This window comes from Arachis hypogaea, chromosome 19 (genome assembly GCF_003086295.3).
Source record: "Arachis hypogaea cultivar Tifrunner chromosome 19, arahy.Tifrunner.gnm2.J5K5, whole genome shotgun sequence".
Taxonomy (NCBI): Eukaryota; Viridiplantae; Streptophyta; class Magnoliopsida; order Fabales; family Fabaceae; genus Arachis; species Arachis hypogaea.
This window is the reverse complement of record NC_092054.1, coordinates 152,398,145-152,467,201: the sequence shown is the minus strand read 5'-3', so window position 1 is coordinate 152,467,201 and position 69,057 is coordinate 152,398,145. Positions and strand designations below refer to the sequence as shown.

Here is a 69,057-nt window from a genome sequence, read left to right as displayed (position 1 = left end):
GACCGATCTAAGTTCCCACATTTGAACTTTGCATTGTAAAGAAATCATAGAAATTCTACAAATCTCCACCTTTAATAAGTAGATTCTCAGGCTATTATGGCTAGTACACACTCAAGTCGATTGTCTAATTCTGTTCTTTATTCTAATCCAAAATACAAATTCATAGGAAGCTAATTGCATTAACTATTTATTTGGGAAAGTAGTTATACTACAAGCAACATCAGAGCATAGATGAGATATAACGCTATGATGCACAAATTTTATCAACCAATAACTGCAATTAAGATTATATATTATATAATATTATAAGAGTTAGAATACATAATTATTTAAATTTAGTATATATTTTATCTTATTAATTAAGTACTTTTTAGATACTCTTAAAAGTACTCTAGTGTATATAAATTATTAAAGTATATTTATTAAAATAAAAATATCTAATACTCTTTAACATATACATGATTGTTTATAAGTAAATATTTTCCAACAACAAAAGTTTATACCAAAGGTTATACGTATTCTAAAAAAGTTATTACAATCGTTAATAAGAAAATTATAACTCCGAGAGCCTCCTCCCCTTCACCCTCACCACCCGCCTCATCCTCTTCCCCTTCATTCTCACCCTCCCCATGATGATAGATCCCTAGTTGTTGTTGTGGTGGTGGGTGGTTCGAAAAACTGAAGTATAGCCTTTTTTTTAAAATAACATCTGTAAGCAATCGACGATTGAGATCATGTACTATAACCGCGTCATCCTCAGCCTCGTTCAGCAGCACCAGTACCATAAGCTGCTGAGAAACCCCACGTATGTGAGAAAAGATAAAGCGCATCCACCCAAGGGTGGTGTTTGAGAAGACTTTGAAACGGAGACGCGGTTCCTTGTTCTCGGGCCGTGGAGCCTAAACGAACATATCCACACCAAAAAAATTCCTTAATTGACTCTATGATTTATTGCCATTAGAGTATATGCACAAATTTTACTTACCAAATAGCCTCAATTTCTGTTGAAAAAGTATAGATAACATATGCACGTAGCAAGACTATGCAAGGAAACCTATGATTTTATAGTGACATGATTTTATATAGTCTAATATATATAGATTGGTAGAATATATTTATTAGGATAAAGATGTTTAATAAAGATAATAAAAATTAAAATATTAACCAAAATATCTTTAATTTGTCAAGAGAAACAACGAATTCAACAAAATATTTACCTTTGATACATCACCGCATAGAAGAAATATCACCAATACTATCATCCACAAATTTTACCAATCATTAAATAATATTATAAGAGTTAGAATACATAATTATTTAAATTTAATATGTATTTTACTTTATTAATTAAATACTTTGTAGGTACTCCTAAAGTACTCTAGTATATATAGATCGGTAGAATATGTTTATTAGAATAAAAATGTCTAATGCTCTTGTATAGAATATTATTTAACTCTCTCTAAATTACAAAGAAAATTATCCCTTATGACATATCTTATTATTAACTGAAGTAAAATTAATTGATTTATCACGACTAACTTTAACTTTAACCTAACCGAGAAGTATAGCCTTTTCTTCAAAATAACATCTGTAAGCGATTGACGATTGAGATCATGTACTATAAACGCGTCACCCTCAACCTCGTTTAGCAGCACCGGTACCATAAGCTGCTGAGGAACTCCACGTATGTGAGAAACGATAAAGCGCATCCACCCAACGGTGGTGTTTGAGAAGACCTTGAAACGGAGACGCGGTTCCTCGTTCTCGGACCGTGGAGCCTAAACGAACATATCCACACCAAAAAAATTCTCTAATTGACTCTATGATTTATTGCCATCAGAGTATATGCACAAATTTTACTTACCAAATAGCCTCAATTCCTGTTGGAAAATTATAGATAACATCTTCTGATGCACGTAACAAGACTATGCAAGGAAACCTGTGGTTTTATAGTGACCTGATTTTATGTAGTCTAATATATATAGATTGGTAGAATATATTTATTAGGATAAAGATGTTTAATAAAGATAATAAAAATTAAAATATTAACCAAAATATCTTTAATTTTTCAAGAGAAACAACAAATTCAACAAAATATTTACCTTTGATACATCACTGCGTAGAAGAAATATCACCGATACTATCATCTACAAATTTTATCAATCATTAAATAATATTATAGGAGTTAGAATACATAATTATTTAAATTTGATATGTATTTTATTTTATTAATTAAATACTTTTTAGGTACTCCTAAAGTACTCTAGTATATATAGATCGGTAGAATATGTTTATTAAAATAAAAATGTCTAATGCTCTTGTATAAAATATTATTTAACTCTCTCTAAACTACAAAGAAAATTATCCCTTATGACATGTCTTATTATTAACTGAAGTAAAATTAATTGATTTATCATGACTAACTTTAACTTTAATCTAACCGAGAAGTATAGTCTTTTCTTCAAAATAGCATCTGTAAGCAATCGACGATTGAGATCATGTACTATAAACGCATCATCTTCAACCTGGTTCAGCAGCACCGGTACCATAAGCTGCTGAGGAACCCCACGTATGTGAGAAACGATAAAGCGCATCCACCCAAGGGTGGTGTTTGAGAAGACCTTGAAACGGAGACGCGGTTCCTCGTTCTCGGTCCGTGGAGCCTAAACGAACATATCCACACCAAAAAAATTCCCTAATTGACTCTATGATTTATTGCCATCAGAGTATATGCACAAATTTTACTTACCAAATAGCTTCAATTCCTGTTGGAAAATTATAGATAACATCTTCTGATGCACGTAGCAAGACTATGCAAGGAAACCTATGGTTTTATAGTGACCTAATTTTATGTAGTCTAATATATATAGATTGGTAGAATATATTTATTAGGATAAAGATGTTTAATAAAGATAATAAAAATTAAAATATTAACCAAAATATCTTTAATTTTTCAAGAGAAACAACGAATTCAACAAAATATTTACCTTTGATACATCACCGCGTAAAAAAAATATCACTAATACTATCATCTACAAATTTTATCAATCATTAAATAATATTATAAGAGTTAGAATATATAATTATTTAAATTTGATATGTATTTTACTTTATTAATTAAATATTTTGTAGGTACTCTTAAAGTACTCTAATATATATAGATCGGTAGAATATGTTTATTAGAATAAAAATGTCTAATGCTCTTTTATATATATATGAATATTATTTTAATTCTCTCCAAATTACAAAAAAAATTATCCCTTATGACATGTCTTATTATTAACTGAAGTAAAATTAATTGATTTATCATGACTAACTTTAACTTTAATCTAACCGAGAAGTATAACCTTTTCTTCAAAATAGCATTTGTAAGCAATGGACGATTGAGATCATGTACTATAACCGCGTCATCTTCAGCCTCGTTCAACAGCATCGATACCATAAGCTGCTGAGGAACCCCCACGTATGTGAGAAATGATAAAGTGCATCCACCCAACGGTGGTGTTTGAGAAGACTTTGAAACGGAGACGCGGTTCCTCGTTCTCGGGGCCGTGGAGCCTAAATAGAACATATCCACACCAAAAAAATTCCTTAATTGACTCTATGATTTATTGCCATCAGAGTATATGCACAAATTTTACTTACCAAATAGCCTCAATTTCTGTTGGAAAAGTATAGATAACATCTTCTGATGCACGTAGTAAGACTATGCAAGGAAACCTATGGTTTTATAGTGACCTGATTTTATGTAGTCTAATATATATAGATTGGTAGAATATATTTATTAGGATAAAGATGTTTAATAAAGATAATAAAAATTAAAATATTAGCCAAAATATTTTTAATTTTTCAAGAGAAACAACGAATTCAACAAAATATTTACCTTTGATACATCACGGCGTAGAAGAAATATCACCAATACTATCATCCACAAATTTTAGGGCAATTTACTTATTTAAATAAAATGGCAGAATCATTTACCTAAATGTGAAAAATGGATTGTTGTTACGTGCATGTGCAAAAATCATATTCTATGTAATCCGTGGCAGCCCACGGTTTCCGAAACGTGCATAAATCGTGGCATGTCCCAGCGGTTTAGGGGGAAACATTATTGAGTGTAAACCTTGGGAGGTCCCAGCGGTTTACGAAGGAGGCGTGGCAGGCATAAACCGTGGTAAGTCACCATGGTTTACGAGGAAAATGAACTGGTCATAAACCCTTGTGGGTTACAACGGTTTATGTAGGGTAAATAATGGCCAGAAAACCTTGTAGGTTCCCACGGTTTACAATGACGGGAACTCTATATATATGTGGGTGATTCAAGCTCCATAAGAGATCATTCTCACAATGGCTAGTGAGGAAGAGAGTTTTCTTGCCTTAGTTCATTGCTCTGGGAAAATAAAAAAAGCAAAAGCCATGGTGTGAAGTTTACCGACAGAGAACCACTGAGTATTTTTATCCGTTCGTCGATGAGTTTGTCAGATTTGAAGAACAGCATCTTGGAGAAGTTTGGTGTGTTGGGTAGCAAGTGGGTGAAGAAACTATTCTACAAGATTCTCATGGCGGTTGTCTCGACCGGTGTTCAGTATGAAACCTTTGCGGTTAAGGCTAATGAAGATATTAGGGTTTTGTTCTACTGTGTAAGGAGTTTTCCGGAGATCAGAATCCATGAGTTGTTCGCGAAGTTGGAGGTTGGTGTTGATAGTTCTGGGGCATCCGCTCCAGTTCCTAGCCCAACTGCCGCGGGTGGTGCATCTAGTTCGATGCCTGCAGTCAGACCATATCTTCCGCCAGTTCAATCACCTTCGTTTGCGGCTGATTTAGACCGAACGGTGGTTGTTTGTTCTGTACCTTTGGAGAATGCAGCAGTCATTGAGCCTCCCGACGTTCTGGGCACCGGTGGTGGCCTGTTACCTTATATCAAAGACTTTGGTGGACCTGATCAAGTAGAGAATGCAATGCGTGACGATGAGTCTGACCAGGAGCCTGTTGATATCGTAGGTGACAGCGACGATGACACAGGTGGCGATCCACATGCGCAGCATCGGCCTTCAAGTTCTGGTTCTCATCAGAACCCTCCACACTTCTCCACACTAAACTTGGATGCTCTTGGTCAACAGGAAGACGGTGGTAATACAGTGGGGGGATCTTCTACAGAATTTCAGATTGGGCAATCATTCCAGAGTAAAGATGAAGCTGTGCTGAGTGTCAAGGACTATAGCATCCGGCGAGGTGTTGAGTACAGAGTCATCGAATCAGATCATTTGAAGTATCATGGAAAATGCAAGGAATTCGGCAAGGGTTATAGTTGGTTGATTCGTGATCACCGTAACTTCTATTTCAAGTGATCACCGTCAGCTGGATTACCATGTTATCTGTGCGAGGATTCTTCCTATGGTTAGGGCAGATGCTGCGGTTACGGTAAAGGTACTTCAACAAGCGACAGAAGCCGATTACGGTTTCAGGCCTAGTTACAGGAAGGTTTGGATGGCTAAGCAGAAGGCAGTGGCACAAATATATGGAGATTGGGAAGAGTCTTACGCGGAGTTGCCACGTTGGATGCTAGGGGTCCAGGCGACAATGCCGGGAACAATCACGGTGCTGAAGACGTCTCCTGTTTGGATTGGTGGTGGGGTTGATGAGTCGACGATGTACTTTTACCGGCTTTTCTGGACATTTCCACCCTGTATCGAGGCATTCCGGCATTGCAAGCCCCTCGTCAGTATTGATGGTACCCACTTGTATGGGAAGTATGGAGGGATGCTGCTGTTGGCGATAGCTCAGGACGGGAACTCGAACATCCTCCCGATAGCATTTGCCCTTGTGGAGGGCGAAAATGCAGAGTCGTGGTCATTCTTCTTGTCCAATCTCTGAGAGCATGTGACTCCTCAGGAAGGTATCCTTGTTATCTCTAACAGGCATAATGGGATCAAGGCAGCGCTTGAGGCACCTGAGACTGGGTGGCTACCTCCTCGGGCTTTCCGGGCCTACTGTATTAGGCATGTGGCAGCGAATTTCGCCCTAACGTTCAAAGGTAAGGACTCAAGGAGGATGTTGGTGAATGCTGCCTACGCAAAGACTGAGGCTGAGTTTTACTACTGATTTGACATCATGCGGACTGAGAATCCAGCAATGTGTGACTGGGCCAACCGGATGGAGTATGACAAATGGACCCAACATGAGGATGCTGGTCGATGGTTCGGGAACATGACCACAAACATCAGTGAATGTATGAACTCCGTGCTAAAGGGAACTCGCAACCTGCCGGTCACATCGTTGGTTAAGTCAACTTACGGGAGGCTTGCTCAGGTATTTGTGGTACGGGGACAGACAGCAGAGGCACAACTCGGATCTGGGCATGAATTCTGTCAGGCATTGGTCAAGGCTATTGATCGGAACCTAAGAGACTCTAGGTGCTTCACTGTGACATTATACGACAGGCATCAGTCCGAGTACACCGTCGCGGAGACAACACCAACCGGGAGCTTCTCGCTGGGTAGCTATAGAGTTTCCCTTAAAGATCACCGATGCGACTGTGGCCACTTTCAGGCGCTGCATTATCCTTGTTGCCACGCCATTGCGTGTTGCGCCTACTCCCGGCTTAACTGGGCGTCATATGTTCACGAGGTGTATCGTATGAGTGAGGTGTTCAACGTTTACAAGCAGGGGTTTCTCCCACCTATCCCTGAAGGACTATGGCCTCCATATGCTGGGCCTACCATCATTCCTGACCCTAATATGCGGCGTGCAAAGGAAGGTCGTCCAAAGGCAACCAGGATCCGTGGAAGTATGGATCAGTCTCAGGAGAACCAGCCGAAGCGTTGTGGGCTATGCCGTCAGCCTGGGCATACGCGGAGGAACTGTCACCAGCGGAGACAGAGTGGTGGAGGGGATGCGTAGATCTCATGTCGTCTAAAATGCCGTCTATGCTATTTCAGTTGTTTCAGGGTCTAGATAATCTTAGTAATGTATGGTTGGTTAAGTCTGTGACTGTCAACATGTTTCTTTAATGGCATGCTCCTCAGGCAGCTGTGGCCTATAATGGGTATCATCATCATCCCTAAGCATGTCTGCTATGTCCCTGTAGAACTCGGACTCAGTAACAGGATCATCAATGTCCATCCCGACAGCCGCGGTAGTAAACTCAGCAAAAGCATCTGGGGTCACGTTCCCAAACAGCTGAGAGCTAGTACCCACGTCGAACGTCGGCTGATCCATAGCTGATGCTGATCCAACAACCTCCTCACCGGGCACGTGATGAGTGCCGTCACCCTGCTCGGATGGTCCTCTGTCACGCGCACCTCGACAATTAGGCCGCGCAGGTGGCCGTCTGCCTCTACGTCGAGGAACACGGTAGTCCACTGCATCCCCAAGCTCAGCTCCAGGAACGTCCTCCTCCAAATGGTCGGCAAACTCCCTCCACTCGCGATCGGTGGTCCGGGTCCTATACGGCGACGCCGATCGACTCGTCTGTTATCTGGTCTGTCATAAACGTGCACTCTAGGAGGTGCCTGGGACGACCCTCTGTGACGCGCCTCCTCAGTCAACACAATCGGCCTCGGATCCTGAAATGCTACATCTGGGGATAGGAACCTGTGCGCCACATGGCACCACCACTCCAGGTACTCTGCTGATGGACCGGGGTCGAGGACTCGATCGACCCATATGACTGGCTGAAGCCTGTTCTCCCAAAACTGATGCCATTCCTGATAATACGTGGGAAACCACCGGTCCCCACCCCTACCATCCTTCGCATGTAGCCAATCTATGTTCAGAGCTGGTTGTGGGAGATGCTGAACACCGCCGAACTGGGGTAAAACCCTATCGACCTGGTGCCACTCGATCGTAGCAAAATATATCAGGCTAGTGACGGCCGTCCATAGCCTTCGGTGCTCGTCAGCTAGTATCTCCGGATGAATAACAGTAGCAACATCAACAGAAGAATAAAGCTCCCACACAAACTGTATCGAAACAGTAAGAGAATCATGAGACAATGACATTTAAGAAAAACTAGTTCAAGTATCAGCAATAAATAAATGACTCACATCGTGGACACGCAGTCGATCCAGTGCAAGGCGTGCGGAAACTAATCTCTGTGCCCCTGCATCGTTCCTCGGCACAAACTCAGCCCACCTACAATTTTAATTGAAATGATGTCAAAACAAACCATAACACATGCTCTTTTTACAATTTATGAACGGAAAACCCTAAACCCTACCTGGAAGCAAGAGGGAACCCGAACCGGTCAAAACCAGTGGGCCTCAGAGTGGAAAACCTCCAGAAAATCCAAGACTGTAGTAGCTGTAGCGGCCCAGCCAAGTTAACGACATTCCTGTTTGTACCACGACAAAGACACCTATACAACCAGGCCAGTGCAGCCGAGCCCCAGCTATATCTGCCCAAGTCGTCCAATGATGCCAAATAAGGCAACCAGCGAAGGTGGACCCGGTTTGCGTTCTTGTCCGCAAACAGTTGAGACGACAACAGCATCAGGATATAAGCACGTGCGTATACACGCACGGTCTCATCAGTAGCATCTGTAGGGAGAACCCGGAACCTCTCGTGGAACCATGTGTAGCACACTGTCATCTGCTTGACTTTACTCTGTGGAGGTAACTCCCCGAACAACTCCCGGAACCACAGCCATGCTGGTCTACCGTGTTCCATCAGATTCTCAAACTCAGTCAGGCACCCACTAACGGGCGCACCATCAATCGGCAAACCCAGCTGATACACGACATCCTGCAAAGTAATGGTGCACTCACCAAACGGCATGTGGAACATGTGGGTCTCCGGACGCCACCGCTTAATAAATGCGCTAAGGAGAGACTCATCAACCCAGAACCACTGACTATTTAGCCTAGCCAGATGATACAAGCCCGCAGTCTCCAGATACGGTATAATCCGGTCATGTAAGGGCATATTCTGCTGCCTCTTAACGGCGCTAATAACCCTACTAGGCTGCAAAACGTGGGTAACAAAATCCCTTAACATACAACCATTACAAACAACATCAAACATAATTTTCGTAAAAATTATTAGAATCGTCACATTAAATTCATTGATTCTCTTATTGTGTAATAAACAATGAAGCTACGAATACTATGCACTCATGATAACAATATAAATAAAGGAAAAAAATATTTTTCAATAAAATATTAACATTTATAATAAAATATTTCACAAAATACTATTAACCAGACTAACAAAATAAATAAGCATAATAAAATATTTTTACTAACAATACCGATAATAACAGTAACATTTACGTAGACAATATTAATAAACGCCTCACATTTTGATTTACAGTAACCATAATAATATCAATATTTATGTAAATAACATTAATCAGAATAACAATACAAATAAACATCATAAAATATTTTTACTAACAATATTCCTAATAATATCAATTGTTATATTAGTATGAATTTTAATAACAATAATAATAACATTAATAGTAACTAACCTCTTCGTCGATATATCCTGCCATGTGAGCAACGCCATTTAGTCGGTACAAGCGATCCTCACCCTCCATTAGCTCCTCCACCCACTCCTCCTTCAAACTTCCAAAGTTTTCCCAAATCCTCTCAACACAAGAAGACCTTCCTTTTTTTTGTGCTGATGCAAATGATCCGTCCCAACCTTCAGCGGATTACTTATATAGCTCCACACACATAAACCGTGGGAGGTTACAGGGTTTTATTTTTATTGCGCTGTCCACATAAACCGCGGTGGGTTACCGGGTTTTATGTGTAATCCATGTTCTTCATAAACCGTGGTGACTTACCACGGTTTATGCCTGCCACGCCTCCTTCGTAAACCGCTGGGACCTCCCACATTTTACACTCAATAATGTTTCCCCCTAAACCGCTGGGACCTGCCACGGTTTATGCACGTTTCGGAAACCATGGTGGGTTGCCACGGATTACATAGAATAGGGTTTTTACACATGCACGTAACAACAATCCGTTTTGCACATTTAGATAAAGGATTCTGCCATTTTATTTAAATAAGTAAAATGCCCCAAATTTTACTAATCATTAAATAATATTATAAGAGTTAGAATACATAATTATTTAAATTTGATATGTATTTTACTTTATTAATTAAATACTTTGTAGGTACTCCTTAAGTACTCTAGTATATATAGATCGGTAGAATACATTTATTAGAATAAAAATGTCTAATATTCTTATATATATATATATATATATATATATATATATATATATATATATATATGTGAATAATATCCAACTCTCTCTAAATTACAAAGGAAGTTATCCCCTGTAACATATCTTATTATTAACTGAAGTAAAATTAATTGATTTATTATGACTAATTTTAACTTTAATCTAACCGAAATTTTGTTAATGTAATTAATAATGGTGTAACTTTTTTTTGCAAATTATAAAAATTATTAAAATTATTTAATTTTATAATTTTTTATTTTTTTAAATTATACATTTATTAATCAATTTTAATTGAAAAATAAATAAAAAATCTCAAAAGACAAAGAATAAATAAAAAAATCAAGAGACACAAAAAAATTATAATTTTTAAAATTTTCTCTCTCTTGCTTTCTTAAATTTATAAAAAATAAAATATAAAATAAAATTTCTCTAATCATTTTTATACTACAACAACAATAACAAAGCCTTGTCCCATTAGGTGGGGTCGACTACATGAATCAAACGACGTTATGTATCATGTCTATAGAGAGACCATTTACATGTAGGTCTTGTTTGACCACCTTGTGGATGGTCTTCTTAGGTCTTCCTCTACCTTTCACCCATTATCCATCTTCCATCTCATCCACCCTCCTGATTGAGTGTTCTGTCGATCTTATTCTCACATGTCCAAACCACCCGAGATGCGATTCTACCATCTTTTCCTGAATGAGTGCTACTCCAACTCTCTCCTTATATATTCGTTCATTATTTTATTCAATCGCGTATGACCACTCATTCATCTCAACATCTTCATCTTTGCCACACTCAGCTTACGTTCGTGCTCCTCTTTGGCCGTTTAACACTCCGTACCATAAAGCATTGTCGGTCTTATAGCAGTGCGATATAATTTACCTTTAAGTTTTAAAGGCACTTTTTTGTCACATATAAAACCAGATGCACTCTGCCATTTTGACCAACTTGCTTGGATCCTCTGATTTACATCTTGTTCAATCTCTCTATTATCCTGTATGATGCACCCAGGATACTTAAAACTTTTAACTTTTCGTAGGATGTTTTCTCCAATATTCACCTCTATATTAGGATTTTTCCTTTTCAGATCGAACTTACATTCCATATATTCTGCCTTGCTACAGCTTATGCGCAGACCATACACTTCTAGAGCTTCTCTCCATAAGTCCAACTTCTTATTTAGGTATTCCTTTGACTCTCCCATAAGGACGATATCATTGGCAAAAAGCATGCACCATGGCACAGGCTCTTGGATGTGCTCTATGAGTACTTCAAAGACTAATGTGAAAAGGTATGGACTTAAGGACGATCCCTGGTGTAATCCTATACCAATAGGAAATTTCTCTGTCATACCACCTTGAGTCTTCACACTAGTTGTGACCCCATCATACATATCTTTAATTGCACAAATATATGCGATCTTTACTCTCTACTTTTCTAAAACCTTCCATAAGACATCCCTTAGCATCCTATCGTACGCTTTTTCCAAATCAATAAACACCATATATAGATCCCTTTTATTACTACGATACCTCTCCATCATCCATCTTAACAGGTATATCGCTTCGGTGGTGGATCTGCTTGGCATAAATCCAAATTGGTTCTCTGTTATTTGTGTCTCTTTTCTCAACCTTCGTTCTATCACCCGTTCCCATAACTTCATGGTATGGCTCATGAACTTAATCCCTTTATAGTTTCTGCAACTTTGTATATCCCCTTATTCTTGTAGATAGGTACCAAGATACTCTTTCTCCACTCATCAGACATCTTCTTTGACCTTAAAATCTCATTAAAAATCTTGGTTAACCAGTTGATACTTTTTCCTCCAAGGCCCTTCCAAACCTCAATTGGGATATTATTAAGTCCTACTACCCTGCTATTTTTCATCTGCTTTAAAGCCTCTTTTACCTCGAAGTCTCGAATCCTTCGATAGTAGTCAAAATTTTGATCTTCTTCCCTTGTGCATAACCAACAAAGGTTCGGAAGAGTCTTATGTCCTTCATTAAATAACTCGTAGAAGTAACTCTTCCACCTTTTATTAATGTTCTCCTCTTGAGCCAGCACCTCTTCATCCTTATCCTTTATGCACTTAACCTGATGCAAATCTCTCGTTCTTCTTTCACGAATCTTTGTGATTCTATATATACCATTTTCTCCTTCTTTCGTGCCCAAAGACTGATAGAGACCCTTATATGCTCTTATTCTTGCTTCACTTACAGCCATTTTTATCTCTTTCTTAACCGTTTTATATTTTTCCCAATTATCTGCGTTGCGACGTAAAGACCACTCATTAAAGCACTCTCTTTTATCTTTATCTTTTATTGTACACTCGCATTCCACCACTAGAACTCCTTGTCTCTTGGTCCTATTCCTTTAGATTCACCAAAAATTTCTTTTGCTGTTCTTCTAATAACTTCTGTCATCTCTCTCCACATCTCTTTCGCGCTTCCATTTCCATTTCATTTTGCTTCTTCTCCTACCCGTCTTAGGAAGCTTCTCTGTTCCTTACCTTTCATCTGCCACCACCTCGTCTTTGGGTTCTTCGTATGATGTCTTTACCTCAACTTTTGCTCAACGCGAAAATCTATGACGAGCATCGTATGTTGTGTTGTCAAACTCTCCCCTGAGATAATTTTACAATTAATGCAAAATTTTCGGTCGACTCTCATCAACAAGAAGAAGTCGATTTGAGAGCTTGTCATGCCACTCTTATAGGTTATAAGATGTTCGTCTATCTTTTTAAAACATGTACTTGCGATGAGAAGGTCAAAGGTTGAGGAAAAGTCTAAAATAGTTTTACCTTCGGTATTGATCACCCGGAAACCATGGTCTCCGTGAATACTTCCATACTCAGTCACTTCTCTTCCAACATGACCATTTAAATCTCCTCCTAAGAAAATCTTATCTCCCGAAGGTATGTCTTGGACCAAACTCTCTAGATCCTTCCAAAACCTTATCTTGTGTTGTTCGTTCGAACCCACTTGCGGTGCATAGGCACTAATCACATGAAGAGCACCTCCCTCCACCACAAGTTTGATAGAGATGATCCGATCTCCCACCCTCTTGACATCCACTACGTCCTTCTTCCACTGCTTATCCACAATAATACCAACCTCATTCCTATTCTTCACATTTCCTGTATACCAAAGTTTGAAACCGGAAGTATCTAACTCCCTAGCCCTCGTACCAACCCATTTTTTTTCTTGTAGGCACATAATGTTAATCTTCTTCCTTGTCATGGTGTCCACCACCTCCATGAATTTTCCTATTAGAGTGCCTATGTTCCATGTCGCAAATCTCAACCTTTTGTCGCTCCGACTTTTACCTTTTACTTTGTGAACTAACTTATTTACTCTCGTTCGTTTATAAAAACGCGGGAACCCTTGCTCATTTAACATTACATCCGGACACCGATGCAGTGGCTCTTGCTCATTTGACACCGTACTCGAGCCATACAGCGCGTTGCTTCTGGGCAACGACCTAGATTTAGTGTAATAATGTCTTTAATTCATGTCATGGAGATTCGACTATGTTTTTATGTTGGTTGTCGAAAACCTAACACAACCCTCCTCCTTTATCCGGACTTGGGACCGGCTATGTACCGCAAGTGTAACATAGGCGGAGTTTCTCTAATCATTTTTATAATTTGTAAAGAAGTTATGCCATAGTTAATTAATTAGGTTAACAAAATTTAGATTAGATTAAAAAAAAAGTTATACCATAGTTAAAAATCATTAGAAAAGCTTTATTTTATATTTTATTATCTTTTCAAAAAATTTAAGAAAGTAAAAGAGAAAAAATTTCAAAAATTTTAAATTTTACGTGTCTCTTGGATTTTTTTATTTATTCTTTATTTTTTGAGATTTTTTTATATTTTGTGATTGAAATTGATTAATAAATATATAATTTGAGTTTATTGGTGAATTTTTTAGAATTTTGTATCCCAATTTTATAAATTTATGTTCAGTAATTATGAAAGATTTTTCTAAGTTTCTCTCTAAAACAAATATCGCTCGATAAACAGAGAGAGAGAGGGAACACAACTAGCTAGTCATACGTTTGTTTGATTGATAAGTTTTTTAGAAAAATACTTCTATTTCCCATTATATTTGATAAATTTAAAAAATATGTGGTTAGTTTGTAATTATAAAAAGTTAAAAAATATATTTTTCAAAGATGAGTTGTAGACACCGGACAAGCACTAGAACTCCTCGGCCTTCTATTGACTTAATTATACTATTCTTACATAAAAATTAGTTATCAATATAAAATATATATTAAAATATATATATTAAAAATAAATTAAATTATACATATAATTATATATAAATATATAAATATAAATTAATTTTAATATTAAATAATATTTTTGATTGACAAGTCAGCAATGGAATTTGGTTGTGACTGCAGCATCAAGATTTACACATTCCAATTCCAAAGAACAGCTCATTAATCTTCAGAAAAACGTTCCCATCATCGAGACACACTTACTTTCACATAGCACAGTCCATAAACCACACTCCCACACCAGTATACTTATCTCGATAATAACAGATTAACAGAGTGCTTAATTCATTTTAATGTTCAATTAATATTTTTGTTTTGTTGTGTAAAACTAAAAATAGCTAATTTTTTGCAATAATTGAAAATTTAATTATTTAATAAGTCATGAATCGATATGTACTCTACTTTTTTTTTAATAATAAAAAATGTATGTAAGTTCTGAAATTTCATGTTATTTTATTTAATTACTTCTATTATGGAATTTAAAATAATAGTAGAAGTTAGAAGATAAAGAGAGCAAATAATTGTTTTTTGTATTTTTGTTAATTGAGGACTTTTTTTATTTGGACTATAATAAAATATTTGGTCATAGAAAACAGTTACCTTATTAAGCTTTTTTATAGAAAAATTCTATAGTATCTTTTAAATTTTTATCTAACTTAAATATGACTAATTTTTTATCCTAATATATTCCGACAAATTTAAACTAATTTTTTATTATTTCTCTAGCGTTATTGATTGACGAATAACATGGAGCATATAATCTAATTCATTTCCACAAACAATATAGAATTATAGATAACATTCAAAGCCATAATATGCCTTTTAACTGACATATATCATTTGTGAAGAAGACCTCATTTGCCACTAAGTCACAAACCATGAAAAAGTACAGTGTCTTTCTGGTGGTTCCTCTTCCAAGATCCAAAATTTCTTAAATAGCATAGTATTCTTATTCTCCACTTTGCTCAAATATATCTATGCATGCAGCTAACTTCAAAGAAAACAAACCACCAACGAAATGCATCATTTTTTTCATAATTTATTGTTAGCATTTAAAATAATGAAAGTTGAAAAAGAGAACACAAAAAAAAAATTATCTTTTAATATATAAAAAAATATACAATTAAAATATAGAAATTATTTTAGATATAAAAAAGAATGATATTTTGTTTAAATATAAGTGTTTGGGGTGTTTTATAGAGTCGTAAAGATGTCAAAAAAGTAGTCCAACACACAGATTATGTGTTGCTCAACATACACACAGGTAATGTGTTGACGTGTCAGCCATGTTCCTGCCACGTATGCAACACATTATCTACATGTTAAACGGATGTATGCCACGTGGCAATATGTTACCTGTCTGTAACGTCCACCCACCCATATATACAAAATAAATATCAATTTTCAAGTAAACATACTTTTAAAATCCATATTAAAATTCTTTAGCCATTAAAATATACTAACATGCAAATACCTTTTTTTTCGTTGCTCTAAATCAACAAACTCCTTTTTCCTATCCTAAAAAGTTAACTTTATTTTCAATAAAAATGTTATTTGTACACCAAAATTAAAATTAATTATAAAAATTAACTATCAATATATTTGTATATAAATATATATGATTTAATTTATTTTTAATATATATTATATTTCAACATATATTTTATATCAGTGACTAATTTTAATGATTAATTTTAGTACACACTTAACATAATTCATTTTCAATATATCAGATTCAATCCTAACCTTTTAAATAAAGTAGTAATTTTGTGACGTTTGTTTGTCTTATAAAATCATGCAAATTGTGTATTTAACACCTTTTTTTCAAGTTATTAACGCTAGGTATTATATTTTACTATTATTGTTTAATTATTAAGGGTTTGTTATTCTTATTTACTTGGAACTATATGTGTTGATCTTGAATATTGTTAGAGATTAATTCAAGGGTTTACAAGAATATTTTTTTTTTAAGTTGAAAAGGAAGGATGAGATTATTAAAGTGAGCAAAGGGTCATTTTGTCTCCCCAAAGAAGATAGGGTCAATTTTAAAATTTAATATTTCGGATACTTGTTAATTATTTATAAATATTTTCATTTTGAGAAAAAAAAAAAAAAGCAGCAGCAATGCATTTGCAATTGCATGTATGAACTATTCACCGTTTTTATGCAACAATTGACTGCTTCAAAAAGTTTTAGGGGATGTTGGTTTCATCAAAATTTTGAATGAACAAATAAACATTACATATCCCAAAATAAGTTGAGCATTGAACAAATAGACAACAAGAATACGATAAAGGATAAATAAAAAAGAAGGACAAAGGCTTGTAATAGAAATAAAAAAAAAAACGCAAAAAGGCAAGTAGTTAGTAACGAAAATATTTATATATCTATATCTATAATTCTTATCATTTATGCCCGAAAAGGTAGATTCAAATTTATTGTGATGGTGCCTGCAGTGTAGTGTCGGTGACGATGATAATGGGTAATGTACTTGGGGTCCAAATGAACCAGACCACACGGCCACTATTTTTTTTTTATATTTATTTTATATTAAGTTAGTATTTTTTTATTTATATTATAAGATACTAATTTTTGCTGATCATAAAGGATAGTAAAAGGCTAAACTTTTAGATTCGAAAAATATAACAAAATGGTACATCATTTTGTTAAGAAATTGATTTTTTATCAATTTTTTTTTCGCCGAAGGTAGTAGGTGCATTTCATTCAATCAGAAAAAAAAGAAATACAAGTGTCCAAAACACAGACAGACCAGGGTAAAAAGAGGGATTTCACTCCCAAAGTACAAGTTAAATCTCGAAAGAAGAAAGTAAAAATTATTAAACTAATTTAATATTTTTTCTTTTTTTTTTATGTATTTTTAATTAAATTTTATTATTAGTCTTATAACATCAGTGATGAAAAAATACTAATTTTTACTCAAAAAATTTAATTTTTAATTTTTATGAATAAAACTATATGAATATAGGCTTTTTGACCGTGTTTAAAAGAGAGATAGAGACTGAAAGATAAATAAAATTGAGAGACAGAAAAGGTAAAGACTAAAATAAAATTTAATATTATATTTAGTGTAAAGTGAGAGATAAAAATTAAAATAAAAATAAAATTTTAATTTAATTTATACTAAAAATAAAATTAAAATTAATTAATTAAAATAAATATTTTAAATATAAAATATTATTAAAATTTTAGTTTATATTCTCAAAAAAATCTGTCTCTTATATTTTTACTTTTTAAAAATATTAAAATACTAAAATTTTAAAAATAAAAACTAAAAATTTTAATATTATATTTAAACTAACAAATATAACACTAAATTTTAATTTTTTTAATTTTAATATTAATTTCAGTATCTCAAAATAAATACTAACTGATTTTGGCCAGCGTAAAATACCAATTACCAATAAGAAAGTAGGAAACATTTGCAAATGATAAGCTCAAGTTGCGATAATCTAATTTTAATTAGACCGAAAAAGATAAAATAAAAGGAAAAAATTATGACAATAATGGAGAAAAGCAGAGCGTACTGTGGTCAAAACACTGAAATGAAATGTCGATGATGGTGTGACCTAAGACTAATAAGAGCGACCGTAAAAGGAAGCAAGCAAGGAGAAAAAAAAAAGGAGGAAGCAAAATAAGCGCAACTTTTGAGCTTTTCGAACTCTGTGTCAAGCAATCCACGCTGCACATGTAATTATAACGTGACGCCATTTTCGCTCTCTCATCCCCGCTTAGTGTGCATGTGCTTGTGCTCCTCTCTCTCTCTCTCTCTTTCTCTCTCCCTCACTCAAGTTGAAGATCTTCTTCTTCTTCTTCCTCTTCGGACGCAGATTTACCGGTTAGCCGAACATTTGGATCCAATCCACAAATGAAGGGTGGCAAAGCTGCTAACCCGCTCATCACATTCGAACATAAGAGGTAGTAATTATACGCTCCGCGCGTTTCTCAGATCCGTTGAATCCTTACTTCATCATTGCCTTAGAATCGTGTTTTCATTCTTATCTTTTTCGTTTTAGTTTACTATTATTTTTATTTTTTTTTTATTATTATTCAGTTATCCTACAATTCGGTTGGAGTTGGACCACAGTTGGTTTTCTTTTAAAAAATTCTGTTGCTCAACTTAGCTATGCAACTTTTCATTTTCCATTTTCCATTTTCCATTTCGGTCTTTATTTCATTTCACTTTAAGGAAATGAAAATAAAATTACTGGACTGCGAAGACCGATCTCACTGCAAAGCTAAGTGTGTCGTTATTTTCTTCCTTTTATTCCTTTTGGATGAAAAATTGGGGTTTGCAATGAGGCAATGCCGAGTGTTGTGGGGAATGAGTTGTGAGCTTTGTGCGAAATGTGTTGTTACCATTCTGGGGATGATTGCTGGTACATTCACTTCGCTATTGTTTGAAATACTTCTTACTTTACTATTCTCTTGGATCATTGTTTAGCTTTGGGTTATTGGAATTTAATGCATATAATTCGTGTGATCAGGGATGCGTATGGGTTCACCGTGCGGCCTCAGCACCTGCACAGATATCGAGAATATGCTAACATATACAAGGTAGTATTGCCACTTTTTTAAGTTTTGATGTCAACAACTACTATTTTAAGGAAGAATTAGGGGAAATTTTACCTCATGGCGTGTTTAAAATCCTCCCGAACAAATTTTAGATATAGGCATTATGTGTTGGTATTCACACAATAATTCCGCAATTTCAGTGTTATTCTAAGCATCAACCGTCTTGATTGTGATTTCAGGAGGAAGAAGAGGAAAGGTCAGATCGGTGGAACTCATTTCTAGAACGGCAGGCCGAGTCTTCTGACTTGACCAAGGAAGGATTGGCTGCGGATGAAGATGGAGCTTTGGGGGCTAAAGCCACAGAGAAAGAATCTGATGTTAGCTCAGAGAAAGATGGTGATGGAAATGAGTCGAGCACCCAAAAGCCTGGTTCTGATGATGCAGCTGAAAATGGTAGTCAAAAAGAGGGCTTACCAGAATGTGAATCCACAAAAGTTCATAAAGTTCAATTATGGACAGAGATAAGACCATCTCTTCGCACTATTGAAGATATGATGAGGATCCGTGTGAAGAAGAAAACCGTGCCAATAAAAGATGAAAGAAACAAGAAAGGTTTGCCAAAAGATGAATCGCAATCTCACACTGACGATTCTAAGTCCGCAAAGGGAGCATGTGAGGAAGACTCTGATGAGGAGTTCTATGATGTTGAGAGGTCTGACCCTAGTTCAGATGCCCCTCCTGTTGATGGCACAACAAGTGCCCCATCTAATGGTATTGCTGCTGATGCAGCATCACTAGAGGCTCCATGGAAAGAAGAGTTGGAAGTTCTTGTTCGTGGGGGAGTGCCAATGGCTCTGAGGGGAGAGGTAGAAACTACATTCTTTGATAGTTGTGAGTTATAAGGTTAATCTCTATTTGGTTAGTTACCCTTTAGTTTGTTCATGTGGTTTAGCTTTGGCAAGCTTTTGTGGGTGCGAAAGCAAGGCGGGTAGAAAAGTATTATCAGCATTTGCTGGCTCTAGAGAATGACTCTGAAAGTAAAACTGATCAGCAAAGCATTCAGTCAGCTGAGGATAATGGGAACACTAGTGCTGATTGCATACGCGTGCCAGAAAAATGGAAAGGACAGATTGAGAAGGTCTTTGCCTGTGATATTGCACCCTTGGTGCTCCTAATGCTGCAACAGCATTGCCGGAAAATATATTTCTTTAGTAAAAGTCCACTGTTGTTTTTGCAGGATCTGCCTCGGACCTTTCCTGGCCATCCTGCCCTTGATGAGGACGGTAGAAATGCTTTGAGGCGATTACTTACTGCATATGCTCGACATAATCCTTCAGTTGGTTATTGTCAGGTTGATTTTTTTTTCATTGTGGTTCTGATGGATTGTTTAAAATCCTATCTCTCAAGTAATCTAGTGAGATGTCTAAAAATGTATACATTAAACAACCCATTCATGTAGTGTATAAAGATAACGGCAACGGATCATGTATCTCACATGTGCTCTCACTAAGCATTGTGTGTGGTTTATTAATTAATTTATTATAAGAAGATCCCAATACCTCAGTACTGTGCTTCATATTTTGATTTGCGGCTCACTAATATGTATGATCTGACCTATAACATGGACAGTGAATCCGCTACACTTCAATCGATGTCTATTCCCAGTTACACACACATGGCCTGTGTTTTCATGACATAATTTATTTTGCAGGCCATGAATTTTTTTGCGGGATTATTGCTGCTATTGATGCCTGAAGAAAATGCCTTCTGGTAGGTTTGGAGATTACTGCTTGACTAAGTGTTGTATAGTACTTTTCAAATTATATATTTAGATGGGACATATCAACATAATTGTTTCTGTAGTTCAGAAATGCTGTCATCCTTAAGGAATGGATGCTTGGCATCTTCATGCTTATGCAGCATCTTTACATCTTTTGACTTTCATCATGTCAACTTGATAAATGTTTACTGTGATTTTTCTCAGGACCTTGATGGGCATTTTAGATGATTATTTTGATGGCTATTATTCAGAGGAAATGATAGAGTCTCAGGCATAGTTTCTAAAACTATTCTCAAGTAAATTCAGTAATTCATAAGAATAATTATTGTCGGATATTTTGAGGTTTATTCAAGTACTTTTTTTTTTCTCAACTTATCAGGTCGATCAACTTGTTTTTGAGGAGTTGGTACGGGAGAGGTTTCCGAAATTAGGTTTGTAATTTTTTTAATTCATTTTTATGTCTGTAAACTCAACAAGTGGATTTATTTAAGGTCCCCTTCTTAGTTGTTCATCTTGTGTGCACTTCTCTTGCAGTCAATCATCTGGATTATCTGGGAGTGCAAGTAGCATGGGTTACTGGACCATGGTTCCTTTCCATTTTTGTGAACATGCTTCCTTGGGAAAGTGGTCAGGTTTTATCCTTTTCTATTGAGTAGTATAGCTTAGTTTTCTTTCCATAAAGCACCCAATGTTAAATTATTTATTTGTTTCACTGTTCTTCTGATTTCTTACTATTATTTGGAATGCAGTTCTTCGAGTGTGGGACGTGCTTCTTTTTGAAGGAAACCGAGTCATGCTATTTAGAACTGCTGTTGCTTTAATGGAGCTATATGGTACTGGCTTGAAAATTTTGTTCTTTCAAGCTATGTACTGTGCATTTGGAGAAAGTAGACTATTAACTCTTAGGCAATTCATATCTACGTTAGATTTATTAATTTCTTTTTCTCTTAGGTCCGGCGTTGGTAACAACTAAGGATGCTGGAGATGCAGTCACCTTACTCCAGTCATTGGCTGGCTCCACATTTGATAGCAGCCAGCTTGTATTGACAGCTTGTATGGGTTTCCAAAGTATAAATGAAGCAAGATTGCAAGAGCTGAGGAATAAACATCGGCCATCGGTAATAGCTGCTATTGAAGAAAGATCAAAAGGGCTTAAAGCTTGGAGGGATTCACATGGTTTGGCATCAAAACTATTTAGCTTTAAACATGATCCTAAATCACAGCAGTCAGGTGATATGCAAGTGATTGGGAGTTTGTCGCGATCAGAGTCTGGCTCAACAAATGCGGATGAGATTCTGATTAGTCTGACAGGAGAGGGTGAGATAGATTCCGTTCCAGACCTCCATGAGCAGGTTGCTTTTGTCTTTCTGTTATCTTCCCCCTTTCTTCATCCTAATGGTGCATTATTGTTGTTATCTTCTACATTGCTCATTACATTGTGAACTCGTTCAGGTTGCCTATCTGAAGGTTGAACTATGCAGAATACTAGAGGAGAAAAGATCAGCTATTATTCGGTACTAAAAAAGTCAAAATTGATATTGACTAGTCTGTGGGAGAAATTAAAATATGAAATTTTATACTTAAACGCTACTTACTGTGTGTGACTTTCATACCGAAAGTTTGAAGCATTGCATGGTTATTAGGGTTCTTTTTTATTTCGGAATTTTTATTGGAAATGGATGATCCTACTATTATTCATTAACTACTTGAGTAATCAAACCACTTGATTAATGATTAACAAATTAATAAAAGGGTCAACCACAAAATGGTTTGATAGTTTCTTCTTTATAAATAAGATTATCCACTATTCCTTGCTATCATACCTACCCCAGCCAGTTTTTCTCCTTAAATTACTTCAGGTTTCTTAACTTCTTACAGAAAGTTATGGAATTCACCCTTTTCATTCAGCATTAGTGACGTTTGTTTTATTCTTTTCAACAGAGCAGAGGAGCTTGAAATAGCACTAATGGAGATGGTCAAGCAGGATAACAGGCGGCAACTAAGTGCCAAGGTAAGTCATGACCCATGAGGCCATATGAATTTGCTTCTTAGATAAACTATATGTTGTTTGCATGGTATACATTCTATATCCCTAGGTTGGCACATCTTACTGTGGTGTTTTTAAATTATTATTGTATTTTAGTTTACTTTTATTTCTATAAGCACCCGCATTGCATGTTCTTGCGAAAAAAAAAGGGTTAGAACATGTAGATAGTTCTAGCTGCCAATCACAACTTTTTAATGAGCGAGTGATAGCAGGTCTTTTACTGCAAACTAGAAATACTTGTGCCTCAAGCAATCGCTAATTATCTTACATTGTTCTGACTGAGTATTGAAACTGCTAATAAAAAGGAAAATTAAAATGTAAAGAAAATAGAAGGAAAGAGGCATAAAATTAGGCTTGCATGTCCCTGTTGAACCTAATGTTACTTCCACCTCAAGTTAGTTGCGTTACCAATGGTCACTATTCTCCACCTTGTAAAGCACATAGAAATGTACAGGGCTTGAATTTAAATATGTTTTTTCTCATTAGTACCTATAGGGGTGCGTTTGGTTCTGACTTTTTTACTGAAAATAACTTTTCACATATTTGTATAAATATTTGAAAGTAAAATTTGGGCTCATAAATTAAAATGGGGGTAAAGTATGTCTTTTGTCCCTAATGTTTGTGATTTTCTTCAAAAATACCCCTAACGTTTAATTGTATTCAATTTTGTCCCTAACGTTTTCGGTTTATATTAGAATTACCCTTGATGTTAATTCCATCTAAAATGTTGGGGACAAAATAAAAAACGTTTAGGGATAGTTTTGAAACAAATCGGAAACGTTAAAGACAAAATTGAATAAATAGTAAACGTTAGGGGTATTTTTATAAAAAATTGCAAACTTTAGGGACAAAAAGTATACTTTACCCATTAAAATGAGGTTACAAGTTTTCTTCCCTTTCAGTTTTTCACCATATTTCCTAGTTCTTTTGGGAAGTTCATGTATGCAGCTCATAATATCTCCAGGTTGAGCAATTGGAGCAAGAGGTTGCTGAGCTTCGGCAGGCACTTTCTGATAAACAAGAACAGGAAACTGCAATGCTTGAGGTCTCATTTTGACCTTATTTTTTCATTACTTTCCGGGGAAAATAGGACTTCTCTTCTCATTAAGATTTATTGCTGATAGGTCTTGATGCGGGTGGAGCAAGAGCAAAAGGTGACGGAGGATGCTCGCAGGTTTGCGGAGCAAGATGCCGCAGCACAAAGATATGCTGTCCAAGTGCTTCAGGTTACCTTTTTTCCCATTGGTCCTTTCTTGTCCATATATTTCATTGTTGTCTTTGACAAAGAAGGGTTAGTAGATGGTAAATTATTCATCTTGATAACCTGTTGCTCATGTTATAGTAAAATCTGCCTTAACCAGTAGTTGGGATAATTACTTGGATTTTTTTGACGGGGCTAAATTATATTTTGATTTGGCAGTCAAAGTATGAAGAAGCAACTGCTGCACTTGGTGAAATGGAGAAGAGGGCAGTTATGGCAGAATCTATGCTTGAGGCTACATTGCAGTATCAGTCCGGTCAGGCTAAAGCACAACCATCACCACGGTGTGTTATTTAATTTACTACTGTGTGCTCACATGTTTTCTGTTTGTTTTGCTCTTCTGAACTTGGTCTTTCTTCAGAATGTTTTAGTAGACCAGGATTTCTCTGTAATGCCAAAGTTTGGAATGATGGATATTGGAAAATGAAATGAGCATGATTGCTTTATCCCTGTTTATGCATACAAATACAACCTTTTTTGGATTAGCTTTAACTTCATTCCTCCTCGCTTTATAATAGATCTTTGCAACCAGAATCTCCTGCATCAAGAAACAATCAGGAGCCTACAATCGACATCCCACCTAGGAGGGTTAGTTTGCTTTCTCGATGGCGTGATCGAAACAAGGTTAGTAACAGCCGTTGCATGAGAATTTTTATTTTATCAATGTTGTTGCCCCTGCTGGTGTCATTTGAATGGGTACTTACTTTCTTGCAGTTTATAGTTCTTTTTTTTTGTCAAGGCAGTTTATAGTTCTTAACCTGTATTCTTGCAACAGGGGAAAGAAGAGTCAGCTGATGGAAAGCCCAATGTTGAGGAGCAATGTATGGGAAACCCCAAGGTTGAGGAGCAAAGTATGGGAAAGCCCAAGGTGGAGGAACAGAGTAAGGAACAGCCCATTGTGGAGGAACAGAGTATGGGAAAGCCCACTGTTGAGGAACAAAGTGCAGTGAACCACCAAGAAGGAAATGGCCTTAAAGTAGAGGATGAGATTAGGAAAGAAGATAATGCCTAGATGGAATCATTCCTTCACAAGACGGTTTGAGGAGCACCTATTTAGTTCCTTCTTCCTGATCTGTAATTTTTGTTTAGTGTGAACGTATAAATTTTCATATTCATTAATTGTTTGTTCATGCGATAGAATAATAGCAATTCGAGAAAAAAAATGTAATGATCACGTCAATTGTAATACTTCTCGATCTCGATATTCTAATGTAGAATTAGTGTGGGTATGTCCAAAGTATAATAAATTTAGCTCTTATTACAGGGCATTCCCTCGCACAATGTCCGTCATTGGATGTGGTTTAACTAGATTCTACAACTCATAATTATGCACACCAATATCACATTATTGGCATTATCCAAACATTATCTAAACATTTCTTTAGTTCAAAATTCATTGATTTTTTTCCTTTCAAATTTAGTTCGTATTAGATCAGTTTTATCTGGTAATAGATTTTTAAATTACTTTATTTAATTCCAATATTATAACTATTAGCATATCATCTTTCAATCAACCATATAAAAATGGTAATTGACTTCAATCAAATGTTATTTTATTTTAAGTTAATCTTTTTAAATAGGTAAAAATAGTTTATTCTACTTTATAGTTTGCTAAAAAATGGTCAGAAAAATCTCTAGAGGGATAGCTGTGAATACCCCTAAAATTCAATTTCCAAGTGATAAGTAGTCCAACTATAAACTTCCCCGCAGAGGCAGAGTACTAAAAAGTAAGACCAAAAAGGCCATTTAGCAAAACAGAAAAGAAGTGGAAGCCCTTGTGTTGTATATTTGGCAGAGTTAGTTCATCCTAGATGCATCGGTACGCGTATGAACGAACAGGATTTCATTGTATCCCCGGGTGATTCTGATCTTCTCATCACTATACCTGAAAAAGAACACTCAAACCATCAGCATCCAAAATCCATCAATTTAAGTTTTGGGATTTCTGTGTTCTTACAGAAGCTCCAAGGTGAACTTGTTCTCCATCTGCATGGGATATCCAAATGGGCCACCAATTATGGCTGCATCGTCCATTGTAACATCATACATTTTGGTGCCAGTTTTCCTGTTAAATTTTGAGCAATCAAGACGTTAGAGCACATCAATGTCGCTTCCTTATCAAATGATTTTAATGAAGAACAACTTTGCTTCTAAATCTGTGGCCATCTAAATGGTCAATAAAATTCCTTAAACACTGGAAACTCACACAAAATTTCCAGTCATGGAGAACTTAAGCCCAAGCAAGATGTCAACCACAAACTTTATTCGACCATTTTTCCCGATGATCTGCAACAACCATTGTAAATGACAAACTGAAGATGTGACGCAGTATATCAATTGCGCATATAAAGTAAAATGTAATGACTGCAATCACATGAACCTGATACCTGCTTTCCCATCAGACCGTTTGCAGCATTCTCTATCCAACTATCTGTCACAGTCTGTATAGGATAAGTTGTTTAAATAACACATAACGGATTTAGCCACAGAAACATTTTTGCTTAAATTAGATTATATCGGTAGCAACAAAAAGAAAAAGGAAAGGAAAAAAGAGCTTGAAAAGAATCAGATCATTAACAGTCTGTGGCCTGTTTGGATTTCCAAATCTACCTGTGAGTTCCATACCATCTGCCACTCTCCTTCTTCTAGTTCTGGTTCCTTTTCACCATTATTCCGAGTTAGGGAAACTAATTCCTCTATTGCCTGTTTGGAATTAAGGACGTGAAAGCAATGAGAATTGAAACATTCCAGTTAAATTTTATACACATGCACACACACTCTTAATTGACGATTACCTCTTTGACATTCCTCCCCGACGAAACCGCTGTCAGTAACCTCTGCCTAGGTTCAGTTTGCTTCTGCAACACAAATGTAGTTCCCTGCACTACAGATATGTTGCTAATAATTCTTAGAATATACAATATATTTACTTAAATAGGGATAGCTTCTGCTAGACAATGGATTTTACCCAAGGGAAGGAACAAAATACTTTTAAAAATGATGCTTATGCCTAAATCACCTTATTTCCCCTTGAGATACGAAGGTTTCCTGAATGCGACAAATAGGTGGTGTCTAACCAACCCTTTGCTTCATCTCCAAGTAGCCTAAATGGAACTGGATATGGAACTTTAAATGGCAGAAATCTAAAAGAAAATGCAGCTCTGTCAAACCTAAAAAGGATTCTTTTTCCATCTTGAATTGATGCTGCTGCCTGTGTCAGTTGAAAATAAAATCAAGCCCTTAGCTGACTAAGTCGGTTCAGGAATAAAGGGAACGAGCAATGTCACTGGTTCTTGGAAAAACCAAACAACAGAAAACACAATATATGCCTGGAAGCTAACCACGTATTCTTTATTCTCAGAAGCACTTAGATAATAAGCATTGTTACAACATTGACAACAGAATGCCAACCTTATATTCTTTTTAAGATGTGAAAAGGCAAGTTCAAATTAACACGTGTATTAAATTTATCACAACTTACAATTTAAGTTCATTTTTATTACCTCAACTTTCAGCTCACCAATGGCATCAGAAAATGACACAATATTGCACACCCGTGGATCATTTGTTTGAAGATATACCTCTTGAAATACACTAAAGAAGTCAACCCCAACAAATGTTCTCTGAAAGAGCAATATATAATGCGAGACTGAGACACACTCTTACAATCAACTAAAGCTGATTTTGAAATCATTCTGGTGTGTGAGTTGGCAAAAGATTTGCTGACAGAACAGTCAACCTTAGGGGCATGGGAATTCAATGATATTTGGCATCCAAAATGCAAATAACAATTTCGAAATCTGGTATATTTTTCGAAGACAGCAAATTGTGATTGGAGTTTGGAGAATATGTTTCAATTAGGACCATCCAAATTATTAAAAAAGAAAAGCCAAAAACGCAACCTGAATTGGCGATGCTGTTCCCGGTCTGGTAGTGAAAATTAACTGCCATCGACCCTCGATTAAGTTTGATTTTGTCTGCAGAATTAAATTTGATGTACTCTAGTAATCTATGAACTATGAAGAATTAAAAACAAACAAAATAACTAGTACTTCACGTTTGCTTGGTTCTAACTACCCAAAAAGCTTAGTTCTGAAGCAGGTTGTATGAGTTGATTAAACAAAGCTGACGGCAAATTAGATGATAACAATAATTCAAATCTGATAATCAGGATTAATCATGTATAAAAAAAGTTGGATCGAAATTGATCATGGATGGGATTCATGGATGAACAAATTTGAAGTAAAAGACGAACCGGATCAGGCACGCCACCTAAACGTTCGAGAACTTGCACAGCTCGCTCAACAGCCTGCCATGGCACACAAATAAAACCGCAATAAATTATTTTTTAAAAAAAATAAATTAATAAAGAATGCTTAGTTGAATTTTACTGTGAAACAAAGTGAAGAAACTTGAGAGAGAGACATTGAGCTGGTTCGGAGAAGAAGAACGTCCACGTCCTTGGATGCCGAGAAGAGCTTCGATGAGTGAATTCTCAGATTCTGTAAAAGAGATTTGCTCCACTGTTGAGGAGCGAAACACTAACCGATCTTTGCGGAGCTTTGGAGAAGAAGAACCAAAGCTTAAAGGAGTTGATGATGGGAACTGAAACCCTAAATTTACAGCTTTCACTGCCATTCTAATTCGCAACTAACTGCTTCCAAGTTCCAACGAGAAAAAGCTTCAGTTCGCTTTCTGTTGTGTGTGGCGGATAATAATTGTTGGCGCCAAGATGAAATTGTACACGTGGCACTTCACCAACAAATGTTAAGATATTACGTTTATCGCTTTCAAATTTCAGTGTTCACACATCAGGTTACGTTTAGTCTTTACTACGCCACTCATCGTTGCAAATATCGCTTTGAAAATGAAAATTTGGATAGTTCGCTCTACTTGTTTCTTAGCGTTTCGTATGAATATGAATACAGATATATTTTTTTAATTTTTGGTCGGGGAAAACTTATATAATTGAACCCGTTTGTTTGCTGCCTTATTTAAGGCACACTCCATGTAGATGTATGAAATATTGAAATGTATTATTTCATTTATTTGTGAATTGAGAAATTACATTGTCCATTGCGATTTGCAATTTACAAATACAATAAGATTATTACAAATGGGCTTCCAACCAAAGATCCACAGGGCAGAGAAGCCTAAAATGGAATAAGCCTGATTCACAAGGTTGCATTATGACATGATTGTGAGAGTTCACATTGAACTTATTAGCGAAAAAATCAAATCAAATCACCGATTGGAATTGCACAGAACCAATAACAGTGCATGTCAGCATAGATGAAGCAGTTGTAGCAGGCTGGTTGTGGAGTCTGACTCTGCTGCTGCTATCAGCTTCATTAACCATGGTTGTTCCCCAGCTCATTCATGTGCACCCCTGATTCAAGACATCCGTAACCTGGCGACACGTTTTCAGCATATTACTTGGAGTCATGCCCTTCGTGAAGCAAATACAGTGGCGGATCTCCTTGCCAAAAAGGGCCAAGACCTGGAGCTTGGTCTACACCCCTTTGATAAGGCCACTCCAGACATTAGTTATGCACTACTTGGTGACAGTTTAGGGACCCTTAGAATTAGAGGGTCTTAGGTCCTTTGCTTTTTTTCTTTCCTGTTTGGCTGTTTTGCTGTGTTCTCTTTCCTCTCCTTTTGCTGGGGTGTTTTAACCCCCCCTAGATCACCAAAAAAAAAAAGTTGTAGCAGGCGGCAATGCCTTCGTAGTTGTTGCTGTCGCTATTTGACTAATACATAGCAAGAACAGTAGAGCTGCGAAGACATGGGAAAAGAAGGGGTAAAAAATAAATTCCATAATTTGGTAAACCACACAAAATGCACTCAATAATTTTATTGCTAATAAAAATATATTCGAATTTTATTATTGACAAAAATATTTTGAAATAATTTTAAAATGTGACAAAAATATCCAATATTAAATATGTATTTTCAGAAAATGTTTTAGAGATTGAATTTTGATGCAGTTTTTTGCAAACATGATTATCCTTAAAATTTGATGATTTTTTCGTTAAGTATATATATTTTTTGTGATTTTTTTGTCAACAACCAATAATATTTTTAAAAAATCACAAAAATATATATACTTAGCGAAAAATCACTAAATTTTAAGAATAATAATACCTTATTTTTCTAATTATGCTTGCAAAAAATCGCATTAAAATTCAATTTCTAAATCATTTTTTTGAGAAATACATATTTAATGTTGGATATTTTTGTCGCGTTTTAAATTATTTGAGGGTATTTTTGTCGATAACAAAATTTGGGTGTATTTTTGTTTATTCTACTATATTTTTGGTAGTTTACCCTTCCATAATTTTATCAAATTTGTAATTAAATTTTTATATTTTTTATATTATTTTTAATTTTGTAATTAAATTCTTTTCATGTCAAAATTGTTGAAATTAACATCATACTATTTTCAAACATAACAATGTATAGTCAAACCAAATTGGGTTGGTCTAGTAGTTAGCCAACGATAAACCCTTAAATGGAGTTCCAACTTATAAAGAAATACAAAACACATGGACTTCCAACTTGCATCGTACTTAAGCTTTTGAAATTCAATGAGAAATGGAAAAACAAGACATTAGAGATAAGTTACCAGCAAACATTACTTCCATTTTTCTCCTCTATAGCAGCAGATCAATATATAACCCTTGCAGCCTGCATCCAACATTCCAGCCCCATGAGAAGGAATATCATCAAGATAGCATTTGGCAGTTCAGAATGTGATCTGGTACCCCTATTGTAAGATCTGCCATAAACATCTTCTATCAAAATTGGAGCTAAAAGCCACCTTCCAATCAAAGAGCAATCATAAGACCTATTGTCACATCAAACTCAATAATGAATTATGAAAGCGCTCGTATTTACTCCATAGTCCATACTGATGATAAGGCAATCATTCACTTGCATGCGTAACAAAAAACAAAACCATGGCAGAACCAGAATCAAAATAAAAATCCAAGCTAGCAGAGACATGCACTAAAATATTTGTGAAGATTTTGTGAATGAAGGTGGTATTATTAACCGAGATGTACGAACAGAAAGCTTTTATTCATTGATATAATTAATAGAAGTGACTCAATATAAGGAAATTCATTCAGCATTGTAAGGTAATCACGTGTTAATAACTGTCAGAGGAGTTGTCAAATAAAGATTCAGAAAGATATTAAAAGTTTCATTGTACTAAGCGAATACATTAAAATTGCGATTTCATATAAAAAAGGAGTGCAACCCAAAAGGAAGGATAGGGAATCCTCTTGGCAGAAGAACAAAACATGATAACCAAGATAATTCAAAAATCTATTACACGGAATTAGCAGAAAATATCAAAGTACAAGATATTCATTATTTTTCCAGATTAATTCACAGATTCATTACAGGCTAACCAGAGGAACACTAATGCTTACAGGTTAATCCCCTACACATAAATGAACCTGCAAACTAACTACTATTTTCAACAACCTAGACACTCAAGCCCTGTAACAGACAAAAACGAGAAATGTTAAAAAGGGAGACAAAATAAAAGTGAACTATAAACCTAGAAGGCTACAATTTTTGTACGCATTAAAAAGCAGTAGAATCCGTTTCACTCTACACTTCCCCCATCGCCTATTGAGAGGAGCAACTGAAGCTACAAGGTGGGATAGATAATTATAATCTCTTAACAATCTAATAGCTTATCCCAACTACCTGCAAACTACCAAATCCTAGCAATCATCCTTCTCATGAAGGACTGCATCCTTTACACAATCATTTGTAGCTTCGAGAGCTTTTGATTCATCATTTCTGTCCAGCATTTCAGATTCAATACCCTCTTTGTTATCAATACAATCATCATCTTTTGCAAGAACTTTATCCGGTAAACACCGAGGCGTTGCTTCTTCATCCTTTTCCTCCTTCACTTCACTAAACCCTATTTCATCCCTCATCTCATTATCCTTGATCTCATCCTTCTTTTCATCATCCTTTTGTACACCAGTTTCCTCCTTCAATTCATTAAACTCAATCACATCCCTCATTTCATCAACACCTTTGATCTGATTCTTCTTTGCAACCGCCTCATCTGGAACAGATTCTTCCATACAAACATCACCTCTGCCTTCAGTCTCTGCTACTCCGACATTGTCTAACTTAGCACCAACCTCGAAGTTCATATTTCTCCCACTTACCAGCATCGAGTCAACCATCTCTGCATTGTTATCAATTCCCAAAACTGGAACATCTGATCCACCTTCACTTTCATTGTCAGACCCATTCTCCACCACTTCCTCATTAACATCTTCCACAACTTGGTTCTGCCTCTCAAGAAACAGTAACCTCCTTCGCAAATCACCTAACTCTCTCTCCATCAGGAATAGACGCTCCTTCAATGTCAAATTCTCCTCCTCCAATTGTGCTATATGGGAATCCTGATCATCTACCCTATTCTCTAATACATTGTTATACTCACCTCCATAATTTGGGTATATCATTTCAAACCGGCTCAAATCATGGTCCAGCCTTCTTTCCACCTCCACGTGTTCCTCCACATCACTCTCACTCGACCCACCGCCTCCATCCTCCTCGTCCTCATCATCATGAACATCAGCCTCGTGCCCCGGAGAACGAAGCCTAATCAAACCCTTCATCGACCCGTATCCATCAACACCCCACTCCTCCTTCGCCATATCCCCTAACACCTCCCTCGACGGAGACAGTATAGGTGTGGGAAGCACTGCAGGGGTCACCGGGCAAGGTGACACAAGCGATGCAATGCCACCGGACTTCTTCGCACGAATAATAAACGATGTCGTATTCCTAGGCGCATAAGGAGCAAACCTATTATTAAACTTCTTCTTGGGATAGAACTTACGTGCTTTTAGACGGTTTTGCGATTGCAACTCGTGCAGAGTAGGTGGTTGGTAAACGGCGCCGGTGTTCGGAACACTAACGGATGAGCTTGGAATGGGTTTTTCCATTCTCCTGAGGTCCTTGCGCTTGTCGGTGGGGACCTTCTTCCCCTTCCAGTTACTTCGACCAGGCTTGGGAGCAGAGAAATTTGGTTTCATAGGGTTCTGAAACTTCATGTTAGGGTCAAGAGGAGGCTGCTGAGACCAGACCTTGTATCCCCTGTTCATCATCATAGGAGGCTGAGTCTGGTTCATCATCATCTGAGATGGCTTCATCGGAGGCTGCTGAGGTTTCTGATTCATGGCTTGACTGTGAGAGAGCAATTGAGGCTGGGACTGACCTATGATCTGAGACTTGTTAATTACCTGAGGCTGGCTCATCATCGGAACCTGATTCATCATCTGAGGCTGGCTCATCTGGTTCAAATTCATCATCATCTGAGATTGATCGTTCATCGTCGTCGTTGTCACGATTTTCCTAAACAAAACCCTAAGACTAATAACAGTTAGGGCTATTACTCCTTTTCTTTTACAATTTCAAACCGCGTGGTTAAAGATCAAGATATTATCGCCGATCGGAAAAAAGGATCGGCGGAAAACGTGAGATCGAAACCCTAAATCCTCTTCTTCTCGGATTCGGAACCAAGAAGATTGGGGATTTGATCCTGCAAGATTCAACCTACGGCCGAAATCGTTTTCCTCCTTCGATATTCCGCTCAATCTGAAAACCGATTCTGAATTTCTAGTTTTATTTATCTTTTTCTCTCTAGAGAATTCTGTTTATCTGAGGATTTTTGCTTCTCTGAGGTGCCCGTTGGAACCAAGAGGGCTTATATAATGGATAAGGAATAACTTTGACGGTCAGATATACATTCGGAAAATTGACGGCTTTGATTGTACATACGTGACTAACACGTGTCACTGGTTTCCGTGAAGTTCGACTCTCACGTTTCTGGATTGATAATTTGCACCCTGACCCATTTAGTTTTGGAATTTTCACCCCTGCCCCGTTAGGCCATTATGGGCCAGACAAGATGGCCTCAGTTCTCTGGGCCCATACTTAGTTGTTTATAAAAATATTTTAGGCGCGTAATGAGACTCATAATAATTCATAACGAAGGAAAATAGAATAAAGACTCTTAGTTATGGAGAACTTTTCCATAAAACAACTAAATAGAATAAAGACTTGAGATAAAAATTAGTTTTCAATATTTCAAAGTGTTACAACAAAAAAAAAAACTAAATATCTTTTGCAAAGTGTTTTTTTTTATTGTAATATGCTATTGTAGGAGAAAATTTGATGAAAACTTTCTAAATTAAAAAATGAGTAAAGGATATTTTCGTCCCTGACCTTTTTTTCGCAGACATTTTCGTCCTCAAGAAATGAAAAATACATTAAAGTCCCTGATCCCTGAAAAACGTGGACATTTATGTCATTCTGTTGAATTCAGCCGTTTGCACTGGACGGAAAAGGATGAGCTGGCAGAGGTGGCACTGAGGTGGCCGTAATAGAGACCAAGTGGCATGGAGCATTTCGTAACAAGACATATAAGTCCCTGGAGACAAAAACGACACCGTTTTTGTAACCTCCTCCAATCCTGTTTCGAATTTCTCTGCCTTTTCTTCTTCCTTCGTCCTTTTTTCCTTCCATTCTTCTTCCTTGGCCCCTGCCTCCATCACCGCTGCACAGCGGCGCCTCCGTCAGCCACCATCAACGCCAGCGACTTTCTCCTTCCTCTCTTTTCGCGTCTTCTTCCCTTTCTCACTTCCTTACTCCCATTAGGCTCTCTTTCTCTTCTCACCCTCCTTCCACCCACCGTTCGTCTGCGACAACCTTCTCGGCGACCCACTGCCGCCGCGCCACTGCCTCTCTACCGGCGCACCACCGTCGCTACTAGGGCCCAACCATCATTTCCTCTCTCTCTCTCTCTCATTATCACCCCTTTGCTTCCCAGGTCTTCTTTCTCTTTGTTTAATTCACTCTGTTATTGCAATTAGTTAATTAATATTGTTTAGTTAGTTTTGTTTAGCTAATTTCAATTTGGTTAGATTAGTTAGTTACATTAGGTTGTTAGAGAATCTGGCGTGGATAGTGGATTAGGTCTTGCTTGCTTAATGCTGCTGTCTGTACAATCACTGTTTGTAGTTCATTATATTTAGTTTGTTCAATTGTTCTTGAGTTGTTAGGATTAGGGTTGGTTAATGAAAATTGTTGAGACTGATGTTTTACACTGCTGCTGTGTAAATTCTCATTGCCTGTTTTGGTTAACAATGAACTCTTATGTGCTCATTTTGCTGTCTGATGCCACATCTCTATTTTAAAATGAGTTAATTCCTTTGATTCAATGATGCACTTTTGTTAGGTTTCATGTACCTTACTTTTGATATAATTGTTGAACTCGATGAGAATTGCTGCTTGAATCTGGTGCTTTTGTTCTCTGTGTTGTATTTCAAGCCATTGTGTTGTACTTATGTTGATTGTGCTACTTGGTTTTCACTATGCTTGATTATGGTTCATGTTACTTGTTTTTGTTCTTGCTTAGTGATGCTGAGTTCTTAATGCATATTGAACTTCAATTTTGATTCAGTGAGACTTGATTATTTGATCTACACTTTCTACCTATAATTGACTGTTAAATTTATTGTTTGTTTGACTTTGGAAAATGTATTATGTACTATTGAGATGCTACCGAATTTCAGAAAAGTTTTGTTTGCTACATTGGGAAGGGGATGTTGTGATGTTGCTAACTGTCATACTAAATATTTCAACTACACATATGACCCTTACAGCTTGACTTGGTCCACTCCCTTCACCTGTTGCAATTTTCCTATAATTTGAGAATTCTTCTGTATGTTATGTTTACACAATTTGAGTAGATTAGGGTTTAATTGAACACAGTTGATAAAAATAATTAAGCCTTATTCCAGTGGATTAGGCAGCATTCTATTAAAATAGAACATAGTTGAATGGCACAAAAGTTTGTGCTGGACGTTTTGTCCTTTGGTCAACATAGTTGAATGCAATCCTTAAAGAGAAAGATTTTAAACAGGCCATTTCTTTTAAGAATGAAATAGTTTCATCTACTTCCAAATCCCTCTCCTTATACAATGCTTCTCTGTTGAAAGAACCCCTTAACCTTTTCATGACAACCACCAAATTTATAGACAAATATCATTGTATTTTCATGCAATTTCAACCAGATCGTGGCTTCCCTCCACATGTTAAGCTCACTCCTCATGCTTTATGCCTACACAAAGAAGAAATGGATATCCACAAATGTCTCATTAACCGTGTAGACATTGTTCATAGGATTGCAAGGCTTCTGATGCTTGCTGGTATGAGAAAATTGCCACTTTATGTAATTGAGAAGCTAAAATGGAATCTGGGTCTTCCTCATGATTATGTGAAGACTCTTTTGGCCGATTACCCTGATTATTTTGATGTTTGTAGCATCGAAGATCCATTATCTGGAAAGGTTGTCCTGATTAGGAAGCATCCATTAATTGGTATGAGATTGAGGATCGCTCACAAGGCCAACAGTTACTCAAAAGAGAGGAAGGAGGAGGTCGCCGACGTTGATGGTGGCTGACGGAGGCGCGGCTGTGCGGCGGTAATGGAGGCAGGGCCGAGGAAGAAGAATGGAAGGGAAAAAAAAACGAAGGAAGAAGAAAAGGACAGAGAATTTTGAAAGATTGGGGGAGGTTACAAAAACGGGGTCGTTTTTGTCTCCAGGAACTTATATGTCTTGTTTCGAAATGCTCCCTGCCACGTGGCCTCCATAACGGCCAGGTCAGCGCCACCTCTGCCAGGTCAGACTTTTCCGTCCCGTCCAAATGTCTGAATTCGACGGAAGGATTGAAATGTCCACGTTTTTCGAGGGTGAAGGACTTGAATGTATTTTTCATTCCTTGAGGACGAAAATGTCTGCAAAAAAAAAAAGGTCAGGGACGAAAATGTCCTTTACTCTTAAAAAATTAATGAAACGAGAAAGTGCTAATTTAATTACATTAAATCAACATAGCGAAATTCATGTATGATGTAAATTATAAAATCAATAATAATCAATTCTTCATTTTTCACTTTACCAATTTTTTTGTTTTAGAAATTTTTTTTTTTGCTTTTGTTTTTTTTTTTTAAAAAAAAAACTCATGCATGATCACATATAAGAGCACAATATTAATAATGATAATTGCAAAAATAAACTAATTAAATTTGGAGGAAAAAAACTCATAATATATTATTATCAGGTGCAAAAAATCGTAAAAAATTAAAAAAAGTGTAGTTTATTCCTACCTTCTAAATTTAGATGGCCAACAGTTCTATCAATGGTGGCAATAATTGAATGACAACCTATCGCAGTTCTATACAATGCTCTGTTGAAAGAGGTGATAGAGGGAGGCGTTGTTAAACCTATTATAGTCCACCTCTAGAGCTAGCACTGAGACATCCCTAAATTTCTCGCTTTCTTTTTCATTTCTTCTCTATAGTAATGTTAAATATTTGTTCACTTCTCTTTTGTCGCTTTTTATTGTTTATGTTGCAGACTTACAGTTGAGGTGGTGTTTTTTAATACAACAACAACAAAGTCTTGTCCTATTAGGTGGGGCCGGTTATATAAATAAAATGATGTCATTATACTTTGTCATGTATCATGTCTACAAAGAGATTGTTTACATGTAGATCTCGTTTGACCACCTCATGGAAGGTCTTCTTAGGTCTTCCTCTGCCTTTCACCCCTTATCTATCTTCCATCTCATCCACCCTCCTAACTGGGTGTTCTATCGGTCTTCTTCTCACATGTCCAAACCACCTGAGACGTGATTCAACCATCTTTTCCACAATAGGTGCTACTCCAACTCTCTTCCTTATATCTTTGTTCCTTATTTTATTCAATCACGTATGACCATTCATCTATGTCAACATTTTCATCTCTGCCACACTCATCTTATTATGTTCGTGCTCCCTTTTGGTCGCCCAACACTCCGTACCATAAAGCATAGCCGGTCTTATAGCGGTACGATAAAATTTACTTTTAAGTTTCAAATGTACTTTTTTGTCGCATATAAAACCAGATGCACTCCGCCATTTTGACCAATCTGTTTGAATCATATGATTTACATCCTACTCAATCTCTCCATTATCCTATATGATGCACCCAAAATAGTGTTTTTTAATAATGTAAAAGTTTTGTATTCTTTTTGTATGAATATTATAAATTTGAGGGTTTGATTTGTAGTTTTTCTTTTTTTAAATTTATAAATCTGAGTATTAGATTTATATTTAAATGTTAAAAAAAATTTTAAACATGCAAATTGCACCCTTCGATTTATTTTACATAGAAAAATTATATTTTCACCTATAAATCTATTTTTTTTTCTTGACCACAAATTGAATCTTAAATTTTGTATCCTAAATAAATTTAAGTCTCTAATTTGTGAATTTTAATTTAAAAAAAAAATCATCTCTATATCTATAAAGAACACACTATTTTTTCATAATTAGACATACATATATTTTGAGTCTTCGTAACTAAAAAAATTAGCCTTTTTTGTTGAATATTAAAAACTCCACTTTTTTTATTACTCTTATCCTGATTTTAGATTTTTTATTTTAATAAATAAAATAAATATATTAATTACTGAATTAAATAATTTCAAAAGTTTTTACCGAAATCTGTCATCTTGCCTTATCTCGTTTACAATGTGAACGAGATGATATTACACGTATCTCGTTTACAGTATAAACGAGATAAGGCACGTAAACATCACACGTGTATATCTCGTTCACACTGTAAAACAGATACATGTAATGTCATCTCGTTCACAGTGTAAACGAGATATGGACAACGTCATTTCGTGTACAGTGTAAACGAGATACGTGTAAACAATTTTCCAGCAACTATAAAAGGATGTCTAATCTTTGGGATTCTCCACATTCATTTCATACCTTCTTCTGTTCTGTTTTTCTCACAAAAAGAAGGCAACAATTGCCAGTAATAGCGTATACATAGTTGTTTGTGTTTACCCTAATTGTCGTATGAGAAATGGCGACAATGAGGTGATATTTGAGTGTGAGAATCCGATTTTGTTGCGGACTCAGCGTGTGAGTTCGTTGTCCGAGTTGAGGAGTTTGATATTGAGAAATCTTGGGGGCACTGAAATGAGGGAGGTCGGAAGGGTGGGCTATAGGTTGCTAGCACAGTTGGGTAACGGAGTGTTCCGGTTTCGACTATTTCAGCTTGTAGGAGACGAGCATGTGTGATTGATGTTCGACATCCATGGGAGAATCATGTCGGAGCAAGTGATGGAGCTTTCTGTCGAGGTTGGTGATGTTGATGGCGGTAGTTCTGTTCACTCGACCTACGTACAGGATGACCGACCTCTCGCACCACCACCCATTCATGTCGCCATTCCAGTGGAGGATATGGAGGTGGGTGAGGAAGACTCTAATGAGGAGTACATTGCCAATAGTGGTGATAGTGATTCTTCCATGGGGGGTGACAATGAGGAGTTTGTACTGGAGACGCCCGCTCAAGCAACTGTGCGCTATATTTTGCCTCCCCACCCACCCAATTCTAGCGCTATCCGATGTACCAAGTCACTATCATACGTTGGATATGGACGCCATGCACGAGAGAACTCCATTTTCGAGCATGGGGGAGGAGGATTACAACCTAGATGGTGGGATAGAGTTTCGGGTTGGCCACAGATTCAAATGCCGAGATGCAGTGATGCAGGGTGTGAAGAACTACAGTATTCATCGGAGTGCAGAGTGCCAGATGATCGAATCCGACAGACTGAAGTACCATGTGCAATGCCGTCAAGCTGCAAATGGTTGTCCATGGAGTCTCCGTATTACTCTTCGATAGATCCTCGGATACTGGTGAGTTTAAGATTCATTGAAGCGTACTTAGTAGTTCATGGTTTCCAGACATTACATATTTTCGATGCATGCCACGTAAACATTGCTATTTTATTTCGTCGGGGAGGTCCAGAGGGTTGGAGGAGTTCATAGTTGTTTAGCACACACCATGTCTCAGGACCATCGACAGTTGGATAACAGTCTCATCTGCAAGGTCATCTTGCCGTTGATACAGTCGAACCCCTCCGTCAGCATTCCTGTCCTGCAAGGTGCCGTCCAACAAAGCTATCACTTCAAACCCTCCTACAGAAAGGTGTGGATGGCGAAGCAGAAGACAATTGCTCAGATCTACGGGGATTGTGAGGAGTCATACAACAAAGTGCCGAAACTACTTCAGGCGCTGCAGAGTTGCTTCCCTGGGACTATTTGTGAGCTACGGGTCGCACCATACTACGATGGGCACCGACTGGTACGCGATTGTAGCATGTTCGATAAAATATTTTGGGCTTTTCCATCCTGTGTCGAGGCTTTCAAGCATTGCAAACTATTTGTGTCCGTTGATGGCACGCATCTTTATGGCAGATACTGTGGGGTGTTGCTTATAGCGGTGGCACAAGATAGCAACAACAATATCCTACCTATTGCTTTTGCCATTGTAGAGTCTGAGAGTACTGAGTCGTGATCCTTCTTCCTAACTAATCTAAGACGCCATGTCACCCGCAGGAAGGTATGCTGGTTATCTCCGACAGGTCGCAGACCATCAAGGCTGCAATCAGTGCCGATGATTAGGGGTGTGCATGGGCCGGGTAAATCCGGGTTTGATGTGACCCAGACCCGGCCCGAAATATATATCGGGCTTATTTATTAGACTCGAACCCACCCTAAACCCGATGAAACCTATGCACTTTTGGGCCACGATTATACCAGATAAAAACCGGGCCATTAACATTACATTACCTTGATACCTTCTTATAAGCTAGCATGTGAAAATATCCAAATTTTCAAGACTCCAACGATTATTTGACATGGTAAAATTCACTTAGAAAAATATAACAAGAACCAACTCTTCTCTAAAATTAAAGCATAACCATAATCAATACTAATATTGTCTAATAACACCAAATATTTAAATCAATATAAATAACACAATATTATGCATTAGTCTAAAATTTTATGCATTTTAAACATAAAACATTAACTTATAGTCTTATAATAACTAATAACACAAAATATTAAGGTTTACAATACTTAAATTTCACATAAGAATAACCATCATCCATCACTAATAACACAAAATATTAATTGTGTATGATGACCAGGCCACTGGGCCGACTTCGGGTGGCCCAAGCCATAGCCCGGATCCGACCCGAAATAATGACCTAGTCTATTTTTGAGACCCTTACCCGGCCTTAGACCCAGTAAAATCACACCAAAATAGCTCCTAAAGTGTTCGGGGCCGGGCTGAGTCTTCAGGTTGGGCTGGGCCATGCATACCCCTACCGATGATAGTGGTTGGCATCCTCCGAAGGCGTTTCATGCTTACTGTATCAGACACATGGCCGCTAACTTCATGACTCGTTTTAAGTCGGCCAAGGGTAAGAGATATCTTATAAACGCTGCTTACAGTCCAAGCAAGACTGGGTATGAGTGGTACATTGATGCTTTGAGAGGAGTTTTTCCAGCGATGACGGACTGGACTGGTCATTTCAACAAAGAGATACGGCTCTAACACATGTGAATTAAAAGAGAGTTCTAAAATTCTAAGAGTGACCTATAGCATACTAACTATAGAAGCTATATTCTACTTCTTCACTACTACCCTAACCATCGCTACATACACACATTTATCTATATAGAATTTTTTAAAACACAATAACTTAAAACTAACTACAAAGTCGCCTGCCTAGCGTAATGCGAAGTGTTGTTCAACCTGTTAATGTCTCTGTCGTTACTAGTTGCGCGCGCCATCGTCGTAAGTATCGATTATATGCTCAGAAAAGGGTAAAATGAAAGAGAAAGTAGTTGAAAAGTTCAAACTAGTGCTCGGTCAAATTCTATAAACGAGTTATATATATATATATATATATATATATATATATATATATATATATATATATATATATAGTCATATCCAAGCTATATCTCGTTTATACTGTGAACGAGATGACATTACACGTATCTCATTTACAGTATAAACGAGATATACACGTGTTTCGTTTATGTGCCTTATATTGTTTACACTGTAAACGAGATACGTGTAATGTCATTTCGTTTACAATGTAAATGAGATAAGGTAAGGTGATGAATTTTGTAAAAAATTTTGAAATTACTTAATTTGGTAATTAATACATTTATTTTATTTATTAAAATAAAAAGTCCTCCTAACTTTGGAAACTCTATATATTTTTTTTTGGTAAAATAAAATTTATTATCTTTGGAAAAAAAAGAAAGAAAAGAAAACACATGTATAATATCTATGTTTATATTAAGAAACATTAGAAGTTAATGTCACATATGATAAGAAAAAATTAACAGTTATAAAATTTAATGAACACTTAATGTGACATTTGTTTGGCAGATAACTTAAACGTAATATTTTAAATAGAGTGCATCATAACTTGGCAATTGGCATTTGTGGACTAATTTTTTTCAAACGAAAATGAGACAAGTGATATATATTAATAATATAATTTTTGGTATTTTTTAAAAGGAAAAGTATATGGAACCAAAATGTGATAAGCCAAAAAGTAAACAAAATTGTTTAATTAAAATCACTTTTTGAATAATATGTTTGAAAATTGCTCCTGAGATTATGGAGCACAAACCAAAATCCGATTTTTCATGGAACCCAAACACATTTTGGCTGATATGCTTTTGGTTCCCTAGTTGTTCTCTTTTTAAAATTATAGAAAAAATTTAAGATTAAAGAATATGATTTATGTATCTAATTTTTTTTTATTTTTCTAAAATAGAAATCAAATTCTATACCTTAAATTAAATGATGTGATATTTAAAATTAATATTTCAGTCATTCATAATTCTAAAAAATATTATTCTCAACCCTATATCAAAAATAAAAAATGGCATTTGTGACTTAAATTTTTTTTGAATAATATCAAAGTGTTAGGTCGTTTAGTTATGAACTTTCTACTCTTTTAATTCACAAAGTAAAAAATACTCAATTTATAATATTTTTATTTTTAATTTGTAAAAGCCACTTAAAGTAACTGAAGCATGTGATAAAGTCTCACAACTCACAAGTGACAAAGTTTTCTAATCGATAATTGAGGTTTATGGCATTTGTTAATGGGAAAATTTATCTAATTTTAAGGTGGGAATTAATAATATAAAATAGCCGTTAATGTTTGAAATTTGAGAGGGCCAGCAAAAATGGCAGGAGGTGTTATTAAGAGGAAGAAACGGTGGCATTTGTTGAGGAACACAGTTCCAAAAAGAAAACGGACCCCACCTTTTCAGCTTTTCTGACCTCTCTTGACTTGACGAATGTTACACTCAACTCGATTCAACTCAACTCCAACCAAGCGTCTTCCATTTCCACATTCGCATTTCTATTTCCGCAACCGAATCCACCAGCTATACTAATTGCTCAACAACACACATGCTTAGTTTGCTTTGCTTCCCTTTGCAAACACTCACATTCACATTCACACACTCTCTCTATTTCTTCATCTGCTAGCTAGGGCACACTTCTCTCATTTGCATTGTAACTGTGAGCTCAGATTAAGTTTTTAACTTACATGCAACCGGTTCTGTGAAGTAGATCCGCGAAACAATGTCGTCGAGGGTGGGGCCGTCGGAACCGTCGGGGGCGTCGCAGCGGCGGATCACGCGGACGCAAACCGCCGGGAACCTCGGAGAGGCCATATTTGACAGCGAGGTGGTGCCTTCCTCCCTTGTTGAGATTGCACCCATTCTTCGTGTTGCCAATGAGGTTGAGAAGACTCATCCTAGAGTCGCCTATCTCTGTAAGAACATTCTGTTTTTCTCGCTTATTCATTCACTGTCATAGCTAGATTAGTGCAACTCATTGTGTTTATGCTTAGCTGAAGTTCTTTGCTTGCTTCCTGGTGTTGGCTTTGTGCATTTCCTTCGTAGATAGAATATTGCATTTGTGCATGCATTTAATTTCTTTGAAGGCTGTAATTATTTATCCTTGTATGAATGTATTTCTTCTTGCTCTTGTAGGCCGGTTTTATGCCTTTGAGAAAGCTCATAGGTTGGACCCAACTTCAAGTGGTCGTGGTGTTCGGCAATTCAAAACTGCCCTTCTCCAGCGTCTAGAAAGAGTAAGCTATTAATGCTGCTTTTCCAGTATTTCTTCATGGTAATTTTATGTATCTTTCTATCGATTTGTTTCATTTGTTTTTGGGGTTAGGAAAATGATCCAACATTGAAAGGAAGGGTAAAGAAAAGCGATGCTCGTGAGATGCAGAGTTTTTATCAGCACTACTACAAGAAATATATCCAAGCTTTACAGAATGCTGCTGATAAAGCTGACCGGTGAGTTATCTAGATCATTTGTAATATGACACAATCTCAGTTATTTTGCAATTAACAGTGAGTTTGTCTTCTTACTTTCAGTGCACAACTAACCAAGGCATATCAGACTGCTAATGTCCTTTTTGAGGTTTTGAAGGCTGTTAACATGACACAGTCTGTAGAAGTTGATCGTGAGGTTATCTTTCTATAGCTCCAGAAATGTGATTTTCCTATTGATGATATGTGGAATTTTGTCCAAATTTAAATAAGTTGATAGTCTACGTTGCTTGTAATTTGTTTTGTTGTCACCAGTCTTGAGTGCCTATGATTTGTTTGCCACTGACATTTAATAGATTTTGGAGACTCAAGATAAAGTTGCTGAAAAAACAGAGATATTAGTTCCTTACAATATTCTTCCTCTTGATCCTGATAGTGCAAATCAGGCAGTAATGAGATTTCCTGAGGTATGATTGTAGTTTAATTACTTAATATCTATGAAATTATTTTATCCAAAACAAATGTATGAATTTTTAGCCACATCATATAATTTCCATCAAATTGTAGTAAAAGTCCATATTTGGCTCTATTCATAGATCCAAGCTGCTGTATCCGCTCTTCGAAACACAAGAGGTCTTGCCTGGCCTAAGGACTACAAGAAAAAAAAGGATGAAGACATTCTAGATTGGCTTGGGGTAATGTTTGGCTTTCAGGTAAAGTAAAATCTGGAATTGTAACATTTCTATGATTCGAATCTATGTTATTTTAGCATGACATGGCCGCTTCATGACTAGCATACCCTATCGAGCTTGTTTTCACCTCCTGTACTAAATGCAGAAGCACAATGTAGCAAATCAGAGAGAACATTTGATCTTATTGCTTGCAAATGTGCACATAAGGCAATTTCCTAAACCTGATCAACAACCAAAGGTATTCTTTTGATTGGATAAATGATACAGTTTTTGTTTTTGTGTAAAAAAGCATGCACTGGAATTATTCCTTGATGCTATAGGTGTGTTTCTTGCTGCAAATCATTATTAAGGAATTGAAACTTGTTTACTGTATGCATGTACCTGCAATTAATTTACTGGCAATCTATACGTGGAAGCCATACAGTTAATAACAACTATTTTATTTTGCATCAATTGGTGTTTAATCTGATTTTGACTTGGACATATTATTTGATTAGTTGGATGAGCGTGCTCTAACAGAAGTCATGAAGAAACTTTTCAAGAATTACAAAAGGTGGTGCAAGTATTTGGGTCGGAAAAGTAGCCTTTGGTATGTGTTTCTATTTTCATTGTGTCGAATGATTATGCAACTGTTCTTTTTCTAACTAGGAGTTCTTTGTTTGGCTACAAATGGGTATAATCACACATTATTCATTTTAAACTTGTTTTCACAATGATGCTAAATCCATATGTCAGCTTCTGAATCTCACACAAACATTTGTGGATGCATATTGCAGGTTACCAACCATACAGCAAGAAGTGCAGCAGCGTAAACTACTGTACATGGGCCTTTATCTTCTAATATGGGGTGAAGCTGCCAACCTAAGATTCATGCCAGAATGCCTGTGCTATATCTATCACCATGTAAGCTTTGTAATTAGAACAAACTATTGTTTAATATTATAGAATGAAACTGCAACAGGTAATGAATATCCATTACCAAACTTACTAATTAATGAATTTTCACGAGTGCACATGTATAAGCTTGTGTTTTCGAGTGGGTTTTTTCCTTTTAAGCTATTAGGAATGTATATTTCAACGGTTTTAGTATCTGTGTTCAACCTTATTTAATTGTGTAAAGGCTTTTTTAACTACCTTTTAGTCCTCTTTTGCTTCCATATTATACATTCTCAGTTCAATATTTTGATACCAACATAAACTCTAGGTTAGGTTTTCTTACCTGATAACCCTCATATTTTATCTTGTGCCGAAATAATTAACTATGAAGATTATGAAGGTTTGGAGGAACTTTTGTAGTTCCTACCATTCGGTCATTATAGTTTATGATACAGTATTGGAGATCAACTCTCTCAAAAGTTCAAGTTGTTAGGAAGAAGAACAAGCGTTTAACACTACATCTCTAACTGATGCATTAACGCCCTGTGTTTTGGCATTTAAGGAGAATCAACCACATATTGACATGTTCTGTGCTTTTGCGGGATACTTTTTGTGGTCTCTTGTAGATGGCTTTTGAATTGTATGGTATGCTTTCTGGTAATGTTAGTCCAATGACGGGAGAGAATATCAAGCCAGCTTATGGAGGTGAAGAGGAGGCTTTCTTGGGGAAAGTTGTAACTCCTATCTATAATGTGATTGCAAAGGTGCTTTCCGCCCTTTATTATTGTCTTCTTTTCCCTCCTTGTTTTATGTTTGTCATCATGCACAACCAGTGTGTAATTTGTACCATTGATAATGCCTCATAAATAATTATAACTGTGTCGCTAACAGGAAGCTGAAAGGAGTAAAAAGGGGAGGTCAAAGCATTCACAATGGAGGAACTATGATGATTTAAATGAATATTTCTGGTACAGCTGATGGTTCTCTCTTTCTGTCAATATATCCTCTTCTGTTTGCTGCCTATTACAGTATTGCTGATGCCTTTCTGGGCTATCAATTCTTAATGACAATTGTAGGTCAGCTGATTGTTTCCGGCTTGGTTGGCCAATGCGTGCTGATGCTGATTTCTTTTCGCTGCCAGTTGAGCGTCAAGATTTTGACAAATCTAATGTAAGTGCTGATCATGAATTTATTGTCTTTGATTTTTCTCACTATCTTCACAATTATAAAACATTTACTTGCTCCCAGTATGGGTTCATGGGGCATCCAGCGAATCTTATATGCTCTGCTGCGTATAGTTGGTGTCATTTTTGTTGGGTAGAAGAGTTGGATATCTGAAATTTATGCTTGGTGTCATTTTTCTTCATAGTTCTTTTGTATAGATGACTCTATCTTTCTTCGAATCTAGCTTTTTGGGTGAAAGCCACTTGCTTGTGTGATACTTTGAGTTTGTCTTTATAATTGCAATGCATTTAGGGTATATATGGAACATTTGAAACAAGACTAAGTTGAGACAAATTTAAGCGTTTAAGAGCTCATTTGATGTTTCGGATTTAAGACCAAATACATGAATCTTTTTTGCTTTTTCGGGAGACAATTATGATATGTACTGTTTGATTAAAAAAATAGACTTAATGTTTGGAAGATGGGAAGAAACTCATTTGTACTGTTGTACTTGATTATGACATTGACTACTAAGTTATGTAAACTGTCAAATGGATTTACTGTTGTACTTGATTATGACGTTGGCTACTAAGTGATGGAAACTGTCTGATGGATTTTTTTTTTTTTTTTTTTGAATTTCTTACCATTTATATGAATAACTTAATTCAACTAGTAACTGTTGAAAGCCTGAAACAGTGAAACTCCCATGTGCCACCTTATCATAAGTCTTGCTGCAAACTTGAATTTACAGGATAACAAGCCAACTAATTCCGACAGATGGGTTGGAAAAGTTAACTTTGTTGAGATAAGGTCATTTTGGCATATTTTCAGAAGTTTTGATCGCATGTGGGGCTTCTTCATTTTGTGCTTACAGGTAATAAATATTGCGTTATGTATTTATGTTGTCACTCTCCCTCTACGTTAATTGTTTTTCCCTTTAATATAATGCAAAATAAGATCTACTTCTGAGTTCTGAATAGCTAATATTTGATTAGGCAATGATTATTGTTGCATGGAATGGATCTGGGAATCCAAGTGCAATTTTTAATGGTGATGTCTTCAAGAAGGTGCTGAGTGTGTTTATAACAGCAGCCATATTGAAACTTGGACAAGGTAGGGGATAGCAAATTTTACCTGAAGATATACTACTGTCTAGTGTAATTCAATAGCTAATTCTATCATTGTTGCATGTGTTTCTGTAAAAATTGCAATCTACCTTGCTACTTTAACCGCCGTTTTGGAACCATTTCTTCTGCCGCTATTAATGTCTAACATGCAAGAGTATCAATGGCCAGAGTCTTTCTAAACTTGTTTACTTTCAAGCTTTTTACATTATGAGGAGGTTGCTTATGGTTTTTCCTTTTTCTTTATCCTGGTTCTGTTTTTCACTTGGGCAGCTACTCTGGATGTGATTCTCAGTTGGAAAGCACAGCGAACTATGTCCATGCATGTTAAGTTGAGATATATTCTTAAAATTATTTCAGCTGCAGCATGGGTGATTGTTCTTTCAGTTACATATGCTTACACTTGGGACAATCCTCCTGGGTTTGCTCAAACCATCCAAAGTTGGTTTGGGAGCAATTCAAGTTCGTCTTCTTTGTTTATTATGGCTGTTGTTATATACTTGTCCCCGAACATGCTTGCTGCCATATTATTTCTTTTCCCACTTATTCGTCGGTTTCTTGAGAGGTCAAACTATAGGATTGTGATGCTAATGATGTGGTGGTCACAGGTAGGTGACATCAAAACTCTGTTTTCATTATCTATTTTGTGGTTTGGTACAACAAACAGCAGTTTTTTTGTGCCATTGCAAGTGGGACTATAACTAGTTTTTTCTGCTTTAAAAATGACAGCCTCGTCTCTATGTTGGTAGGGGAATGCATGAGAGCACTTTGTCCCTTTTCAAGTAAGAAAGTTCTAGAGTCTCTCATCATTCGGGATTGATACAACTTTCCTAGGAATAAGATGTTAATTCTCTGTCTTTAATTTTCAGGTACACAATGTTTTGGGTCCTCTTATTGATCACAAAGTTAGCGTTCAGCTACTATATAGAGGTGATTCCTTATCATTTATTACAGTTGGATGGTTCTGTCATTTCCTCTGCTTTTTCTTTTTCACATCCTAATTGTTTGTATCGTGCATTGTTGCTATAGATAAAATGTCTGTTTGTAGCTTTCTTTAAAAAAATCAATTAACTCGTATAACTGTCTGTATTGGACATTAATAAAAACATAACTACTTCTTTGAAATAACCAATTAATTTGATTTGTGTTAATGGTCTCTCTCTTTCATTCTTATTATAGATAAAGCCTCTGGTGGGACCAACAAAAGCTATAATGGGTGTAAAAATCTCGAAATTCCAGTGGCATGAATTCTTTCCCCATGGTAGTAAGGTTGAGCATTTTTTTTAATTTTTTACTATTTCATTTCATTTTTCTCATGTGAATTACCTTGTGCTTTTTGTAGCTCGAAATAATGTTGGTGTTATAATTGCACTTTGGGCTCCAATTATTCTGGTATGTTTTCATACTATAGTTAATTTGGTTGCTCTTCAATATATTCTGCATAATTACCTAAATCTTTTTTCCCCCTTTAAAGGTATACTTCATGGATACCCAGATTTGGTATGCCATATTTTCTACTTTATTTGGTGGTATTTATGGAGCATTCCGTCGCCTCGGAGAGGTTAGTAGATTGCCTTCCCCTTTGATCTCTTTTATAATGGTTTTGGATCATTAGATTTTGTTATTTATTTATTGCTTAATCATGTTCTAAAGAAGCAAGAATTTGTTGCCATGGTAGATATGCATTAGTCTTGTTCCTTCCATCTGCTATCCTTTGAATGTCGGACTGCTCCTCAAGCAATAATATGTAGCCATTGTCACTAGTGTCTTTTTCTAGTTGATTATTCAAGTTTATGTTTGCTTGAGTTTCAAGTTTGGTTTTCTAATTCTAATAGAATCAAATCCAAGTTGTTGATTTTGAAGGGGTCTTTTTGAATGAATTTATTAGTGCCTTTTATAATCATTTCACTGTCTGCTGGTTTCAGATAAGGACACTAGGAATGCTCAGATCCCGTTTTGAATCATTGCCTGGAGCCTTCAATGCTTGTTTGATCCCCGAGGAAAAGAGTGACCAAAGGAAAAAAGGACTGAAAGCTACTTTTTCTCGCAGATTTGATCAGGTTAATTATTATGCTATCACATTCTTGAGATTTTAATTAAAAATTAACAGTATCCTCAACTTACATAATTTGGCTAAATGGTACAGATTCCATCTAACAAAGGTAAAGAGGCTGCAAGATTTGCTCAGTTGTGGAACCAAATAATCACTAGTTTCAGAGAGGAAGATCTTATCAGTAATAGGTTGTCAGTGGATTCAATTTATGCTTTCAGTTCTTGTTCTTTCCTGTCTATACATACTGTTTTTTTAACAGCAGTGTACTCTTATGGTGTTCTTATTCAGAGAAATGGACCTTTTGCTTGTACCTTATTGGGCTGATCGTGAGTTGGACCTTATACAATGGCCACCATTCTTACTTGCGAGCAAGGTTTGTTTATTCTGTCTTCTTTTTGAAACTTTGCTACCTTTATGCTCATTTAATAATTTGTCTGTGTTCCATAGATTCCAATCGCAGTGGATATGGCCAAAGACAGCAATGGAAAGGATAAAGAGCTGAGGAAAAGGATAGAGGCTGACAACTATATGTCTTGTGCTGTTCGGGAGTGCTATGCTTCATTTAAGAGCATTATTAAGTACCTGGTTCAGGGGGACCGTGAGAAACAGTAAGTTTTAAAGCTATAATGTGGTTGTTTATAGAAGTGAGAGTGCTTTATGAGGGATCTCTTTCTTGATAATCTCTTCCTATCTTGATCGAAAGTAGACTCATGGAAATAACTAGTTCCTCAACTTTAATGCTTTGCCTTCTACGACACTCTTAATCGGTTGTCATTTATCTAAAACCTTTTGGTTTTTGTTGGCACCTTTCATTTCAGGGTTATAGAATCCATTTTCTCTGAGGTAGACAAACATATAGAAGAAGGTGACCTAATAAGTCAATTCAGACTAAATGCACTTCCTAGTCTCTACCGGCAGTTTGTTGAGCTAATCAAATATTTGGTATTGTTTGATCACCTTATGTAGTTTATATTTTAGTTATAAGCATGTCAAAATCTTATCATGCATTTTTTATGTTGCAGATAGACAATAAGCATGAAGAAAGGGACCAAGTTGTGATTCTCTTCCAGGACATGCTAGAAGTAGTGACGAGAGATATAATGTTGGAGGATCATATATCCAGGTGAAGAAACATAGAACCCAATCTCTACACGTTTGAAGGGAATCATCATAATTCCTTGATTATGATTGTGTTGGTTTTGATGGAACAGTTTGGTAGAATCAATCCATGGTGGATCTGGACATGAGGGGATGCTTGCCATTGAGTCACAACATCAGCTGTTTGCTTCTGAAGGAGCTATTAGGTTTCCAATTCAACCAGTTACTGAAGCTTGGACAGAGAAGGTTCTCTACCAATCTAGTTATTTTGCTAAGAGTATGAATAGTGGAGTGCATATCTGATGTCATGTTTTCCTCCTTTTAAAAATTGGCAGCTTAAACGGCTTTACTTGCTGCTTACAACCAAAGAATCTGCAATGGACGTACCATCTAATTTGGAAGCCAAAAGGCGTATTTCTTTTTTCTCTAATTCACTGTTTATGGACATGCCTGCAGCACCCAAAGTCCGCAATATGCTTTCATTCTCGTAAGCTTTTCCATAGTCCTGTATTTTATTGCATTTTTCCATTGACACTTCTGAAATAGATAATTCAAAGCTCTTAGAGACTCTCCTTTCTTACATACTATTTGCATATCTGAATTGTTTTGTGTCTATGCATTCTTGGTGACTGAAGATTCAAAGTATTTATATAGTATTTATTATTATTATTATGTTTTTATTTTTTCCCCCAAAAATATGCGTACATAGTTATAACTTAAATTTGTAAGTAAAAAATTTACAAGGTTTTCAAACTATACTTAGATTCATGAATAGAATAATGTGATAACAATTCTAACCGAAGGATTAGATCCTGAATGAACAAAAATTGCTGCATTAATGACGAATTTTGATTGATTCCATTCATAATAGAGTGCATTATAATCATCAGCACAATTATTTGCTAAACTCACAAAAATCAAATTATTTAAAAGCAAAATGATATTGTTAACTAAAAATAAAAACGTAAACTTTCCAAAACAACACGATCAACATCTGCAACTTTTATGTTATTGTGAAGGCAACCCAGTTTTATTGTTTGCTCTGGTTTCATTTTCATGGCTAGCTTTCAGGAACAATAATTTCTTGAAAGATGGTGTAGGAAGAAATTGTATTAATAATAAAATATTATTGGATGAAAGCTATGGTAAATTCTTTTCACCGTACTGCAGCTTGAAGCTTTTTCCCATGAAATAATAACTTACTGGTTATTAGAAATTAGAAATATTCTTTGCTTTTTTATGTTGGTCGACATATATACACATATACGTGCTTACATATATTGTTGAGGGAAAGAATTCCTCAGCTTGTAGGTCTTAGTCCTTCTTCAAAATTACAATGTCTAATAAAGTAGAAACTAATTATATCCCTAATTGATACATAGATGAACTTTAATATCAACATATATATATATATATATACACACACACACTCATTGTATTAAAAGTAACTGTAACTTCCTTTAGAAAGAAAATGAATCATGTAAATATTTATTTCTGGCACTATTGACTTAACAGGGTTTTAACACCATATTACACTGAAGAGGTTCTCTTTTCCTTACGTGAGTTGGAATCACCCAATGAAGATGGTGTTTCGATACTCTTTTACTTGCAAAAGATCTTTCCAGGTTCACCCCTTTACACATAAATCACTATGTTGCAGAAGTGTGAAAGTTCAAGGATGGATATCATTGCATTTGATGTAACCTTTTTTGTTATTGATACACAGACGAATGGAACAACTTCCTTCAGAGAGTGAATTGTACCAGTGAGGAGGAACTGAAAGGAAATGAATCGGATGAGTTAGAAGAAGAACTTCGTCTCTGGGCTTCATACAGAGGCCAAACTTTGACTAAAACTGGTCCTCTCTCTCTCTCTCTCTCACACACACACACACACACACACAAAAGAACAAATATTTCTGATACAAGCTTGTTAGTTGTTGTAATTGACTGAAGTTTGCATACTGGTGCAGTAAGAGGCATGATGTACTACAGAAAGGCTTTGGAGCTCCAGGCTTTCCTTGACATGGCAAAAGATGAAGGTGATTGATTGCTTTTGGGATTGGCTGAATGCATACTCAATATCAGCATTTGTTTTAGCTTTGAATTTACAAGTCAAAGAAACTCAAGATTCTTTTTTCAGAAGTTTTGTTTTTCTGACAAAATGCCATGAATGTGCAGATTTGATGGAAGGCTATAAAGCCATAGAAAATTCAGACAACAATGCAACGGGTGAAAGGTCATTGTTGACACAATGTCAAGCAGTAGCAGATATGAAATTCTCATATGTAGTATCATGCCAACAATATGGGATTGACAAGCGATCTGGTGCTGCTCGTGCTCAAGACATATTGAGGCTTATGACAAGGTAAGTTAGTGTCCCTGCTTAGTAATACTGATCTTAATGCTTCATGTACTTATTCATTGATTGGCAGATACCCTTCACTTCGGGTTGCTTACATTGATGAGGTTGAGGAACCTAGCAAAGAGAGGCCAAAAAAGATCAACAAGGTTTATTACTCTTGTTTAGTGAAGGCAATGCCAAAATCCAGTAATCCTTCAGAGACAGAGCCAGTGCAGTATTTAGACCAGGTGATTAGATGTTGATACATGGAGCCTGTAATTTTTTTCATCTTTTTTTACTCTAGTAATTTATTACAAAGAAAATATTTTTTTTCTATTGGGAAGAAACAGTGAAAATACAACCTATGGAGGATACAAAATATGATAACATTGGAAAGTTTATAGTTGACATGGCTTAAGCTTTTAGGAGAGATGGTTCACGACATAATCTTGATGGTGAATAATATTAATTTTCCTAGGATTGGAAGAGGGGTATATGCATAACTGAATAAACCCTTTTACAGAGAAACAATGTTTTGTAAAAATGTTAACTTCAATGAGGGAGTAAATAGTTTTTTCTGTAGGGCTAAATTCAACTCTAGACTTTAACTTTTGCTCAATCTTTTTCACTCCATTGAATTCACTTGAAGATATCTTGGTTCATATTCTCCACTTGACTCTCCTAATCAGGTAATATATAAAATAAAGCTTCCTGGACCAGCTATTTTGGGTGAGGGTAAGCCTGAAAATCAGAACCATGCCATAATTTTCACACGTGGAGAAGGCTTGCAAACAATAGATATGAACCAGGTAAGCTTGTATGATAAGGCAGAGAACACAATTATAAGGTCTTGCATAATGCTATGTGATTAAGTTGCCTTTTCTGTAGGACAACTATATGGAAGAAGCTTTGAAAATGAGAAACTTATTGCAAGAATTTCTTAAGAAGCATGATGGTGTGAGGTACCCAAGTATTCTTGGACTCAGGGAGCATATATTTACTGGAAGGTAAAGTCACTTGGGTCTTTTATTTATCTCTGTTTTTGAATATAATTTTTATTTTTTTCATTTTTTTTTTTTGTATTCCTGAAAAGTAACATTTTTCTCATACAACTGTAGTTGATAAATTTTAGTGTCCCTGACTATGTCTGCCTGAGATTTCAGTGTTTCTTCACTTGCATGGTTCATGTCAAATCAGGAGACCAGTTTTGTTACAATTGGTCAGAGATTGTTGGCTAATCCCCTGAAGTAAGTTCTCATTATTGATCTTTTCGCTTGTTTTTATCTTTTGATGGCTAAGAAAATTATATGACTGAGAAGAGGAGTTGGAGAAAAAGGTTCCAAGTGGGAGACACAAACGGTTGACATGCTTGGTCCAGATGGTATTTTGAGCAACTTTATAGTTGCATAAATATAAAATCCATACTGAAGCAACATATAGAGAAAGTGACAATCTGAATGCATCAAATGAATACAGGGCAAATACTAACTCATTAATGCCTTTAAGTAATATTTTGTCATATTTTCCTTAGATATATTTTTGTATCACCATTTTGGGCTTCATCATACATTTTTCTTCGATACTCTATATATGTTATAGAAATGTATAATCTACTTTCTTTTATTATGCTTTCTATAGGGTTCGCTTCCACTATGGTCATCCCGATGTCTTTGATAGGCTTTTTCACCTCACAAGAGGGGGTGTTAGCAAAGCCTCCAAGGTTATCAATCTGAGCGAAGATATTTTTGCTGGTAAAGTGATGTCCAAAACATTCTTTCGTTGCTTTGTTTTTTTTTTCTTTTAAGTTTTAGTTTTATCTTACCCGTGTATGAATTTTACTATGTTATAATGTAGGCTTTAACTCTACACTCCGTGAAGGAAATGTCACTCATCATGAGTACATTCAAGTTGGGAAGGGGAGAGATGTTGGACTCAACCAGATTTCTATGTTTGAAGCAAAGATAGCTAATGGCAATGGAGAGCAAACACTGAGTCGAGATGTGTACCGACTTGGGCATCGTTTTGATTTCTTCAGAATGCTGTCTTGTTATTTCACCACAGTTGGATTTTACTTCAGTACACTTGTATGTTACCCTTAGAGTCAAGTCTTCCTTGTGTTGTTCTTATATCCAGAATTTCTGACCTTTTAGTTTACCTCTTTTTATTTTACAGATTACTGTTCTTACTGTATATGTATTCCTCTATGGTCGCCTATATCTGGTTCTCAGTGGGCTTGAAGAAAGTTTGAGTACACAGAAAGCCATTCGTGACAATAAGCCTCTTCAAGTGGCTCTGGCTTCTCAGTCGTTTGTTCAAATAGGGTTTTTGATGGCCTTGCCCATGTTAATGGAAATTGGCTTGGAAAAGGGCTTTAGAACTGCACTTAGTGAGTTCATATTAATGCAGTTGCAGCTAGCTCCAGTATTCTTCACATTCTCGCTTGGGACAAAGACTCACTATTATGGAAGGACGTTACTTCATGGAGGTGCAAAATATAGACCTACAGGTCGAGGTTTTGTGGTTTTCCATGCCAAATTTGCAGACAACTATAGACTTTACTCACGGAGCCACTTTGTCAAGGGTATTGAGCTCATGATTTTGCTGGTAGTGTACCAAATTTTTGGTCATACTTATAGAAGTGGGGTTGCCTATCTCTTCATCACTGTGTCGATGTGGTTTATGGTGGGCACTTGGCTTTATGCACCCTTCTTGTTCAATCCTTCTGGGTTTGAGTGGCAAAAGATTGTTGATGATTGGACTGATTGGAATAAATGGATTAGCATCCGAGGTGGCATAGGCGTACCGCCTGAGAAAAGTTGGGAGTCCTGGTGGGAGGAGGAACAAGATCATCTCCAATATTCAGGAACACGGGGAATCATAGCTGAGATATTGTTATCTCTGCGCTTCTTTATCTATCAATATGGTCTTGTTTATCACCTAAATTTTACAAAAACAAAAAGTATCCTGGTTAGTCTTCACCTTCATTGCTCTTCTCATCTTTATTTGTTTCTACTTATCAAAATTTGGAAAACTGAATGCGTTGTCTTGGTTTACAGGTGTATGGCATATCATGGTTGGTGATCTTTTTATTTTTATCTGTGGTGAAGGTTAGTACAAGTTGTGTGTTTAAGTATGGCATATCGGAATTGTAGACCTGATGTATGTTTTCTCAAAATAAAATCATTATATCTGTTGTAAACTTGTCGCTTTCTTGCCCATAAAGCTTGCGTCAAAATCCTGTGTTATATCAACACTTATTTCTTTCTATCTAGCAGAGCAAGTTCCTGTGTCCTTTCTGATTTTTCCTTTTTCACATTGTTTCAGGTGGTATCTGTTGGGAGGAGAAAATTCAGCGCAGATTTTCAACTTGTCTTCCGGCTAATCAAAGGATTGATATTCGTGACTTTTGTATCAGTTCTGGCCCTCTTAATTGCCCTTCCTCATATGACAATCCAGGACATTATTGTTTGCATTCTTGCTTTCATGCCAACCGGATGGGGAATGCTACAGGTTATTGCTCTTTCCTTCTTTTTCCCTCCAACTAAAGATAACTATTTTTTATCATTAATCGTTGGAACACACTTACCTGGAGCTTTTGGTTTTAAAAATTGTTTGCAATGCAATAAATCTTACTTTAGACAGTTTTATCTTCCCATTCATGAGGCAGTTTATTATTATTTTATATTTGAGGTTTGACTTTATTATGTGCAATTACATTATCTTGATTTTCTTCAACGTGCTTGTTTACGGCTTTGGCTTTTCGAAGTTACCTTACTGTTATCATTGTATTTTGCAGATTGCACAAGCATTAAAGCCTCTAGTACGGAAAGCTGGATTTTGGGGCTCAGTAAAAACTCTTGCACGTGGCTACGAGATTGTAATGGGTTTGCTTTTGTTCACTCCCATTGCATTTCTTGCTTGGTTTCCATTTGTTTCGGAATTTCAGACACGTATGCTGTTCAACCAAGCATTCAGCCGAGGCTTGCAAATTTCTCGCATTCTTGGAGGCCAAAGGAAGGGGCGCTCTTCTCGTAACAAGGAATAGTCTTCTCTTTCTTCTGCACAGAGCTTTCCCATGCATGATGCATGCAACCACGCCTCTTGTGCAATGTTTTTGTAGCCATTGTATTGTAATTGAAGTAGCTGTTATTGAGAATGGGAAGGATACTAGGCCTCAATTTTGTTGCTGGCATTTGATTATCGCCAAAAGCTCAAAACCAATTAGTGAGTGTTCATTCAATTTAAATTTGTCTTCTCTAACTAACTTGAGTTGGTTGAGTGGTCAGTTCACTTTACTGTTAAGCGATAAACACTAAATAGAGTTTAGATCCGCGATGAGTTTTTAACCTATCAGGATAAAGGATACCGTGGACAATTAAAGACATGTATGATGGGGCCACAACTAGTGTGAAGACTCAAGGTGGTGTGACAGAGGAATTCCCTATTGATATAGGATTACACCAGGGATCATCCTTAAGTCTATACCTTTTCACATTAGTCTTGGAAGTACTCACAGAGCACATCCAAGAGCCTGTGCCATGGTGCATGCTTTTTGCCGATGATATCGTCCTTATGGGAGAGTCAAGGGAAGATCTAAATAAGAAGTTGGAGTTATGGAGAGAAGCTTTAGAAGTGTATGGTCTGCGTATAAGCCGTAGCAAGACGGAATATATGGAATGTAAGTTCAGTTTGAGAAGGGAAAATCCCAATAGAGGTGAAAATTGGAGAAAACATCCTACGAAAAGTTAAAAATTTTAAGTATCTTGGGTGCATCATACAGGATAATGGAGAGATTGAACATGATGTAAATCATAAGATCCAAGCAGGTTGGTCAAAATGACGGAGTGCATTTGGTTTTATATGCGACAAAAAAATGCTCTTAAAACTTAAAGGTAAATTCTATCGCACCGCTATAAGATCGGCTATGCTGTATGGTACGGAGTGTTGGGCGGCTAAAGGGAAGCACGAACATAAGTTCAGTGTGGCAGAGATGAAGATGTTGAGATGGATGAGTAGTCATACGCGATTGGATAAAATAAGGAATGAAGATATAAGGGAGAGAGTTGGAGTAGCACCCATTGTGGAAAAGATGGTTGAATCGCGTCTCAAGTGGTTTGGACATGTGAGAAGAAGATCGATAGAACATCCAGTCAGGAGGGTGGATGAGATGGAAGATGGACAAAGGGCGAAAGGCAGAGGAAGACCTAAGAAGACCATCCATGAGGTGGTCAAACGAGATCTACATGTAAACGGTCTCTCTGTAGACATGATACATGACAGAGCACAATAGCGTCGTTTGATTCATGTAGCCGACCCCACTTAGTGGAACAAGGATTTATTGTTGTTGTAAGTGGTTAGCTTACTTGTCCATTTAGACAAAGGACGAAAATTCAAATCTCGTGCATATAATAATCCATTGCCGGTAGTATTGAATGGAGTTGAGATATACGAGGGATTAGTCATTAATATGATCCACGGAGGAATACTCTAGAGTCTAGACTAAACAAAAAATTATCTTCCTATCTCTTATTCATTGATTGATGTACTCGAGTTTTTCTTAATTCAACGGTTGATAATATTTGACATTAAATTATAAAACATCTTATAATTTGACTTTGGTAAATATTAATGTAATTTATCATATTATTAGGTTAAGGGCCGATTTAAATAAATAATTTAATTAATTTTTTTTTGAAATAGGAACCTAAAATATGAATTTATATTAAAAATAGTTTATAAATAAGTTAAAATTTAACTAATTTTTACCCTTAAGACAAATGTTAAAACTACTAATAAAAAAGATTATTATAAAAAAATGTGCAAAATTTAATTTCTAATTTAATTGCGGGGTATTTTTTAAAATAAAATAGTAATATTAACTTGTGTTTTTAGAGTACAAGTTAGCTAAACTCAATAAGATCCTTATTGGTTTGAGCGTTTTTGTTTTTATTTTTATTTTCAAATGAAAAGCATTTTGAATGAAAACATTTTTTAAAAAATAGGACAGAATTTAAAATGTAATTTATTTTGTATTTAAGTTTTTTTAGTCATAAAAATACTTATTTTAAAATAGAGGTGATACGCGAGTTAAACCCAAAATAGTTTCTGATATTGGCATCATGTATTAAAATCGTCCTTGAGATTTTAATTGCACTAATTACATCTCTGAGATTGATAAAAGTGCACCATGTTAATCCCGGATTCATTTTTCATTAACGACGTGATGACATGACTTGATGACGTGGGCTATTAGTGACACGTGTTACTCCATGATTTGGCCACGCGCAATGATATGATGATGTGGTGACCGTTTGTGCCACGTGTCATAACAATATTCGTCCACGTGTCCATTATGTCATCATTATAGATGCATCAAATTAGTCCTTCACTTTGCATTAAATGACTCGTTTTAGTCCCTGAAATTAAATGTCGTGCATTACACTTGTTTTTTCTTTTTTTTCCATAAATTCAAAATTCTCAATATCTTTGAATGCATTAATTTCAATTCTATTTTTCATATGTTATTCAAATACAAGTACTTTTATAAAATATTTTTTCTCTTGCGGATACCCCTAATCGCCATCTTAGAGTTGACGTGAAGGCATTTCAAGTACCTTCACTACCATCTCCGACCTCTTTCAGTGCTTTTATAAAATATTTGTTCTCTTGCGAATATCTCTAACCGAGTTTTGGAGTTGATGTGAAGGCATTTCAAGCACCTTCACTACCATCTCCGCTTTCACTATATCTCCGACCTCTTTCGTCTAGACTGAAGAGGTACTTGAAGTGTCTTCAGTCTAACCCATTTATACACAATGAAAACGTGTATTTCGTAAGAACAAAAAAAATGTTTATTTTAATTATTGATTTCTTGTATGTTTTTTGATAAAAAAAATGTGTTTAATCAATCATATAACTCTTTTTCTATAATATCATACTTATATATTACAAATTTTACCAATGTTAAATTATTATGGGAAAAAAATTATATAATCTATCTATCTATCTATCTATCTACTTAATATACTAAAATTGGGTTTCCCCCCAACTAATAGAAGTGGGGTGTCGATTCCTCGTGAATCTATTTTCCCGCCAAAATGGATGCACTATTTTCTCTTCTAAATGTATCTTATAAAAATATCTTTATTATAATTATACTATAATTAGCATTTAAGTAATAATGTAAATTATACTAATTTAGAAAAATATATTTATTATAGTTATATAAAATTAATATTTAATGCATTATTAAACTACTTATCAATTATCAATCGAAAATATTTTTTATCATTTTAATAATAATAATAATAATAATAATAATAATAATAATAATAATAATAATAATAATAATAATAACCAATTTATATTTCTCTAGATAAATTTATTTTAAAAAAATATCTTTATTATAATTATATTACAATATTACAATTAATATTTAATGAATAATACATAATTATACTAATTTAAGAAAATATCTTTATTATCTATCTCTATTCTATCTATTCTATTATATAAAAATCGAGTTTTTGTACTTAATGATGGAACTGATGTGGCATGCTCTTGAAGTGTTTTCTAATTTATTTTATTTAATTTATTAAAGTAAATTAATTATAATTAATTAATTATATCAATTAATTAGTTTGATTAGACATTCAAATCTCACTATTTATTATAATTTATATGAATTAATTAATTATTTGATTTGATTGGAACAAATATCAAATTATTTAATGAATAATAAATATGATAATAAAATATATGAATTAATTTAATTAGTTTATTTTTCTCAATACCATCTATTTATATAAGATCAAATGTTTTTTATTCATTCACTCTCTTTTCTCTCTCTCTTCCTCCCTCCCTCCATCGTGTTTAGGGTAAAATTTTTGTAATTTATTTTTTTTATCTTTATTTATACATTTTATTTTTTTATATTTTTTTAAAATTTTTGTTTATTTTAATTGCTTATTATTAGACGCATACTTTTTTTTTTCTTTTAGCTTCTGATTAACAAAAAAGGTGTCATCTTTATGTTGTTTTTAAATAATCTTACTATAATTTTGTTTTATAATATTCTTTTTTGTCATGTGTACTTCAATTCATATATATATATATATATATATATATATATATATATATATATTATCTTTTTTTTGTGATTCACAATTAATACATACATTGTTCGTGTATGTGATTTATATGTTAATGTTATTATTGATTCTTTTTATTATTTTTTTGTGTCTCTTTGTTGCTCTTTATTTTAGTTATATTCATTGATTTCTCTGTAATGATGTTCTTTTTATTTGAAATATCGTGATAATTTAGAGTGTATATTGTGACCCATGTGATATTCGTTAATTTGGTGTATCTTTTTAGATGCTTTATATTATAATGTGTTTAAGGAGTTGACTTAAAATTATAATATGATATATAAATTTATAATATGATTTATAGTATACTAAAATATTAGGACATTATTATATAGATATTTTTTTATTTGGCGATTAGATTCAACTATATAGGATCTTGAAAATTATGCAATTATGTGATTAGTTATTTTTTTATATAATTATTGTATTGATCATTTATATTAGTGAGACTATTTTTATTATTAATATTTATAAATATGCTATTATTTAAATAATTGATTGAATCATCTTATTCGTTTAAATTTAATTCTATTGAATTAATTATTCAAGGTGCCATCGCTATTTCTATTTTTAAATTTTTTTAATATTATTTAAAAAATCTAATAACATAATAATAAAAAAAAAGACAGAACAAAAAAATTTTTAATGTGAAAATAGGGTAAAAAAATAAATTTATTTAATAACTTTTTCAGGATATATATGTTTAATTTTTTTTATAGATAATTAAGGCATGAAAAATTATTAAATTCTAACAATAATTATTAAGGATAAATAATTATTATAATTAAAAATAATGTCAATTTAAATGATATACAAATAAACCATACCAAACATAACAACTTAAAAGGGTTACTTTTAAAAGAATATAGTTTATGATATTTAATTTTTTACTATTTATTAAAAAAAAGCATAATTACTTAACGATATTTATTTTTTAAATTCACTATGTATGTAATTTTATTCTTTTTTTTTTTGACAAAATTTTATTCATGATGGTAATTCTTCAAATGGTGTAAATGCGGATAATTATATTTTTACTTTTTGATATAATTGATATATTATTAATAATGAATGGTAATTAACCGCTCATATTTTTAATCAAAGTATTTTGACGATAGTTTCTATTTATAGATATTAATGGATGATTGTTTCTTTAAAAATAAAATATATTATGATTTTAGGTTATTTCATAATTAACAATAATACTTTATTATTTCTTTAAAAATAAATTGCATTATGATTTTAGGTTATTTCAAAATAATAATTAATGTTCATAATATTGAATTACTCTAAATTTTTTTATTTTCTATCATTAGTAGTTAATCCCAAATTAAAAAGATTATGTTGAATTGTTGAATAGTGCAAGTATAATCGGAGTTAATTTAGTTTATTTATTTATTAATATAATTGATTGAAGGCATAAATGATAAATAAGACAAGCAAATAATTAGAAAAATAAAATGTTAGTAATTACTTAAAATAGATAACAAATAAGTTATAGGGTATTACTTTATTTAAATTATTAATAATTAAAAGAATAAAAGGTCAATAATTATTTTTAAAATAGACATTAAATTTAGTTTCATGGTACTAATTTATTTGAGTTGTTAATAAAATTTTATAATTTTTAGATTTATATCTACTCAATTTATGTATTTTATTTTATTATACTTTTAACAAAAAACTAAGATGTGTATTTTTAATTATTTATTTAGATAGTATAGCAAAATGAGTTATATCAATTATAATTAATTATTGATAATTGATATCAATTAATTGATTGTATTAATTTATAAGATGAATAACGTATAATAAATGTTGTGAAATCAAGTATAATAAATTAATAATTAATAAATAAAAAACTAAAAGAGACTTTTTTATTGCTTTTTAAAGGCTATACGTTTTTATAATTTCACTTTCCCTTTATCTCTTCCTTTCACATTTATTTCTTTTAATTTATTGAACTAAATCAATTATACTAATTATTTGTATTAACTAATTAAGTACTTTTTAACGGGTTATTATAACTGTGCCTTTAGACCATAAGTTAAAAATATTATAAAAAATATTTTATAAAAATTGTTGAAAAATAAATATTTTTAAAATGTATCCTTAAAACATAAATTAACTAAATTATTTTTCAATTTAATGTATTTGATTCATTCAATTGTATTAATTATAACTAATCAATTGTGTAAGTTAATTTGATTAGGATAAATATATCATCATTTAATATTTTATTTGATTCATTAAATTACATTAATCATTACTTCAAATATTTAGTTTACTTAGAGTAAATATCAAATTATTTTAAATTTTGTTTGATTCATTAAACCAAATTAATTATAACTAATTTATTATTTAATTTGATCGAGATAAATATTAAATTATTTAATAAATAATATATAAAACAATGAAATAAATGAACTCAATTAATTTAATTTATTATCTTATTATTTTATATATCTCTTTTCTCTCTTTCTATTTTGTATTTCAGATAACGTATTTGTAATTTTTTATTTTTATTTTTTTATCTTAATTTTGCTAATATTTTTCTATTATTTTGTTTTATATTAATTTTTTTATTTATTTTGATTAATAATTCTTAAGGGTATTATTATTTTATTTAAAGATAATTTAAATTTTTGTAATATTTTTATAAAAGTTGATTACTAGGTTCTTTTTTTAAATATTGTTTTTGAAATTTTTTTTTTTAATAAGATCGTATTTTAATTTTTCTCTTTCATCATTTGTATTAATTAATTATATTAATCTTCTATTGTAATACATTTTTTATCTACTACATTATCTTTTCTATCTTCTTTTACTTTTTTTAATTGCTCTTTATACTTTATTTTTAATTGTTTATTTTACTTTTACTTATCATATATAGATTTATTATAATTCATCAAGGTTCTTTTTTAATTTAAGTAATTTTTTAGGTTGTATTTTACCATTGATGCTTTTATTTTGTTTAGTGTGTTTTTTTAGTCTATGTTTAATATAATAATCTGTAAATATCTATTCTATTATATAAAAATTAAATTTCTGCACTTAATGATAAAACTTTCGTGGCATGTTTCTGATGGTGTTTTTTTATTTATTTCTCTTAACTCATTAAATTCAATTTATTATAATAAATTAATTATATCAACTAATTGATTTGGTTAATTATTTAAATATCATACAATTTATTATAATTTGTATCAATCAATTAATTGTAATTCAAATTGAATAATTATTTTGTTACGAAATTATTATTTCCTAATCTATTTATGGGAAATACATATATTAATTATAATCGCAAATTAAGCTATTTTACATTAAATGACTTATATAATGGTCATCTCATTTATTATCATAAATGCTGAATTAAATAAGTTATTATTACTTTTGATTTAGAATTAAATGAAAATAAAACCAGATATATTATTTTATTTGGCCTTTCGATTTTAATGGGTGTCACACTCAAATATAAATAGTGACTTCTGAATTTTGGTTTCCAACACATCAAAGCCACCTCCGTAAGACCGTAACTCTTTTTCCATAAAAGAAATTACGATTCAACTCTATCAAGGATACAGAAGGTTTTCAAAGAACAAGGGAGTGGTCTGAATTTACACGAATTCTAAATGTTCGAACTTACGATGTTGTTTCAGTTGGTTGTCGTTACGAGAATGACTATAATCTATACGTGTCTAAGGACTATAATAGATTAAATATTATTTAAGTAATTTATTTCTAATATTGGTATTTGATTAAATTAGATTTAGAGAAATTTAAATTGTTGACTCAATTTATATATTACAACTATTCTTTTTGAATATATTATTTTTATATTTTTAATATAAAATTTCTTTTTTTTTTTTCTGATTTTTAAGTTTATTTTCTTTCTTAGATATATGTATCACTTTTTTTATTTTATATTTCAGATCAGTAATGTAATTATTAAGAAAAATATATTTAAAAAAAATATTAAAACATCACTGTTTAAAAAAAAAGAAAGATACATAAAAAAAAGAAAACAAAATTAAAACACCACTATTAAAAAAAAAACCGTTAATATGCATATGAATGGGGTCGGAATTGAGGAATATATATGGATATAAAAAATAAAAAATTATTGCACGATTGTAGAATAAAAAATAATCATATATATAAAACGAAATAATTATAACAAAAAAATATAATATATGTGATTGAAATATTTTTAATAACCGATAACATAGAGTTTAACAAAATATAATTCATATATTTTTATATTTATGTATATGTATATATATTAAGAAAAACTACCGTAAGATATATATATATAATTATTTAACAAAATTAATATATAAGATTATGAAAAGTCCCATCCAAATTTAACAAGAACAAAACGATTTATATAGAAATGGTTCTCATGGATAATAAGGTAAGTTGATTATTTTCCATGATTCTTTAAAGTGATGTTAGGTCCATTTTATAAATATTTTTGTTCACATTTTAAGTTTATTTGATAAGTAAACTCTTGCACGAATCAAAGATAGTGCGATTTTATAAATTTATAAGTGCTAATAGCTTTTATATTTAATTTGTTTTATAGTGTGATAATAGCCAATATATTTGTTGGTGGGTTTAACTATTACTATATTATTTATGATCACATTCAATATATATATATATATGTCTGATTTATTGAAAAAAGTAGATTATTAAAACCAATTAATAATAATTTTAGAGTTAATCAAATTAACACTAGATTAAAAAAAACAAACAATACATAACATGTTACTTTTTTATTAATCAAATTATTATAATTCAAAATAATTTTAAAAAAATAATTTAAAATTATAATTTCAATCTTATCACGTGCATGGCACGGGTAATTACACTTGTTAAAACTAAAATCTTAAAAATTTGTATGAAAGCACTTGTATTTAAACGATATATGAAAAAATAGAATTGAAATTAGTGAATTTAAGATATTAAAAATTTTAAATTTTTAAAAAAAATGAGAAAAAACTGGTGAAAAGACTAGTTTGGTACACGACATTCAATTTCAGGGACTAAAATGAGTCACTTAATGCAAAGTGAGGGACTAATTTGATACATCTACAATGATGAAATAATAGACAACACGTGGATGAATACTGTTGTAACACGTGGCACAAATGAACACTTGGCCAAATAGCATTGTGACACGTGGCACAACCATCCACATCAGTATGTCACGTGTCATTGGTCACCACATCATCATACTATTATACGTAGCTAAACTATAGAATGACACGTGTCATTAACAGCCCACGCCATCAAGCCATGTCATCACATCGTTAATGAAAAACGGGTCAGAAACTAATATAGTACACTTTTATCAATCTCAGGGACATAATTAGTACAATTGGATTCTCAGAAATGATTTTAATGTATGACGCTAATCTCAAGAACCGTTTTAGAGTTTAATTCGTGATAGGCAATTCTTAAAAGAGAAAGAGTTTTTTTTTTTTTTAACTTTTTTTATTAGTATTTTGAATAATTTTTCTAAAGTAAAAAATTAATTTAAAAAGTTATATCAAATATTAATAGTGTAACTTTTTGGCTTTTTTATCTAAATACGCATGAAAAAATGATTTATTCCATAAATGCGCATGGTTTGAAACGCTTCTCAAAATGCGCAGTTCCATTTGATGCATGGCGACAATGAAATGGAATTTAACACCATTTCACATGAGGCGTCCACGAAATGGACATGTGCGTGTCAGAGTTCCACCTCAAGCCCGCCTACCACGGAATGGAGTACATCATTGGAGGCACCCACGAAATGGCCAACCCGTCCCTGGCACCAGCGAATTGGTGTCATCAGTTGAGCCAGCCACGAGATGGGCCAATTAGTGATCGGTGCACACGAATTGGGGCCTGAAAGATGCAGTCCCCGTACGACGCAGGAGTGGCTGGGCTGGGAGGCAAGTTTTGGAAGCTTGTGGATTGAATGAATATAAAAGGGGAGATGGGGAGGGACCAAAATCGTGTGGTAGGGAAATAGGAAACAAGGAGTGTGGTTCTGCTGGTGGGGTTTCATATTTTGGAAAAAAATAATTTTCATTATTTATTAAAATAAGTGGAAGTGGAATCAATGTCGAAGAAAATCTTAATAGGTTGGATGAATTTCACATTTCTGCCAACTTACATCTGAAGGTCAGTTTTTTTTTTTGTTAGCAAAAATATAACTATGAATAATAATACATTTATTAATTGAATAATTTTGTTTTTTCTCATTATCTATTTCAGCCGGCACGTGTGCTAACTCTGCATGGCACACTAGTAGACGTCTTTACTTTTAATCAAGCTGATCTAGCCCTGGAGATTAGGCGACAAATGCTTGAACCGTATTTAAGAAGGGTTGGATTCTATTATGCATCCTTAATAAAGCATTTTGAATACGACAATCCATTGATTAATGCGATTGTGGAAAGATGGCGTCCTTAAACCCACACGTTCCACCTCCCATGGGGCGAGTGTACTGTTACTCTAGAAGATGTTGCCATGCAGTTGGGGTTACTAATTGATAGTGAGCCGGTGAGTGGGACTTTGAGAAGCTGAAGTAAGTTCCATCAGAGGGATATTTGGCAATGGTGTGAGGAGCTCATGGGGGAAGTTCCTGATGGTCATGTCGGGACCACGAAGTATAACATAAAATTGAAGTGGCTCAGGAGTAGACTCCAACAGATGCCTCTTGACTCTCTCGAAGATGTCGTTGTACGGTATGCACGTTGTTACATTATGTATTTACTAGGTGGCTTCTTACTTCCTGACAAGGTGAACAACACGGTTCACATGCGTTATCTTCCTCTCTTGGCCAACTATGACGCCATTAGTACCTACAGTTGGGACAGCGCCGTGCTCTGTTGGTTATATAAAGCCATGTGCCTAGCTACTGATTATAACATCGAGGAAATGGCTGGCTGTCATACATTGCTGATGTCATGGATATACTTCAGGCTTCCCTTTTGGGCACCGGAAGTTACGAGCCCATATACATTTCCGTTAGCTACAAGGTAATACATTATATTATATAACATGTGTAGTTTTGAGTTTGTGCTATTTCATCTGCATCGGATTTTCAAAAAGGTTAATACCAACATGTTTGTTTATAGGTAGGCGGGTAAGAAAGAAAAAAATGACTAC

The 69,057-nt window shown here is 34.6% G+C and overlaps 7 protein-coding genes across 12 annotated transcripts; 5 read left to right on the top strand and 2 right to left on the bottom strand.

The window, feature by feature from the left end:
* The first annotated feature begins 5,394 nt into the window (after positions 1–5,394).
* Positions 5,395–6,102, top strand: LOC112779106 (uncharacterized). Its single transcript, XM_025823359.1, has 2 exons — positions 5,395–5,849; positions 5,919–6,102. Exons 1-2 carry the CDS (start codon positions 5,395–5,397, stop codon positions 6,100–6,102), a joined length of 639 nt encoding a protein of 212 aa, XP_025679144.1.
* Positions 6,103–6,111: 9 nt separating this feature from the next.
* On the top strand, positions 6,112–6,900 carry LOC114925982 (uncharacterized). The gene has a single exon (XM_029295814.1). The coding sequence runs from the start codon at positions 6,112–6,114 to the stop codon at positions 6,898–6,900; it is 789 nt and encodes a 262-aa protein (XP_029151647.1).
* Positions 6,901–17,934: 11,034 nt separating this feature from the next.
* On the top strand, positions 17,935–25,394 carry LOC112775250 (uncharacterized). 2 transcript variants are annotated; one of them, XM_025818765.3, is made up of 18 exons: positions 17,935–18,428; positions 18,998–19,067; positions 19,265–19,891; positions 19,978–20,163; positions 20,263–20,376; positions 20,737–20,795; positions 21,010–21,076; positions 21,185–21,236; positions 21,340–21,432; positions 21,555–21,638; positions 21,757–22,157; positions 22,258–22,319; positions 22,747–22,816; positions 23,817–23,897; positions 23,977–24,078; positions 24,273–24,397; positions 24,632–24,737; positions 24,889–25,394. In XM_025818765.3, the coding sequence occupies exons 1-18, from the start codon at positions 18,379–18,381 to the stop codon at positions 25,123–25,125; spliced, it is 2,586 nt and encodes an 861-aa protein (XP_025674550.1). In that variant the 5' UTR covers positions 17,935–18,378; the 3' UTR covers positions 25,126–25,394. The 2 variants fall into 2 exon arrangements, with proteins under 2 accessions (XP_025674550.1, XP_025674551.1); XM_025818766.3 differs by having other exon boundaries at positions 18,023–18,889.
* Positions 25,395–25,644: 250 nt separating this feature from the next.
* LOC112776315 (probable plastid-lipid-associated protein 12, chloroplastic) lies at positions 25,645–29,105 on the bottom strand. 5 transcript variants are annotated; one of them, XR_003816018.2, is made up of 11 exons: positions 28,539–29,047; positions 28,369–28,422; positions 28,016–28,090; positions 27,617–27,736; positions 27,133–27,324; positions 26,909–26,992; positions 26,724–26,816; positions 26,501–26,554; positions 26,320–26,425; positions 26,071–26,178; positions 25,645–25,998 (listed from the first exon to the last, which is right to left on the bottom strand). XR_003816018.2 is itself a non-coding variant. In XM_025820425.3 (11 exons), the coding sequence occupies exons 1-11, from the start codon at positions 28,749–28,751 to the stop codon at positions 25,911–25,913; spliced, it is 1,161 nt and encodes a 386-aa protein (XP_025676210.1). In that variant the 5' UTR covers positions 28,752–29,105; the 3' UTR covers positions 25,645–25,910. The 5 variants fall into 5 exon arrangements, 4 of the variants coding, with proteins under 4 accessions (XP_025676210.1, XP_025676212.1, XP_025676211.1 ...); XM_025820425.3 differs by having other exon boundaries at positions 26,320–26,399; positions 28,539–29,105; XM_025820427.3 differs by lacking the exon at positions 27,133–27,324 and having other exon boundaries at positions 26,320–26,399.
* A 2,350-nt stretch (positions 29,106–31,455) lies between these two features.
* On the bottom strand, positions 31,456–33,839 carry LOC112776314 (uncharacterized). The gene has a single exon (XM_025820424.3). The coding sequence runs from the start codon at positions 33,485–33,487 to the stop codon at positions 31,850–31,852; it is 1,638 nt and encodes a 545-aa protein (XP_025676209.1). The 5' UTR covers positions 33,488–33,839; the 3' UTR covers positions 31,456–31,849.
* A 6,373-nt stretch (positions 33,840–40,212) lies between these two features.
* Positions 40,213–40,575, top strand: LOC112779105 (uncharacterized). Its single transcript, XM_025823358.1, has one exon. It carries the CDS (start codon positions 40,213–40,215, stop codon positions 40,573–40,575), a length of 363 nt encoding a protein of 120 aa, XP_025679143.1.
* Positions 40,576–43,402: 2,827 nt separating this feature from the next.
* Positions 43,403–58,000, top strand: LOC112775476 (callose synthase 3). The gene is made up of 42 exons (XM_025819104.3): positions 43,403–43,879; positions 44,100–44,200; positions 44,290–44,414; positions 44,496–44,589; positions 44,747–44,857; positions 44,987–45,103; positions 45,228–45,320; positions 45,580–45,671; positions 45,859–45,985; positions 46,585–46,722; positions 46,850–46,926; positions 47,035–47,128; positions 47,874–47,996; positions 48,118–48,235; positions 48,520–48,854; positions 48,976–49,028; positions 49,116–49,176; positions 49,426–49,507; positions 49,589–49,638; positions 49,721–49,807; positions 50,172–50,306; positions 50,393–50,487; positions 50,588–50,672; positions 50,747–50,907; positions 51,118–51,241; positions 51,322–51,422; positions 51,511–51,643; positions 51,733–51,884; positions 52,913–53,022; positions 53,124–53,255; positions 53,370–53,438; positions 53,578–53,764; positions 53,832–53,988; positions 54,430–54,549; positions 54,629–54,747; positions 54,904–54,987; positions 55,379–55,491; positions 55,595–55,824; positions 55,913–56,707; positions 56,797–56,847; positions 57,065–57,250; positions 57,537–58,000. Exons 1-42 carry the CDS (start codon positions 43,687–43,689, stop codon positions 57,783–57,785), a joined length of 5,859 nt encoding a protein of 1,952 aa, XP_025674889.1. The 5' UTR covers positions 43,403–43,686; the 3' UTR covers positions 57,786–58,000.
* Positions 58,001–69,057: the final 11,057 nt, after the last annotated feature.

Excerpts from the sequence above, each read along its gene's own strand:
- LOC112775476 (XM_025819104.3), top strand. The coding sequence starts at position 43,687 with ATGTCGTCGAGGGTGGGGCCGTCGGAACCGTCGGGGGCGTCGCAGCGG. Across the intron at positions 50,673-50,746 it reads CATTCTTACTTGCGAGCAAG|ATTCCAATCGCAGTGGATAT; the intron begins GTTTGTTTATTC and ends TGTGTTCCATAG. Across the intron at positions 51,423-51,510 it reads TTGGAGGATCATATATCCAG|TTTGGTAGAATCAATCCATG; the intron begins GTGAAGAAACAT and ends TTGATGGAACAG.
- LOC112779105 (XM_025823358.1), top strand. The coding sequence starts at position 40,213 with ATGGCGAAGCAGAAGACAATTGCTCAGATCTACGGGGATTGTGAGGAG.
- LOC114925982 (XM_029295814.1), top strand. The coding sequence starts at position 6,112 with ATGCGGACTGAGAATCCAGCAATGTGTGACTGGGCCAACCGGATGGAG.
- LOC112776315 (XM_025820425.3), bottom strand. The coding sequence starts at position 28,751 with ATGGCAGTGAAAGCTGTAAATTTAGGGTTTCAGTTCCCATCATCAACT. Across the intron at positions 27,325-27,616 it reads TTGGTGAGCTGAAAGTTGAG|GCAGCAGCATCAATTCAAGA; the intron begins GTAATAAAAATG and ends CAACTGACACAG. Across the intron at positions 26,179-26,319 it reads TCCATGACTGGAAATTTTGT|GAAAACTGGCACCAAAATGT; the intron begins GTGAGTTTCCAG and ends AAAATTTAACAG.
- LOC112775250 (XM_025818765.3), top strand. The coding sequence starts at position 18,379 with ATGAAGGGTGGCAAAGCTGCTAACCCGCTCATCACATTCGAACATAAG. Across the intron at positions 20,164-20,262 it reads GGAAAGGACAGATTGAGAAG|GATCTGCCTCGGACCTTTCC; the intron begins GTCTTTGCCTGT and ends TTGTTTTTGCAG. Across the intron at positions 24,079-24,272 it reads ATGCTGTCCAAGTGCTTCAG|TCAAAGTATGAAGAAGCAAC; the intron begins GTTACCTTTTTT and ends TTGATTTGGCAG.
- LOC112779106 (XM_025823359.1), top strand. The coding sequence starts at position 5,395 with ATGGTTAGGGCAGATGCTGCGGTTACGGTAAAGGTACTTCAACAAGCG. Across the intron at positions 5,850-5,918 it reads GGCGAAAATGCAGAGTCGTG|GCATAATGGGATCAAGGCAG; the intron begins GTCATTCTTCTT and ends TATCTCTAACAG.
- LOC112776314 (XM_025820424.3), bottom strand. The coding sequence starts at position 33,487 with ATGAACGATCAATCTCAGATGATGATGAATTTGAACCAGATGAGCCAG.